Source organism: Pelobates fuscus, chromosome 2 (genome assembly GCF_036172605.1).
Source record: "Pelobates fuscus isolate aPelFus1 chromosome 2, aPelFus1.pri, whole genome shotgun sequence".
Lineage (NCBI taxonomy): Eukaryota > Metazoa > Chordata > Amphibia > Anura > Pelobatidae > Pelobates > Pelobates fuscus.
Window position 1 is genome coordinate 61,736,413 of NC_086318.1, and position 61,595 is coordinate 61,798,007.

The window sequence follows — 61,595 nt, forward strand, 5'->3', positions numbered from 1 at the left end:
TTGAGAGCAGTCAATGATGCGGTTGTTAGTATACATCCAGTTGTACCCAATCCATATAACCTGCTTGCTTTAATTCCGGGCGGGGCTACCTACTTTACAGTCTTAGACCTCAAAGATGCCTTCTTTTGCCTCCGAATTGCCGCAGAAAGTCAATGTATTTTCGCTTTCCAATGGGAGAACGCTGTAACGGGCTCAAAACGCCAGATGACTTGGACAAGACTGCCCCAAGGGTTTAAAAATTCACCTACCCTATTTGGTTCAGCCCTAAGTCAAGATCTACTGGATTTCGAGTCCATCCCAGGAGAGTGTGTATTGTTACAATATGTAGATGACTTGTTGATAGCAGCAGTTACAAAAGAAATCTGTCAGCAAGCAACGCACGATCTACTACACATTCTCTGGAAGGCAGGATACAAGGTGTCTAGAAAGAAGGCTCAGTTGTGTTTGCCAACTGTCAAATAGCTGGGATTCCATATCTCTGAAGGTCAAAGAATTATGGGGCCAGAGAGAAAAGAAGCTGTCTGCCAAATACCAATACCCAAGAATAGAAGACAAGTGCGAGAATTCTTGGGGGCAGCAGGCTTCTGTAGGATATGGATTCCCAGCTATGCGATACTGGCAAAACCTCTGTACGCAGCTATCAAAGGTACAGAGCACGACCCCTTCTTATGGACCCAAGAACAGCAAACGGCATTTGAAGATGTGAAGAAGGCTTTGATGAGTGCCCCAGCATTAGGTCTACCTGATCACACACGACCATTCTACCTGTATGTACACGAGCAAAGAAGAATGGCTGTGGGAGTATTGACACAGTACTTGGGATCATGGCAAAGACCTGTTGCCTACATGTCTAAGCAATTGGATGCAGTGGCCAGCGGACTTCCACCTTGTCTAAGAGCCGTAGCTGCAGCCGCCCTGCTAGTAGCTGAAGCCGATAAACTCACTCTGGGTCAAGAACTTTATGTACGAGTCCCACATGCAGTACAGACGTTGTTGGATTACAAAGGAAATCATTGGTTTAGTAACAGCCGTATGACCAAGTATCAAGCAATGTTGTGTGAAAACCCCAGAGTGCATTTAGAGACCGTAAACACCTTAAATCCAGCTACCCTCTTGCCACAACCTACTGAAAGTCAACATGATTGTTTGGAAGTAATGGATGAAGTATTCTCAAGTAGACCAGATCTTCGTGATTTTCCCATCCAGAACCCCGATGTTCAATATTATACCGACGGCAGTAGTTATGTGAAAGAAGGGATCCGCTATGCAGGATATGCAGTGACAACAATAGACAAGGTGATAGAAGCTCGGCCACTGGCGAAAGGAACATCAGCACAAAAGGCAGAATTAATAGCACTAACACGAGCGTTACAATTGGCTGAAGGTTTAAGAGTGAATATCTATACGGACTCTAAGTATGCGTTTTTAACCACTCATGCCCATGGAGCTTTGTATAAAGAAAGAGGACTACTGAATTCAGAAGGCAAAGAAATCAAATACGCAGCTGAAATCCTACAACTATTGGAAGCAGTGTGGGAGCCGAAAGAAGTCGGTATCATACATTGTCGAGCGCATCTGAGAGGAGATGGTGATGTAACCAAGGGAAATCGGATGGCAGATAGTGCAGCCAAGCGTGCTGCTGAATCAGGGAGACAGGAGTATGTGGGGCATATAGCTGCTCTTATACCAACTCCACTGTCCCAATGGACTCCAGTTTATACAGCTCAAGAAGAGGAGCGGTTAAAGACTGAACCAGGAAAGTATTTGGAGAACAAGCGGTATCTGCTAGAAGATGGAAGAATAGTCATACCAGCATCACTAGCGGTAGAAATTGTCCAAAATTATCACAACGGGACACATTCTGGGAGAGACAGTACAGAAGAATCTCTCAGAAAACATTTCTACATACCAAGATTGTCCAACTTGACTCAGGCCATTGTACGAAGATGTGTAACGTATGCTAAAAATAATGCAAGACAAGGACCAGTAAAGCCGCCAGGAGTCCAGTTTATGGGGGGACTCCCCATGTCCGATCTACAAATAGACTTTACAGTGATGCCTAAATCGGGTGGACATCGTTACCTGCTGGTAATTGTGTGCACCTATTCAGGCTGGGTAGAAGCATGTCCTACTCGTACAGAGAAAGCAGGAGAAGTTGTGAGATTCCTGCTACGAGAAATAATACCCCGATATGGACTACCCTGTTCTATAGGATCGGACAATGGTCCAGCTTTTGTTCATCAGTGCCTACAACAACTGACTCATATGCTTGGTATAAAGTGGAGGCTTCATACTGCATATAGACCCCAGAGTTCTGGTAAGGTAGAGAGAATGAATAGAACTATTAAGAACCAGTTGGCTAAAATGTGTCAGGAAACCCAACTTAAGTGGAACGTTCTCTTACCCATAGCTTTATTGCGAATCCGCAGTACCCCTACCAGAAGGATGGGCCTCTCCCCTTTTGAAATTATGTATGGGCGACCACCTCCCGTACTTGGTAACTTAAGGGGGGATTTGAGTCAGTTGGGAGAAGGAATTACCCGGCAGCAGGTTGTAGAGTTGGGTAAGACTATGGAGGAGGTACAGAAATGGGTACAAGATAGATTACCTGTGAATATTTATCCCCCTGTTCATAGTTATCATCCAGGAGATCAAGTGTGGATTAAAGAGTGGAATAATGTACCGTTAGGGCCCAAGTGGAGAGGTCCTTATGTTGTTCTTTTGTCTACCCCTACAGCGATAAAAGTAGCCGAAGTGACTCCGTGGATACATCACTCCAGGGTTAAACCAGCAGCAGTCGATTCTTGGCAAGTTACAGCAGATCCAGAGAATCCCTGCAAGATCCGGTTAAAACGCACTACTCAGTCGGAGTAACGAGGAATCGTGTGGATTACAAATTTTATTGTTACAGGGATTTGGTGCGTGAGTGAGAAGGCCATAATAAAGCCTGTCCGCCCACCGACGTATAGTTTATAAGCCAGGGAAAGTCTCGAAGGGACTCCTGTGAAGACAAGCAGAACTCCATTCCCTGCAGCCCTCACATCCTGGAAGCTGAGGTGCCTTCGCACGGACGAAGACTGAGGATGACGGCGAAAGATGTGCTTTTGATAGTGTTTATTTATATGTGTTTTTATATTCAGGAAGGTAGAGGTACCGACACTCCTAGCTGTGAGGTATGCATTAAGACTACGAGAACAGGTAACCATATTTCCCAAACCCTAATTTGGCATTCACAATACGAGTGTAAAGGAGATGTATCGAGATGTAGATACTTAAATATAGACTATAGTGTGTGCCATTTAGGAGTAGGAGAACCTAAGTGCTTCAGTCCGGAGTATCAACCTCGTACAATTTGGTTGACTCTCAGGAATGGAGATCCTCAGGGGACCCTAATTAATAAGACGGTGTTAGAATCCGTACATTCTTCGGGTGTTCTGCTATTTGATGCGTGTAAAGCGATATCGAGTGGTAGAAAGCCGTGGAATGTATGTGGGGATCTTAGATGGGAGAGGACGTATGGGTCTAATGATAAATATATTTGTCCCAGTAGTAAAAATAAATATGTAAGTCCTAGATGCCCAAATAAAGACTATAACTTTTGCCCATATTGGTCTTGTGTGGGGTGGGCGACTTGGGGACAGACAGTAGATAAAGACATGATAGTGACTAAGTTGCCGACTAGCCCATATTGTAAGTCTATGGAATGTAATCCCATCCATATACTTATAAATAACCCCGATAAGTTCTTAGACAAATATGGCAATTTATTTGGGTTTCAGATATACGGGACGGGTTTAGATCCTGGGACATTATTGTTTATAGGGATAGAGACTGATACGGTATCCTCCCAAACTCATCAAGTATACCATTCCTTTTATGAAGAGATGAGTATAGATAATAAGATCCCCCATAATGCTAAAAACCTGTTCATCGATTTAGCCGAAAGTATTGCCGGTAGTCTTAATGTTACCAACTGCTATGTGTGTGGAGGTACTAACATGGGAGACCAATGGCCTTGGGAAGCAAAGGAGGTAATGTCCGGTTCTGAGGCAGTTGACCAACTAATATCTACACAAGCCGATTATCATATGAGTGTTAGAGGTAAATCTGAGTGGAGATTAAAGACCTCCATCATAGGTTATGTTTGCATAGCAAGGAAAGGAATAATGTATAATACTTCTGTAGGAGAATTAACTTGTCTAGGGCAAAAAGCTTATGATGATGATACTAAAAATACAACTTGGTGGTCGGCTTCAAATGTCTCAGAACCATCTAACCCGTTTGCTAGATACGCCAATTTAAAGGATGTGTGGTTTGATTTATCCATCACATCTACCTGGAGAGCCCCAGCAAATTTGTACTGGATCTGTGGTAAGAAAGCCTATTCGGAGTTGCCACAGGACTGGGAAGGGGCATGTGTGTTGGGTATGCTCAAACCATCCTTCTTCTTGTTACCGATTGAAACAGGTGAGACTTTAGGTGTTAAAGTGTATGATGTGAATCATAGGAAGAAAAGGGGACCCATAGAGATAGGCACCTGGGAAGATAATGAATGGCCTCCCCAGCGTATCATAGATTATTATGGGCCAGCCACGTGGGCTGAGGATGGTACCTTTGGTTACAGAACCCCTATTTATATGCTCAACCGTATTATAAGATTACAGGCGGTGGTTGAGATTATCACCAACGAGACATCACAAGCGCTCAATCTTCTAGCGAAGCATAACACCAGGATGAGGACGGCAGTCTACCAAAATAGATTAGCCTTGGATTACCTTTTGGCAGTAGAGGGAGGTGTATGTGGGAAGTTTAACCTGAGCAATTGCTGTCTTCAAATAGATGACGAAGGGCAAGCAATAGCTGAGCTTACTAGCCATATGGTTAAACTAGCGCATGTGCCTACTCAGGTATGGAAAGGGTATAATCCAAGTAGTTGGTTCGGTAGCTGGTATGAGTGGTTTGGAGGGCTTAAGGCAGTGGTAGGTGGAGTCCTACTGATTTTAATGTTGTGTCTACTCCTGCCGTGTCTTATACCCTTAGTAGTCAGGTCTGTGCAAAGCCTGATAGAAAATATAGCAGAGAGGAAGGCTGCTGCACAGATAATGGCGATTTATAAGTATAAGGCTCTAGATCAGGGAGAACCAATGCAGGAAGATGAGTGTTGAAGATTCACATCATAAGATAAGTCTGGTCTGGTTCATGGTAACTTGCGGTGTATGCAAACCAAGGTTAAGTGATGCCTCAAGTAATTGTGAAATATCAAGAGGCATCAAAGGGGGGAATGTGGTGGAATCTCGGTAAAAATAAATTTAGTAGGCCGAGATTACCACGTGGCATGTGTACGTGCATATGCTGACGTATCGATCAGTTGGTTGCACGAGGCAAGATACGATCAGTAGTGTACGGAGCATGTGCAAGAATACAGGATGTAGTATTCCCCCTCCTCCATTGTGCTGGACAAGCCATGCGGTCAAACAGGAAGTTAATTCTTATTTGTGTTGATTGGTTAAGAGAATGTGCGGGTGGAGCTTAATATGGGAGGAGTTATGTGCCTATATAAGGAGCCTGCACTATTGTCCGGGGCTCAGAATTTGCTGTATTTTGGTGACGTTAGTCCCTCTGAGTCCCGATCGGTGATCCAATAAAGAATCTCTTCCTTCCTGAAGAAACCTGTGTCCATCTCTCTGTGCTTGGCTTCCGTCAGTTTCTCCGGTATCAAGACCTTGCACCTGGCCACGAGATCTGAGATCACTGACCGTGTAAAATGACGCTCCGGACCCCCTTGTCCCCACCCGTGTCCAAAAGAATACCACCTCTTGGTGGGTGGGCACGGGACTAACCACTTAGTTTTTGAGCCAATTAATTATACTGATAGGTGGACACTAATTCAGACACTTAACAATTAACCCAATTAATGATGTTTATTCACTAATATATTGATAATCAATGATGACGTAAAATGCCTCTTAAAAGGGCCTGCGCGCCCGCTTTGCTTCACTTGCCAATAAATTTTCTCGAAGTTATTTTAACCTGAACTCCGTGTGTCAGACTTAATTACTTCAGCGTATATACGCAATTCAATTTTATTAATTTGGACAGGAACAGATAGACATTTAAACATTTTGGTTTACTGCTAAAAAGTACCATAACACCAGCTCCTTCATCACTCTCTTAAAGATGTTATGATTTCACTTTTCCTTCGATAAATCATTACGGCATTGATCATGAATACATACTAATTTATTGTTGTATGTACCTTCCTGGATTTACAATGTACTATGTGACTGTATTTTCAATTAAATAGAAATGTGAATGTCTTGTATGGCGTATGTGTCTCTTCTATAAATAATAATGGAGTCTAACCGTATTCTGGGTGCACCCATCGCTGCCACCTTGCACTGCGCAGGGCCCCAAAAGGATGGATGTTCCATATAAGTGGGTCAATCTCATAAGAGCAGTTAGGAGGTTGTTACAGAGTAATTTCTGCCAAAAAAGAAGCACTCAAATAGTGGTAGTCTTACAGAATGTATGATCATACATAACCAAGAGTGGAATGAGTGTGTGGGCCTTGAGGGGCATTGCTAGGAAAGTGACTCAATGTCAATAATGGGTGAGACTTGCCTGTTTGGTGACCCCCAGTCTACAGGATGGAGAATGGAGAGCACTGCTGAAGCACTCTTTGCAAGAAAATGGTGCAAAAGGAGCATAATGCAGGATTATTCACTAATAGGTAAAAAAAAAAAGCAAATTGTTTAAAAGCATGAAAAAAGGTTCAAAAAAGCCCTATGCCGCTTAAGGGTAGCCTATATGGTGGTGGCCAGTGTTTGCTAGCTGGCTGCTATGGTTAACTACCCCAAAACAGGATAAGGGTCAACTATACTGTAATAGAATGTATCACCGGAACTCAGAGTGGCTGGGCTTAACATATGAAAAGGTATATTATATAGTATACAGAGGGACGAGAGTAAATCGAGAAAGACCAATGTCAAGGATTTAAAAAAAAAAAAAAAAAATTCGGATAAATGAGTAAACAGAGCCAAGATCAAGGATTCCAGATATCAGAGTAATCAAAAGTCAAAACCAAAATAACACACTACACGTCAATACACACTCTCAGATAACAGGCGAGGAGGAGTGGTCAGAATGGCAATAAATATCATTGCCATATAAACCCCAGTTATTACACTAATAGCCAGCACTATGGGTGTAACACTAGGACCCCCTCTGTAATAAGTAGTCCACACTTGCCAACCATTAGTGGGTTTAGGAGAGGACATTCACATTTTTCCAATCTTTAAAATTAGAATGTTTCAAATCGCTCCCCCTGCTTGCCACTGTTATTTTACAGGCAGTGGCTGATCAGTCACGGAGGTTTGAAGTTTAGTAGATATTCCCCAACATGTCTCATGGCTTTATAGCAATATGATGAACATATTGACCCCCATAGGCTTATTTAAAAAAACAAAAAAAAAACTTTTTTAAATGTGGCAGTGGGCTAGCAAGCACTGGCCAGCTGCTAGATGGGATCGTATACCTAGTTGCCCCACGGGCTACTAGTACGTTTGAGGTACACTCTGGAGTGTAGGGCCAGCTGATCGCTCTCAACTAATGAACTAAGCCCTGCACTGCCAGGTAAAGCACTCTCCTGGTGGCTGCAGTGGAGGCAGGGAGCGGTCTAAAAAGATTTTACTACTTACACTGGTGGTAAGCCAGGTTGATCCAGGAACCATAACCACTATGGCGCACTGCAGTGGTTATAGTGTTCCTTTAAGGACAGTTGATGCAAATAGTACCTGTTGCCTACAAATTGAACTCTCAGCGATCTAGGGCAGAGCAGGACATGTATGTCAAAGTGCTGCCCTAATATTAGAGGAACCATAGCCCTAGCATTAAAGATTTGACGTGCAGCCTTTTACGAACGATTGCTGCACTTACAGAGATTAGTGGGCAGTGTCATAAGGGTGTCATCGACGTGCCCGGGACTGGAGTGCCAGGCTGGCTAATGTCAATTCTGTGCAACGTTGATAGCACAGAATGACTGACGGCCATTGGCTGCGGCATCAGCGGACGCTCTTCGGGAGCGCATAACTGGACCATCATGGAGCCTCGGAGCCCAGCTGGGACCCAAGTAAGGGGGCAGTCCGCTGCTAGATATGCCCCATTACTGGGGAACTGAGCCAGGGTACTCCTGGCACCATGACAGCTTGTCTAATCACTATGTGAGTGGATGACAGAGACCTGACCTGATTGTACCTGCTGCAGGGCAGCACTGAGAGCTTTATACTGTATAGGGGACAGCTCCACAGGGTGTGTGAGCTCAGTCCTCCCTGTAGGTGGCGCTGTGTTGCGGCCAGAATCCCAGGTCTCGGTGTGACGTGCAGTGGGCGTGTCCTGGGTCTGCCGTGCGGCTGGCAGTCAGTCAGTCAGTCACCATGGTGCAGGCCTGGTACATGGATGGCAGCACGGAGGATCAGAGGAAACCTCACCGATTAGAGCCAGACCGGCCCGTTACCGAACAACAGCTCAGCGAGCTGGGAGTGCACGCATTCAAAGTGAGTGTCTTATATAGTGTGTGCAGCGCGCTCATATAATACCGGGAGACAGACTGACACACTCACACACTCTCTCCTCTCTCTCTCTCTCTCTCTCTCTCTCTCTCCTTCTCTCTCTCCTTCTCTCTCTCCTTCTCTCCTTCTCTCTCCTTCTCTCCTTCTCTCCCCTTCTCTACCCTTCTCTCCCCTTCTCTCCCCTTCTCTCCCCTTCTCTCTCTCTCTCTTCTCTCTCCTTCTCTCTCTCTCTCTTCTCTCTCCTTCTCTCTCTCTCCCCTCCTTCTCTCTCCCCTTCTCTCTCCCCTTCTCTCTCCCCTTCTCTCTCCCTCTCTCTTCTCTTCCTCTTCTCTCTCCTTCTCTCTCTCCTTTTCGCTCTCTCTCTCTCCTTCTCTCTCTCCTTTTCGCGCTCGCTCTCTCTCTCTCTCTTTCTCTCTTTTATAAAAATGTTTACTTGTTTGTTTGCCTGCTGTCAATCATTAAGGGCCAAACATATCAATTTATTAAAACTTTAGACTTGGAAAGAGTATTAAAATCACTGTAATATGAGACTTTACCTTTAACCCCTTAAAGGGACACTCCAGGCACCCAGACCACTTCTGCTCATTGGAGTGGTCTGGGTGCCAACTCCCACTACCCTTAACCCTGCAAGTGTAATTATTGCAGTTTTTCATAAACTGCAATAATTATCTTGCAGGGTTAACTCCTCCTCTAGTGGCTGTCTACTAGACAGCCACTAGAGGTCACTTCCTAGTTTCTAGCACAGGTTTCCTGTGCTAGAGCGTCGCTGGACGTCCTCACGCTGTGTGAGGACCTCCAGCGTCGCTCAAAACCCCATAGGAAAGCATTGAAATGATTTTTCAATGCTTTCCTATGGGGAGACGTAATGCGCATGCGCGGCATTTCTGCGCATGCGCATTAGGTCTCCTCGGCCGACGTAACCACAAGGAGGAGCGTCGCGGAGGCGGAGACAGCGGCGAGGGACATCGCCGCTGCCTCAGGTAAGTCACTGAAGGGGTTTTCACCCCTTCAGTAACCGGGGATTGGAGGGTGGGAGGGAGAGGGACCCTCCAGTGCCAGAAAAACGGATTGTTTTTCTGGCACTGGAGTTTCCCTTTAACCCCTTAAGGACAGAGCTTCAGAAGCTTGTCTTTCACTTAATGACACAAGCATTTTTTGCATTTTTTTGCTGTTTGCGTTCAACTGCAATTTGCAATTTACTAATTTATTGCACCGACGCATATTATATACAGTTTTTTAAAGGACAGAAAGTGCTTTAATTTGATGTAACATATATTTACATAAATGCTTATTTATTACTAAAAAATACAGAAAAATGCAAAAAAAAATGAAAAATCTTGATTATTTTTTTTAACAGTTTTTGCAATAATAATGTGTGCACAATTAGTGCAGGTTAAGGAAAGTAATTAAAAATAAATTCATTTAGTTGTTCTGATTTACAGAATATATAATGTGTCTGGGCTTTTAAGTTTTTTTTGGTAGTTACAGGTCACAAAGCACAAGGAGTAAAATAAACTTTTAATGTGGAGCGATTTTAGAATTTGGTATGTTTGTCTTGTAAGCCATAAAAGAAAACAAAATTGCCACACAAAAGTATATATTTATATAAAGTAGACACCACAGGCTATTTACCTAAGGTTGTTTTGACACTTTCTATGTAGCCATTTTACCGCCAACCTCTGCTAAATATTGGAGTAAAATTGTGTTTTTTGGGGGTTTTCGCACACAAACTTATAACAAAGAACTTCTCATGTGTATTTTGTAAAGTTGGTGTGTGCTATTCCTGTACAAAGTTTTATTTTGTGTTCAGTTACTTCTGCTGAGTACAACGGTACCCCCATTGTATGTCTTTGGCACTATTTTGTGAAGCTACAGTGCCATATAGGAGACCTGTCCTTGTCAGTATTCACAGTAGAATTTTGAGAGACGGATTTAATGAGCCTATGCTTCCATTTGGGGTATTATAACAGTTTGACTGTTCAAAAAAACCCCACAAAGGCCTACCATTTGTAAAAGTAGACACTCCAGGGTATCTCATAAGGTGCATATTGTGCCTTAACATGCCCCCATTTTTTTACCATTACATGCCAAAGTATGTGGTAAAAAATAATTTTGTGCATTTTTTACATACGGATTGCATTTTTGCTGGGCATTTTTGTATATTTCATATGTGCCACTAAGTTCAAACCCCCCAAATTATGCTCAGCTAAGTCTTCTGAGTAAAAGGACACCCCCATTGTTTGTCTATGGCACTATTTCGTGAAGCTACAGTGCCATACAGGAGACCTGTCCTTTTCAGTATTCACAGTAGAATTTTGAGAGACGGATTTAATGAGCCTATGCTTCCATTTGGGGTATTATAACAGTTTGACTGTTCAAAAAAAAAACCACAAAGGCCTACCATTTGTAAAAGTAGACACTCCAGGGTATATCATAAGGTGCATATTGTGCCTTAGCATGCCCCCATTTTTTCACCAATATATGCCAAAGTATGTGGTAAATAATAATTTGGGGCATTTTTTTTACATACGGATTGCATTTTTGCTGGGCATTTTGTATATTTCATATGTGCCACTAAGTTCAAAACCTCCAAATTATGCTCAGCTAAGTCTTCTGAGTAAAAAGACATCCCCAATGAATGTCTTTGGCACTATTTTGTGAAGCTACAGTGCCATATTGGAGACCAAGCCATATCAGTTTTTACAGAACTTTGGATTTTGACGCTGGGCCTATGTGCACTTTCCAAGCATCTTCGCAGGTTTTAAATTCAAACTACCCCACAAAGGCCTACCATTTCTTAAAGTAGACACCCCAGGGTATTTCAAAAGGCATATTTTGAACCTTAGCGTGGGATCATTTTTCCGCTAGCTTGTACCAGGTGTAGTGGTAATAAGCGTTTTTTCTGCCTTTTTGACACACAAAGTGAGTTTGCACAGTATATTTTGCAAACCTTATGTGTGCTACGACTGTATACCGTATATACTCGAGTATAAGCCGAGTTTTTCAGCACATTTTTTGTGCTGAAAAACCCCAACTCGGCTTATACTCGAGTAAGAATCTGTATTATGGCAATTTGCATCCGCCGGTCCGTTCAGCTCTTCTGTCAGCTCACAGTGTAAATCTCGCGAGAGCCGCGGCTCTCGCGAGATTTACACTGGGAGCTGACCGAGGTGCTGAACGGACCGGCGGAGGAGGAGAGAGCTGACAGGAGCTGCAGGAAAGGTAAGTAACATCTCTCTGCAGCCCCCACAGCCCCCTCCTACACAGTGCCCATCCACTGGACCACCAGGGAAGGAGAGCCCCCCTCCCTGGCCAGCTAGCAAGCAGGGAGGGGGGAAAATTTTTTATATATATTAATAATAATAAAATGCCCACCCCCCACCAAGGCTCTGCATCACACTCTGCATTACACACACACATACACACACTGCACTCATACACACACACTGCACTCATAAACACACACACACACACACACTGCATTCATACACACACACACACACTGCATTCATACACACACACACACACTGCATTCATACACACACACACACTGCATTCATACACACACACACTGCACTCATACACACACTGCACTCATACACACACTGCACTCATACACACACTGCACTCATACACACACTGCACTCATACACACACTGCACTCATACACACACTGCACTCATACACACACTGCACTCATACACACACTGCACTCATACACACTGCACTCATACACACTGCACTCATACACACTGCACTCATACACACTGCACTCATACACACTGCACTCATACACACTGCACTCATACACACTGCACTCATACACACTGCACTCATACACACTGCACTCATACACACTGCACTCATACACACACACTGCACTCATACACACACACACTGCATTCATACACACACTGCATTCATACACACACACACTGCACTCATACACACACACACTGCACTCATACACACACACACTGCACTCATACACACACACACTGCACTCATACACACACACACTGCATTCATACACACACACACTGCATTCATACACACACACACTGCACTCATACACACACACACTGCACTCATACACACAGTGCATTCTCATACACACACTGCACTCATACACACACTGCATTCATTATATACACACACTGTAAATAAATATTCAATTAATATAATTTTTTTAGGATCTAATTTTATTTAGAAATTTACCAGCAGCTGCTGCATTTCCCACCCTAGTCTTATACTCGAGTCAATAAGTTTTCTCAGTTTTTTGGGGTAAAATTAGGGGCCTCGGCTTATATTCGGGTCGGCTTATACTCGAGTATATACGGTAATACTTCATATGTTGCTCAGCTATGTCAGCTGAGTACAAAAATACCCCCGTATGTACCTCTGCCAGGTATATGTGGACATCAGAGGGGCACATTTGGGACATAGTCATTCCAGTTTTTTTCAAACTTTACATTTTTACACTGTGCCCATGTCCCATAGTTAGAGTATTTTACCAGGCTATATAATTCAAACTACCCCACAAAGGCATACCATTTCTTAAAGAAGACATCCCAGGGTATTTCAAAAGGCATATTTTGAACCTTAGCGTGGGATCATTTTTCCGCTAGCTTGTACCAGGTGTAGTGGTAATAAGCGTTTTTTCTGCCTTTTTGACACACAAAGTGAGTTTGCACAGTATATTTTGCAAACCTTATGTGTACCACCACTCTATAATACTTTATATGTTGCTCAGCTATGTCGGCTGAGTACAAAAATACCCCCGTATTTACCTTTGCCAGGTAAATGTGGATATCGGAGGGGCACATTTGGGACACAGCCATTCCATTTTTTTCAAACTTTACATATTTACGCTGTGCCCATGTCCCATTTTAGAGTATTATACGAGGCTATATAATCCAAATACCCCATAAAGCCATACCATTTCTTAAAGAAGACATCCCAGGGTATTTCAAAAGGCATATTTTGAACCTTAGCGTGGGATCATTTTTCCGCTAGCTTGTACCAGGTGTAGTGGTAATGAGCGTTATTAAATGTATTTTTTAACTTTTTAAAACTTTTTTTACTTTTTAAAACTATTTTTTAAACTTTTGTTATGCTTATTAATTTTTTTAAAGTTTCTTAAACTTTCGTAAAACTTTTTTTTACAGATTTAACATTTTTCTAACCTTTTTTTTATTTACTGTTAACCCCTAACTAGCAGTAAGCAGCACTAACAGTAAATTCCCCATTTTCCCATAACTCCCACCCACCCCAGCTAGCAAAATATTTAATTATACAATATTTAAATTAGTTAATTAAATAAATTTAACCCCTGAGGGTTAAAAAATAAATAAAAGTTAATCGTCAGGGGTTAAAAAAAATTAGATCACAGTATAATACTGTGATCTGTATTTTGATCACTGTAGGCAGTGATCGACTGGCAGGGAAGGGGTTAATTTTTATTGGGACTGGGTAAAGGGTTTATTTTTTAAAATTTTTTACTTAAACGTTATTAAAACTTTTTTTAACTTAATTTTTTTACTTTTTAAAGCTTATTTTAAAACTTTTTTTAACGTTAACCCCTAGTTAGCCTAACACTAAATCCCCTAATTCCCCACTAACTTCCACCCTCCCCAGCTAGCTAAATTTATAATTTTAAAATATTTAAATTAATTAATAAAATAAATTTAACCCCTGAGGGTTAAAAAAAAAAGAATTAACCCTCAGGGGTTAAAAAAAAATCAGATCATATTAAAATGTAATCCCTGCCAATTGATCACTGTAGTCAGTGATCAATTGGCAGGGAAGGGGTTAATTTTTTATTAAAATGGGTAAAGGGGGGTGGGATTTTAAATTTACTTTTTTTTTTTTTTACACTAGGGGGCAGGATCAGCACTGATCCGTCTCCCTGCACTTCACAGTGAACCCGGAAGTGCAGGGAGGCGGAAGGTAAGTATACACAGCACATGTGCTCGCTCTGACATGCTGTCAGAGCGGGTACATGTGCTGGGGCAGCCCGATCCGGTGCTCCCGGTCTGCCTCTAATGCAGAGGCAGACCGGAGCACCATTAACCCCACGATCGCCGCAATCGTAGTGCATAGAAGGTAAACAAGAATTATACAGCATGACATAGGTAGTAAATATGGCAAGGTAAGTTTCGTGTACATAACGGGTCATGTGAAGAGGCTTGCACTTTTTTGTTTTATATAGATCAGTCCAGAAGCATGTCGTATAAAGAGTAAAACATTGAACAAGTGTAGGAGCGTGCGTGTATGTCAAGAAGAGTGCTTATTTTTTAGTAGAATTGCATGCATGTTGCGAGAAGCAAAAATCAATATAATGTTGCCTGCGCAGAGGCTCAGAGTTGTATAAGACACTAGTTGCATATGTGCCTGCGCAGAGGCTGATTAATGATTGCAGTGCAGGGTAATAGTATGTGGTCGCCTACGCAGAGGCCTATGAAACAGTGAGTGCCCAACAATACTATATAATTATGCATATATATGGTGCCGGATTATACCTCAATAGGTTAAGAGTAAGAAGGTGTATCCTAATCTTGGTCTGTGATACCATAATAGGGGAGTCTCTCCACTGGAGGTGGCGTTGTAGTGCCCGGCGGTTAATAATGTCAGTGGCCTCCTGGGAGGTATCTGTGCGGGCTTTCCTCCGCCGTGTCCTCTTGCAGGCTTATGCCTGGGGTGCATATGGTTGCTAGGCTGGTCACTCATTGCAGGGTCCCCCAGCTCCCCTGGCGTGACCAATCCCCTCTGTTCTCCTCCAGGCCTGCTCCGGTCGGTCATTCGAGGGTTCCACAGTGCTGTGGGCACTCAGGGACGTCAGCAGCCCGGCAGACTCCCCCCCCCCCCCCCCACTGAAAAGTCCTCGGGCCGCCAGTCCCCTGCACCTCCCCAGCTGCAGTTCCCCGTTTGAGCTCCAGGCCCGTTAGGCCCCACCCCTCTCCGGCCTCTTGCATGTCGCCGGCGCTTGTCTCCCCGGCCACCGGTCCGCCGGGGATCCAGCTTACCCAGTCACCATAGGGCTCACAGAGTCGGGGCTGGGCCTCCCCAGATCACCACCAAATCCAGGGGTTAGGGCTGGCTCTGCACTGACCGTTCTGCCACCCGGTGGGGTCCGTCTGTGGGATCCGCCATCTCCAGGGGTCCAGGCGTCCCTGCGTGGTTCCCAGTAGCGAGCGGGTTCCGCGGCCATCTTGACTCCACGTGGGAAAGGGCCCTGCCATTTGTGGGCTTTCTGCCTCCAGTCTCCGAGAACTACCTCATGGGCCGGGATCACCCCCGCCGGCCTGAGGGGGGGGGAGCGGGGCCGGATCCGGTTCCCCCTCTCTCTCTCGTCTGGGCTCGCGGTTTCTGCGCGTAGGCCACATGGGTTTATCGTGCTCCGGTAGGGCAGGCAGTTCGGTGTCGGTTCGGCAGGTTGTGCTCCTGTGCCTCTCCCCGCTTGGTGCTTACTTCTGCCCCGGCTTCAGGTGTGCTTTTAGTGCTTATTTCAGCGTATTTGAGCGATTCGGAGCTGGAGCTGGCATGGATGGCTGCCGCTCAGCTCGGCGGTCCGGCCCCGCCCCCTCTACATGACATTTTAACTGTCAATATTATAATACTGTTTTCTTTTACTGCAATAAAATACACATATTTGTATTCAGCAAAGTCTCACGTGTAAAACAGTACCCCCTATGTACAGGTTTTATGGTGTTTTGGGAAGTTACAGGGTCAAATATAGCACGTTACATTTGAAATTGAAATTCGCCAGATTGGGGCGTGGCTTGGATGCCGACCAGGATGGACGCTTAAGCCTCGAGCTCCGCTCCACCGGTCCCAACAAAGCCCTTTTAATACGCCAAAACTGCTCCTAATGGGAAGGAATCGCAGGGGGGACCCTCCGAGAACCCCAAGGGGAACCCAAGCACAACAACCGGTGGGCCCGATGGACGATTTTGTTCACTCTCCAGCGGACTCACATAAGGAAACCGGAGGCCCCAAAATGGCGTCTACCTCCTCCATGTCAGGGGCACCGTCTACCTCCACTCTGGACGGGGTCATGGATGAAATTCGCGCCCTAGCAGCCAACATGGTCACCAAAGCAGACCTGCTGGTACAGACCACGACCATCCAGGACGCCCTGCGAGCTGAAATAGCCGGCATTAGAACGGAAGTAGCGGCGCAAGGTACCCGCGTGCAAGGCCTGGAGCGCTCCCACGAGGCCATTAACGCCAGACTGACTGCCACAGATACAGCGGTGGCCCGTCAAGGCACTATGCTCCTACAACTGCGGAGAACGACAGAGGACCTGGATAACCGCGGACGCCGCTGCAATATACGGATACGCGGCCTGCCAGAAGCAGATGGCGAGGAACAAGTTGAGACCGAGCTGACGGCCCTGTTCCGCCTGATTTTGCCCGACACTAACACCATGGAGATCAGGTATGACAGGGCACACAGAGCACTCAGACCCCGCTCCTTAGACGACAGCCCTAGGGACATCATCTGCTGCTTACACTCATTTGCAGTCAAGGATGCCATCATGAAAGCGGCCAGATCCCAACGCACATGGGACTACAAAGGGGCTCATGTATCTTTATTCAATGACCTGTCCCCAATAACCCTAGAGGCTAGAAGAGCACTAAGACCCATCACCACACTCCTTAGTGAACGCAACATCGCATACAAATGGGGCTTCCCATTCGCCCTTATGGCGAAACACCAAAACGGGTGGATAGCCATTCACTGGCCGGAAGAGATCCCCAAATTCCTAGAGGACCTCGGCCTACCACATGTGACTGTACCGGACTGGGTATTGGGTCCGCTGGAGGCGGGCCCGAGACCACCACGAGCGTCACGTCGACGCAGGGGTCGATCCCCACTGGAACCACCCCGCCAACGCCGGGAAGAAAGAGGGGGACAAGACTAATGACAACCAGCGATAACGTTGCCCCATCGGAAAACTTCCACCCCACGCACCCTGGAACTGCCCCTACCCCGTGATGCCCTACGGCCTACTAACCCAGGACTGCACATCTCTCTGCTGTCTACACGGAACTGTAATTCGACACTGGACTACCGTTGCCAAATATTCTGACTTGCCCGAAACCCGCCACAAGAACGTTGCTGGTGCCCCCGGATGGGTACTAGACGCCCCATCTCCACGGACCTACGGACTTGCCCAGCTCTGACCCCATCGCACATGCTGCACCGATGACCTCGTTTTTCACTCCCCTCTACGGCCCCGGACACCCAAACCCTCATCCAAAAGTGTTTACAAGGGCCCAAGGGTTCAACCATGTTGGGGTGGGAGGGGAAGGGGGAATAGGGGTTCATGGACTGCCTGGTCCCTGTCCAGATGTCATCACTGATGCCCTCCTCTCCACTGTTGACACATGGGACACTATTACGCAGGAAACAACATTGAACACCGCTGCATTGACAGATCTATGGGACATTTTCAACAGCTGGATCCAGAGACTATCCGCAATTGCTAAGTACCCACAATTACCATATTGTCATATACATGTTTCGCTAATATATCCCTTTATATGTTTATTTGCCCGTCATATCTACTGTTGTTATTTTACACCTCCTACTCTCTGAATGGGGATGTCAGACTGGGTACAGAACTGGATACCGGGGCAACTAACACTGGTTTAAAATCGGGGGGGCACAGACAACCTGGTTAATACTATAGATGCTGCAGGGAGTGACCTGGGTACAGTAGATCTCACGGGACGGACACCTGGAACCCCTCATGTATGACCCCTAGCGAACCTCACATGTATCTTGGGACTAAGACAAAACGCTAGCCAACCACAGCTAACCCACACCCTTAACTCCCATATAGACTATAGAATACACTCACCACTGGCGCACAACACTGGGCGGGTTGCAGGGACGAAGACCACAGGGGTTGACCCAGGGGGTGGGGAACTGGAATAACTACCTGTAAGATAGCTTCTACGGATGGGGCGGGAAAGGGAGGCTACCGGTTGTCTTTATTATTATTATTGCTGTTGTTATTGTTATTGCTGCTATTATAACTGCATATACTCACGATGTTTGAAATGCTATGACGTTGTTTGATCCCCTCTGCGGTGACCTTACCCACGACTACACACTAGGGCAGGGTACTGGACGGAGCGTATAAAACTGGAACCAGACTTATCTATAACACCCAGATCACACAACTCCTGGACGGAAATCCAACCACTGCTCTACACTACCACCGGCGCAAAAACCCCCAGAGGAGCACCAGGTCCCCCACCTACCGATCTGGCCATCGGAGGGACGCTTGGCCACTCCTGCTGCGGCGCCAGTGACTCTCCTCTTCTAGGAGATAGCGGGGTACATTCACCCTCGCTGGGGACGCTCCCCTGAGGACGAGCACACCCGACTCGCCCTTATTTTAACTTATTCCACCCTAATCTTTCCCTTATCTTCCCCCCCCTCTCCACTACAACCCATTGCACACTTCCCTCACACCCCCCCCCCCCCATACACACCCGCACATACTTACTTCCACCCACACTACCCCTGGCGGCGACTGCACACGTCCTAGCCAAGCAAAGATAGCTAGCAGGGACACCCCCACGAGAGTCGACCTCACACCGAGACCCGAGAGACCCCTGTCCCCCTGACTATACTCAGGACTAAACTAGACACATCAGACGGTACGCCTCATAGTCACACTCCTGACATTACTAACTGCCACTGCTTTCCCGACTGCCCGTCTCGCCCGAACACTCCATTCGCGTACCGGACAAGGGGCCACGAAAGCGCTATGGCATACAGCAGTGCACCCCTGTCCGTCATGACCATCAACTGCAGAGGGCTTAATATACCGGAACGCCGCTCCCACCTTTTACGATCCCTGAGACAAAAACACGTTTCAATAGCGATGTTGCAGGAAACCCACTTCAGGGAGAACGCGGCCCCCAAACTTAGGAGCCCCCACTACCCGGTGAGCTATTGTAACAACCACCCAGAGGCTCGCCGAGCGGGGGTAGCGATTCTCCTAGCTGCGAATCTGGGCTTTCAGGAGTTGGATAGAATGGCCGACAGAAACGGTCGCTACCTCTTTCTGAAAGGCATAATAGCCGACAGGCTATACACCCTCGCAACCATATATGCACCCAACTCGAAACAATCGCAATTCCTACGTGGGACACTGGACAAGCTCCACGATTTCTCAGAAGGGGCGCTGATAGTGGGCGGAGATTTTAATGCTCCCCTAGACCCTCTCATGGACTCCTCTACTGGCCACAGTTGCCTATCCCAGGCCCGCATCAGGACCATCCGCAAATCTTTGGACAAATTGACTTTAGTAGACTGCTGGAGAGCGACCCACCCCTCCGTCAAAGACTATACACACTATTCGGTGATACACAACCGATATTCCCGAATAGACTACGTGTTCGTCAAACAAGACGGACTCTCTCGTCTACGATCGGCCAACATAGAACCGGCCTCATGGTCAGACCATGGCCCGGTCCTGGTGGAACTGGAATCCCCACTATTTAAGCCAGCAACTTGGACGTGGCGACTGAACGAATCACTACTCCAAGACGCCGGAGTGAGAGAGGAAATCTCACGGGCCTTGGGATCTTACTTCACCGAAAACGGGACGGACGAGATGTCCCCGGTAACGGTGTGGGAAGCTCATAAGAGCGTGATTCGAGGCACTCTAATCAGTATCGCTACGCGAAAACGGAAAGACCTGACCAACGCGATGGCTGAAGCGTACAAATCCATCACACGCCTAGAGATGCAACATAAACACTCCCAGCTGTCCGCGACCTACGATGCACTGACGGAAGCCAGGCAACATCTACTGACCCTACTCACACAGAGATACCACCGATCACTGCAGAGATCTAAATCATTCTTCTATGCCCACGCGAATAAAGGTGGAAAGCTCCTCGCACACCTTTTGAAAGGAGACACACCCCGCACCCAGGTGAGGAAGCTACGACTAACAAACGGCAACACATCCCCGTACCCGGAAGAAATAGCTAATGAATTTCGGGAATACTACAATGCTCTCTATAACCTCCGCACCTCGGAGAGCCCGACGCGCAGACAAGAATCCTCGACACTCGCCAGAGCATACTTGGAGAGCAGCGTACGAAAACGACTGAACCCTGAAGCAGTGACCGCACTAGACGAACCAATTACTACAGAAGACTTGGCTGCAGCACTGAAGAACACGAAAGCTGGACGAGCCCCTGGCCCGGATGGATTCTCCACGGGATACTATAAACACTTCGCCGAGATACTCTTGCCCTGGCTAATGAAGGCGATCAACAGAGTCGCAGACGGAAGCAGCTTCGGTACGGAATCCCTGACGGCGACAATCACAGTCCTGCTTAAACCCGACAAAGATCCGGAACAATGCGGCAGCTATCGTCCGATTTCCCTACTGAATGTAGACACCAAACTCCTGACGAAAGTACTGGCGACCAGACTCCAAAAGACACTACCGAGCCTGGTCCACGTGGACCAAACGGGGTTCATCCCGGGCCGGGAAGCACGAGACAGCACGCTACGACTATTTTCCATTCAACACCATGCACGGAAACATCAGAAACAGCTCCTTCTACTATCTACGGACGCCGAGAAGGCATTTGACCGGGTCAACTGGGACTACATGTTCCATACACTGCAATATCTGGGCTTTGGTCAGAGGACTATGACGTGGATCAAGGCTTTATACAGTAAGCCGAGAGCGGCGGTTAGGGTCAATGGAGCGCTGACGGCAAGCTTTGGTATCGCAAATGGGACCAGACAGGGCTGCCCCCTGTCGCCGCTCCTGTTTGCACTCGCATTAGAACCACTCCTGCAGGCGATCCGGGACTGTCCAGACATCCACGGCTACACCTGGCAGGGCACGGAACATAAGGTGGCTGCCTACGCGGATGACCTTCTGTTCTTTATCTCACAACCTCGAATCACACTGCCGTGTGTACTCTCGGAGATGGACAGGTTCGGCCGAATATCGGGGTTCAAACTCAATTTGGCGAAATGTGAAACGCTCAATGTCACCACTCCCCAGGCGGAATACTCGGCCCTCAGTTCACAATTCCCATTCCGGTGGTGTACAGTGGAGATGCGATACTTGGGCATCTGGGTCACCGCGGACGACCAGGACATATACCCGCGCAATTTTACGAAACTCCTGTCGAGCATCGAAAACGACTTACAGAAATGGTCCCACCCATACATCTCGTGGCACGGCAGGATAGCGGTCCTTAAAATGAATATCCTGCCAAGGATCCTATACCTGTTCCAGACTATACCGATAGCCCTACCAGCCAAATTCTTTTCGTCCCTAAAATCTGCGGTCATCAAATATGTATGGAGGGGGGAGAGGTCCAGGATACGCCACGACATTCTCTGCAGGCCTAGACACAGGGGGGGCTTAGCACTCCCCGACTTCAGAAAATATCACCAAGCAGCTACGTTACAGAGGATCCTGGAGTGGCATGACAATGAGACGACCAAACAATGGGTGCTCCTGGATCGAGAAGGCAGGGACACCGACCTGAAAGCGGCAATCTGGAGGAAGCAAGCAACGAGGACCAACAGGAACGTAGATAGCGACCCGATCACACAAACCCTCCTCACATGGGAAACCCTCAGGGAGGTGACGCAAATTTCCCCTACCCCCAGCCCCTTGTTACCCATCGCCCATAATCCCGACATAGGGGGCGGATTGCCGCCAGCTGCCTGGTCTTTCATGGGCGAAACAGACTACATCCCAATATACAAAGCCACTAGGAACGGCAGTCTGAGATCCTTGGACTCCCTACTGGACACACGACCGCGCTCACATATGGCAGTCTTCAGATACATGCAGCTAAAGCACTACTATGACGCAATCCCACACAAAGATAGGCTCCACAGAGACTTAACCTGGTACGAGAAGTTGTGCTCTCAGGGCACCCCATTGGAACATGCTATCTCAAAACTCTACCAACATCTACTAACTAGCCCCGAACTGGAAAATAACACCTTTAAACGACACTGGGAACAGGCCATGAATAAGACCTTTACATCAACGCAATGGGACAAGGCCTTGATATGGCAACATAAAAGCTCCTCTAGTTCCCACTACCAAGAGGTTAATTATAAATTACTCTCCATGTGGTATCGCACACCAGTGTTACTCCACAGAATATTTCCCACCACACCACCAACGTGCTGGAGATGCCAGGAGGACAGGGGCACCATGCAACACCTATGGTGGGACTGTGAACAGATCGCTCCCTACTGGAACCGAACTAAAACCGACATTCAATTAATCCTGGGTGATGACCTTGAATGGTCGGAAGAATTAGCCTTATTACACATCTCCTCCCAACCAGTATCTGCCTACAAAAAATCTATCTTACGCCACCTACTCAACGCAGCCAAATCACTCATACCGGTATACTGGAAGAAGACAAACATCCCCACAAGGGAAGAATGGATCCGCAGGGTCGAGGATATCAGATCTGCCGAAGCCCTAAAAGCGGAACTGACGGGCAGGGAGACACAATTTGCTGAAGCCTGGTCGCCATGGTACACCTACCGGGCAAGACCATGAGTGGTGCTCGGGACGCAGACGGGCCGTGGGACAGTTACACGTCCACGACACCTACGATACACACAACACAACCCGAGACCACTATATCACACCCACTCAAGCAGACTGTGACGCTAATATAACACATACATGACACAAACGACCGAGAGACAGAAATGCCCCTACCGACTGGACGAGCACTTGAACCTATACCCCTTACAGTGACCTTCCTAGACCACATTTGAACGCGACTACAGGAAGACCCCTAGAGATATAACCCACACCCTCGCAGGGAACACAACGGGGGGCGCCTCGCACGGACACCACTGGGGAACATACATACCGAGGGAACAACTTTGCGACAAGGCCTTGGGACATGTGCAGCCGCCCTGAGGTTCCGCAACATACACACACTAGACTTCCACACCACCTCTCCCCGAAACGCCACGGACAAGCACGGTCCAAGATCACATCGCACCACGCACTACCAGGCATACCTATCCACTCTTCACCCCCGTCATGCCATAACACAACCACAGGAACAGTCAGTGCTTCCACTTGGACACAGACCACCCTCCCTGGCCATATAACCATCACAGAACTAGATCGAGTGGCAGCACCCCTACATTTCTCCACCTATGCCCATCCTCGGAGGAGAACCGCAAACGCCCAAAGTGCGAAACCAATACATGATAGAAAGTGGCAAGATAGGAGGAGACTGATCACACAAACTCGACCCACACGGATCACACACACCCCCCCCTCCCCCCCCCCGCTAATTCCACTATCCTAATACCAACACCTAACAATACCCCATCAAGCCCCCCCCCCCACATGATCTCTAGGTAGATCATTCCCCCCTTTCAGAACTACCCCGCACGACATACCCTCACAGACGACGGTCTGGGAACCCAACGTGACCAATGAACACCACCTGTTTAATACCTATGGCCGTTAGTACACCCATCCCACCCTAAAAAATCTGTATGCTCCAGGCCTCAAAACATGTTGACGCCCAGACCCTTTGTGCTTTGACTATGACTCAGGAACAGATCTCGTAAAATTATTGATACTTGGCAACGCTATAAAATCGAACCCTGTTTTCACTTGTATACACCTATGTTACCTGTAAAAATGTTAACCTACTACGTGTTGCACCAAATGTTCCCTGAGGGCCTGCGTGCCCACCTCTAACCTATTTTTCTATCAATAAAAACTTGATTTACAAAAAAAAAAAAAAAAAAAAAAAGAAATTCGCCAGATTGGCTACGTTGCCTTTGAGACTGTATAGTAGCCCAGGAATTAAATTTACACCCATGATGGCATACCATTTGCAATAGTAGACAACCCAAGGTATTGCAAATAGGGTATGTCCAGTCTTTTTTAGTAGCCATTTGGTCACAAACACTGGCCAAAGTTAGCGTTAGTATTTGTTTGTGTGTGAAAAATGCAAAAAACGCCAATTTTGGCCAGTGTTTGTGACTAACTGGCTACGCTACTAAGAAAGACTGGACATACCCTGTGGCGAAACCGACCTCGCCACGTGTCCTTGGAGGGGGCTGATTGCCCGCCTCTTGCCTTTGGACTATGGACCAGACTTTATGGGAATGTGATACCCCAGATAGCCATACCATGGAGCCTATTCATATAATGAAAGACTATGGGAAAGACTTTAGCTCCATGGCAATTGTACTGTGGGAGTAGGATCTGCGCGCTATTCGGTGGTTTTGTGCGTGCAGATCCCAGCTATCTGGGGATAGGTGAAATGTCTGTGTGTTATGTGTAAATGTGACTTTATGTATTTTAAAGTGTTTTATGTCGTTTTGCAACCATGTGGTTAATGGAGTCTGCCTTTAGTCCTGGGTAATTGGATTACTTCTCCAATTAACTCCAGGGCAGAAGGGATGAAACCAGGGTGCATTGTGGGGATGTTTTTCTGCCAGCCAGAAAGGAACAAAAGATACTTTTTTAATATGTTGTTCCCCTGAATGGATTGATTGTGGATATGTATTTTTATGTGAATGTGATGTATGGTTTTAAAGTTATGAAAGTTGTGTAAAAGTATATTTTACACTGTATGCATAATGGGATTATGTGTCACACTAAGGGGAGGGGATGTGTGGGAGGTAACATCTATGTCATTGATTCTTTTATGCCTCCCCCTGGGTGTGGCCTGTATGTGTGAGTTGGAAATAAAAGCCAGGCTGGATGAGCCAGTCCAGAGTTCCTGTTTTACCCTCAAAGTGATGTGTCGTCTCATTATTGGGGGGAAGGATTTATTGCATGCTGTTCCAGTTGACTGCTAGGAGTACAAGCCTATTCGTATGGTTCCTATTCAATGGTCTACAGCATTCATATGCTTGGGAGAATTTAAAAGGTTTCTCGAATTCGGTGATTGTGGTGTCTGCCAGAGTGCTTGGAGTCCTCAGGAAGCGCTAGGAGCATCCATTAACGGAGGTACCAAGTCGGGGTGCCAGGCGATCCGTTACATTGGTGGCAAGCGGTGGGATGGCGTCCTAGTGCGAGGTAAAGCAGCTCAGAGACACTGTTTGGATTTACAAATTGAGGGCAACGCTAGCAGTCGTGCAGCGCCCCTGGGAGCAGACAAGTATGGAAGGTTCTGGCTCTGGAGATGATTGGCTGGCCGAGGTGAGGCAGCGAGTGGCCGAGTATGGGGATGATATACCCATGGAGACACGCCGGGTGATCTGGAACCAGGTCATGGCCGAGCGAAACACAAGGCTGGACCGAGAATTCCGGCTGGCGACAGAGAGGAAGTATGCTCAACAGCAGGAGCGTTACAGCAGCCGAGTAGAGGCTGCATCCGAGGAGGTTAGCCGTCTTTCCCTGAGGCGGCGGGAGGAACCCGAAGTGGGGGTCCTCATAGACTGGTCCTGTGAGGAACCACAACAGGCAGGTAGAGATGGGACCAAGGTCTCTCCACCGGGCCCACCGGGATGCTGGGCAGCCGGCACAGATCCCCAGCAGCAGCCAGAGTTGCCAGGTGGGGAAGCAGGTGGCCCTTACTCACAAATGTTGAGGGGCCTCACGGATTGGTCCTGGGAAGACCCACAGATGGCAGGTGGAGATGGGACTGCGGTCTCTCTACCGGCCCTACAGGGATGCTGGGCAGTCGGCCCAGATCCCCAGCGGCAGTGTGCGTTACAGGGAGCTGAAGGTGCCGTTCTTGCTCCCCAGCGGCAGTCTACGGGGCAGGGAGAGGAGCCTGTTATCCCCTCTCCCCAGCGGCTGAAGGTGTGTAAGGGAGAGGAGTTTGTTATTCCCTCTCCCCAGCGGCAGCTTAGCACACCAAGGGGAGACAGTAAGCCCCACACCAGCGCAGATGGGACCGTGGTCTCTGCGCCCAAGTTACAGGGAGCTGAAGGGGCCGTCCCCCCTCCCCGGCGGCAGTGTGATTTGTTGGGAATAGAGAGCCCAGCCTCCTTTCCCCAACAGCAGGACTCTGTGTTGGGAGGAGAGACAGTCGGTCTCCCTCCGCAGAGACTGGAAGTATGTATGGGAGAGGAGATTGTTACCACCTCTCCCCAGCGGCAGATTATTAATGTACAGGGAATAGAGAGACCAGTCTCCATTCCCCAGCGGCAGAGTGTTCTAATGGGAGAGGAGCTGGTTACCACCTCTCCCCAGCGGCAGCTTAATGTACCAGGGGGAGACTGTAAGCCCCACACCTGTGCAGATGGGACCGTGGTCTCTGCACTTCCAGCACAGGAGGTAGGGACGGTCGGTCCTGCCCCCCCACAACAGGGCTGTTTAGCCAAAGGGGAGACATTCTGTCTCCAGCAGCAGAGCTGTGTAACTAAAGGGGAGACAGTCGGTCTCCAGCAGCAGAGTTGTGTAACTCAAGGGGAGACAGTCGGTCTCCAGCAGCAGAGCTGTGTAACTCAAGGGGAGACAGTCGGTCTCCAGCAGCAGAGCTGTGTAACTCAAGGGGAGACAGTCGGTCTCCAGCAGCAGAGCTTTGTAACTCAAGGGGAGACAGTCGGTCTCCAGCAGCAGAGCGGTGTAACTCAAGGGGAGACAGTCGGTCTCCAGCAGCAGAGCGGTGTATTTAAAGGGGAGACAGTCGGTCTCCAGCATCCAGGCTCCAACCAGACTACTCCCGTGGTAGTGCTGGCAACAGGACAGAGTACCGCTGGTCTCTGCCCCCTCAGCAACCTACCAAGGCAGCCTACCAGTCCCCCACACAGCCGTGGTGAGGCACCTGAACCTGGACAAGATTCTCCCTCACCCAGGTGTAGTAACTGTTTATTGTGGGTGGGCTGCTCTGCTGTTTCTGTCTTGTGGGTGGGCTGCTGGACTAACAAGGGCACTGACCGGCAGGAGGTCAAGTACCCTGTTAGTCTGGGGGGTAAAGGGGAGAAGTGTGGCGAAACCGACCTCGCCACGTGTCCTTGGAGGGGGCTGATTGCCCGCCTCTTGCCTTTGGACTATGGACCAGACTTTATGGGAATGTGATACCCCAGATAGCCATACCATGGAGCCTATTCATATAATGAAAGACTATGGGAAAGACTTTAGCTCCATGGCAATTGTACTGTGGGAGTAGGATCTGCGCGCTATTCGGTGGTTTTGTGCGTGCAGATCCCAGCTATCTGGGGATAGGTGAAATGTCTGTGTGTTATGTGTAAATGTGACTTTATGTATTTTAAAGTGTTTTATGTCGTTTTGCAACCATGTGGTTAATGGAGTCTGCCTTTAGTCCTGGGTAATTGGATTACTTCTCCAATTAACTCCAGGGCAGAAGGGATGAAACCAGGGTGCATTGTGGGGATGTTTTTCTGCCAGCCAGAAAGGAACAAAAGATACTTTTTTAATATGTTGTTCCCCTGAATGGATTGATTGTGGATATGTATTTTTATGTGAATGTGATGTATGGTTTTAAAGTTATGAAAGTTGTGTAAAAGTATATTTTACACTGTATGCATAATGGGATTATGTGTCACACTAAGGGGAGGGGATGTGTGGGAGGTAACATCTATGTCATTGATTCTTTTATGCCTCCCCCTGGGTGTGGCCTGTATGTGTGAGTTGGAAATAAAAGCCAGGCTGGATGAGCCAGTCCAGAGTTCCTGTTTTACCCTCAAAGTGATGTGTCGTCTCATTATTGGGGGGAAGGATTTATTGCATGCTGTTCCAGTTGACTGCTAGGAGTACAAGCCTATTCGTATGGTTCCTATTCAATGGTCTACAGCATTCATATGCTTGGGAGAATTTAAAAGGTTTCTCGGATTCGGTGATTGTGGTGTCTGCCAGAGTGCTTGGAGTCCTCAGGAAGCGCTAGGAGCATCCATTAACGGAGGTACCAAGTCGGGGTGCCAGGCGATCCGTTACATTGGTGGCAAGCGGTGGGATGGCGTCCTAGTGCGAGGTAAAGCAGCTCAGAGACACTGTTTGGATTTACAAATTGAGGGCAACGCTAGCAGTCGTGCAGCGCCCCTGGGAGCAGACAAGTATGGAAGGTTCTGGCTCTGGAGATGATTGGCTGGCCGAGGTGAGGCAGCGAGTGGCCGAGTATGGGGATGATATACCCATGGAGACACGCCGGGTGATCTGGAACCAGGTCATGGCCGAGCGAAACACAAGGCTGGACCGAGAATTCCGGCTGGCGACAGAGAGGAAGTATGCTCAACAGCAGGAGCGTTACAGCAGCCGAGTAGAGGCTGCATCCGAGGAGGTTAGCCGTCTTTCCCTGAGGCGGCGGGAGGAACCCGAAGTGGGGGTCCTCATAGACTGGTCCTGTGAGGAACCACAACAGGCAGGTAGAGATGGGACCAAGGTCTCTCCACCGGGCCCACCGGGATGCTGGGCAGCCGGCACAGATCCCCAGCAGCAGCCAGAGTTGCCAGGTGGGGAAGCAGGTGGCCCTTACTCACAAATGTTGAGGGGCCTCACGGATTGCTCCTGGGAAGACCCACAGATGGCAGGTGGAGATGGGACTGCGGTCTCTCTACCGGCCCTACAGGGATGCTAGGCAGTCGGCCCAGATCCCCAGCGGCAGTGTGCGTTACAGGGAGCTGAAGGTGCCGTTCTTGCTCCCCAGCGGCAGTCTACGGGGCAGGGAGAGGAGCCTGTTATCCCCTCTCCCCAGCGGCTGAAGGTGTGTAAGGGAGAGGAGTTTGTTATTCCCTCTCCCCAGCGGCAGCTTAGCACACCAAGGGGAGACAGTAAGCCCCACACCAGCGCAGATGGGACCGTGGTCTCTGCGCCCAAGTTACAGGGAGCTGAAGGGGCCGTCCCCCCTCCCCGGCGGCAGTGTGATTTGTTGGGAATAGAGAGCCCAGCCTCCTTTCCCCAACAGCAGGACTCTGTGTTGGGAGGAGAGACAGTCGGTCTCCCTCCGCAGAGACTGGAAGTATGTATGGGAGAGGAGATTGTTACCACCTCTCCCCAGCGGCAGATTATTAATGTACAGGGAATAGAGAGACCAGTCTCCATTCCCCAGCGGCAGAGTGTTCTAATGGGAGAGGAGCTGGTTACCACCTCTCCCCAGCGGCAGCTTAATGTACCAGGGGGAGACTGTAAGCCCCACACCTGTGCAGATGGGACCGTGGTCTCTGCACTTCCAGCACAGGAGGTAGGGACGGTCGGTCCTGCCCCCCCACAACAGGGCTGTTTAGCCAAAGGGGAGACATTCTGTCTCCAGCAGCAGAGCTGTGTAACTAAAGGGGAGACAGTCGGTCTCCAGCAGCAGAGTTGTGTAACTCAAGGGGAGACAGTCGGTCTCCAGCAGCAGAGCTGTGTAACTCAAGGGGAGACAGTCGGTCTCCAGCAGCAGAGCTTTGTAACTCAAGGGGAGACAGTCGGTCTCCAGCAGCAGAGCGGTGTAACTCAAGGGGAGACAGTCGGTCTCCAGCAGCAGAGCGGTGTATTTAAAGGGGAGACAGTCGGTCTCCAGCATCCAGGCTCCAACCAGACTACTCCCGTGGTAGTGCTGGCAACAGGACAGAGTACCGCTGGTCTCTGCCCCCTCAGCAACCTACCAAGGCAGCCTACCAGTCCCCCACACAGCCGTGGTGAGGCACCTGAACCTGGACAAGATTCTCCCTCACCCAGGTGTAGTAACTGTTTATTGTGGGTGGGCTGCTCTGCTGTTTCTGTCTTGTGGGTGGGCTGCTGGACTAACAAGGGCACTGACCGGCAGGAGGTCAAGTACCCTGTTAGTCTGGGGGGTAAAGGGGAGAAGTGTGGCGAAACCGACCTCGCCACGTGTCCTTGGAGGGGGCTGATTGCCCGCCTCTTGCCTTTGGACTATGGACCAGACTTTATGGGAATGTGATACCCCAGATAGCCATACCATGGAGCCTATTCATATAATGAAAGACTATGGGAAAGACTTTAGCTCCATGGCAATTGTACTGTGGGAGTAGGATCTGCGCGCTATTCGGTGGTTTTGTGCGTGCAGATCCCAGCTATCTGGGGATAGGTGAAATGTCTGTGTGTTATGTGTAAATGTGACTTTATGTATTTTAAAGTGTTTTATGTCGTTTTGCAACCATGTTGTTAATGGAGTCTGCCTTTAGTACTGGGTAATTGGATTACTTCTCCAATTAACTCCAGGGCAGAAGGGAGGAAACCAGGGTGCATTGTGGGGATGTTTTTCTGCCAGCCAGAAAGGAACAAAAGATACTTTTAGTAACTTTTGAACCCCTGGTCGGATTCATGCCATTTTTTAATATGTTGTTCCCCTGAATGGATTGATTGTGGATATGTATTTTTATGTGAATGTGATGTATGGTTTTAAAGTTATGAAAGTTGTGTAAAAGTATATTTTACACTGTATGCATAATGGGATTATGTGTCACACTAAGGGGAGGGGATGTGTGGGAGGTAACATCTATGTCATTGGTTCTTTTATTCCTCCCCCTGGGTGTGGCCTGTATGTGTGAGTTGGAAATAAAAGCCAGGCTGGATGAGCCAGTCCAGAGTTCCTGTTTTACCCTCAAAGTGATGTGTCGTCTCATTATTGGGGGGAAGGATTTATTGCATGCTGTTCCAGTTGACTGCTAGGAGTACAAGCCTATTCGTATGGTTCCTATTCAATGGTCTACAGCATTCATATGCTTGGGAGAATTTAAAAGGTTTCTCGGATTCGGTGATTGTGGTGTCTGCCAGAGTGCTTGGAGTCCTCAGGAAGCGCTAGGAGCATCCATTAACGGAGGTACCAAGTCGGGGTGCCAGGCGATCCGTTACATACCCCATTTGCAATACCTTGGGTTGTCTACTATTGCAAATGGTATGCAATCATAGGGGTAATTTTCATTCTTGGGCTACCATAGGGTCACAAAGGCAACATAAGCAAACTGGCGTATTTCAATGTGAAAAAAATGAAACACAAGCCTTATATTTGACGCTGTAACTTTTGAAAACACCATAAAACCTGTACATGAGGGGTACTGTTGTACTCGGGAGACTTCGCTGAACACAAATATTTGTGTTTCAAAACAGTAAAAAGTATCACAGCAATAATATCGTCCGTGTAAGTGCTGTTTGTGCGTGAAAAATGTAAAAAAACTTCACTTTTACTGGCAATATCATCGTTGTAATACATTTTACTGTTTTGAAACACTAATATTTGTGTTCAGCGAAGTCTCCCGAGTCAAACAGTACCCCCCATGTACAGGTTTTATGGTGTCTTGGAAAGTTATAGGGTTAAATATAGTGCTAGCAAATTAAATTCCTTATACTTTCGGCATGGGTTGTCAGGCAGGTCCCGCTAATTGTAATTAATTCAGATACCTAATTATGTAAAAATATTACATAAATATATGTGTAGAATTAATATATGTGTATATATATATATATATATATATATATATATATATATATATATATATATATATATATATATATATATATATATACATATACACACGTGTGTGTGTGTGTGTGTGTGTATATAATTTTTATTTATTTATATATAGGTGTGTATATATATAGTGATATATACGTATATATTTATGTATATAGATATATATATATTATTTCGTTCTACGTGTATTTTAATATATATATATATATATATAATATCACAATACAGTTAGAACGAAATAACACACATCTATATATTTTGTAATTATTTTTTTAATTTTATTTTTTTACGTATTTACATATTTTGATATAAATATATATGTATAACAATAATTACCGTATTTTTCGCTCCATAAGACGCACTTTTTTTCCCCCTTAAAAGTGAGGGGAAATGTCTGTGCGTCTTATGGAGCGAATATGAAGCTTTACTTACCTGTCTTGCAGCGTTGGCCGGCAGCACAGGGCGCACCGCGGTAGTGGAACTTGAATTTCATGTTCCGGTTTCCGGCGGGACTGAAAGGAAGTGTGCACAAGCTGAGTGTGCATGAAATTCAAGTTCCACTACCGCGGTGCGCCCTGTGCTGCCGGCCAACGCTGCAAGACAGGTAAGTAATTATGGGACAAGGGGAGGGGGACAGTATGGGAGAGAAGAATATGGGGAGCGGGATGAAGTCTATGGGGAGGGGGGGGAGATGAAGTCTATGGGGAGGGGGGGGAGATGAAGTCTATGGGGAGGGGGGGGGGGATGAAGTCTATGGGGAGGGGGGGGGGGATGAAGTCTATGGGGAGGGGGGGGGATGAAGTCTATGGGGAGGGGGGGGATGAAGTCTATGGGGAGGGGGGGGGGGATGAAGTCTATGGGGAGGGGGGGGGGGATGAAGTCTATGGGGAGGGGGGGGGGGATGAAGTCTATGGGGAGGGGGGGGGGAATGAAGTCTATGGGGAGGGGGGGGGGATGAAGTCTATGGGGAGGGGGGGGGGATGAAGTCTATGGGGAGGGGGGGAGATGAAGTCTATGGGGAGGGGGGGGAGATGAAGTCTATGGGGAGGGGGGGGAGATGAAGTCTATGGGGAGGGGGGGGAGATGAAGTCTATGGGGAGGGGGGGGAGATGAAGTCTATGGGGAGGGGGGGAGATGAAGTCTATGGGGAGGGGGGGGGAGATGAAGTCTATGGGGAGGGGGGGGAGATGAAGTCTATGGGGAGGGGGGGGAGATGAAGTCTATGGGGAGGGGGGGGAGATGAAGTCTATGGGGAGGGGGGGGAGATGAAGTCTATGGGGAGGGGGGGAGATGAAGTCTATGGGGAGGGGGGGAGATGAAGTCTATGGGGAGGGGGGGAGATGAAGTCTATGGGGAGGGGGGGAGATGAAGTCTATGGGGAGGGGGGGAGATGAAGTCTATGGGGAGGGGGGGAGATGAAGTCTATGGGGAGGGGGGGGAGATGAAGTCTATGGGGAGGGGGGGGAGATGAAGTCTATGGGGAGGGGGGGGAGATGAAGTCTATGGGGAGGGGGGGGGAGATGAAGTCTATGGGGAGGGGGGGGGAGATGAAGTCTATGGGGAGGGGGGGGAGATGAAGTCTATGGGGAGGGGGGGGAGATGAAGTCTATGGGGAGGGGGGGGGGATGAAGTCTATGGGGAGGGGGGGGAGATGAAGTCTATGGGGAGGGGGGGGAGATGAAGTCTATGGGGAGGGGGGGGAGATGAAGTCTATGGGGAGGGGGGGGAGATGAAGTCTATGGGGAGGGGGGGAGATGAAGTCTATGGGGAGGGGGGGGAGATGAAGTCTATGGGGAGGGGGGGAGATGAAGTCTATGGGGAGGGGGGGAGATGAAGTCTATGGGGAGGGGGTGAGTGAAGACTATGGGAGAGAGGAGAAGACTATGGGAGGGGGGGACACTATGGGACAGGGGAGAAAAAAAATATTCTGTACAAACTGTCCCATAGTAAGAAACACTATGGGACAGTTTGTTCAGAATATTTTTTTTCTGGGTTTCTTCCTCTAAAAACTAGGTGCGTCTTATGGTGAGGTGCGTTTTATGGAGCGAAAAATACGGTATATATATATTTAATCAGTATCAGTCTATGTGTAATTTGATATTAATATATATATATATATATATATATATATATTAATAGTAAAATACACCTAGACAGTGTATGTGTGTGTGTATATATGTGTATATATATACTTAGATCATATATATATACAATATATATATATGATCTAAGTACATTTTTTTTTTTAACACTTATTTTAATTTTATTTGAATTCAGCCAGCAGGGGGACTACCTGTCATTACAGGCAGTCCCCCTGCTGGCAGTGCAGCAGGCAGCTAACCCGGCCATGTGATTGTGAGGTCCTCGCAAGGACCTCACTCTCACATGGGCGGGGGGGCTGCTAAAGGGCGGACGTGCCACGGGGGGCTCCCTGGGAGTCCCTCCAACCGCGATCGCCGGCGACCGGGTAAGTAAAAAAAAAAACGGAGGGCGTACTATTACGCCCGGCGGCGTTTAGAGACGCTTAAAATAGGGCGTAATAGTACGCCCTCCGGTCTTAAAGGGTTAAGGATTGAGCCAAATGTACAAGTTGTGATCTAAACAAAACCTGGCATTTGCGCTATATGTCTGTTCAACCGTAATTCACCTCTTTCATATTAAATGCACCCCCCCTTATTATATATATCATTTTATTAAAAAAAAGGGCTTTAATTTAACATGAAACATAATTTAATATGAATAAAATAGAAAAAATGGGAGAAAAGAAGAATTTTTTTTTTTTTTTTTTAATTCTTTATTTTTGTAGTGCATAAGCTGATAACAGGTTGTTGCGAGGTACCCCAAAGGCATTCCTCCAACGCATAAAAGACATTTGAAACATACAGGTACATGCAGCATCAAGCACAAATTTTATACAGATTTTGCTTTGAGATGCAGAAGTTATAGGCTTAAGAACTTTCAACTTGTAAATATAGAAGAGATAAAAATAACTGTAATATATAAAACTAACATTACATCCTCTGCGTGTCTGCGCTATATAATATCGGGTTGCATCTTGAGGATCTATGTTGCGCTACATGTGTGCCAAAGCGCTTGTATCAAAGCTGGCATGAGCTTAGTGTGTGTGGCTTTAGTAGGGATAAATGTGTAGGGGGGGGGGGGGTAGTTTGGCTTTGGTACGGCTTAGCAAGTTTGCTTACGGAGCCAGAGAGATAAATACAGAGCTTAATAAACAGATAAAACGTTCATAAATTCTATAACTGTCAGTTATGACATGAAGAAACAGTTCGTTCAGACGGTGTCAAGCTGGAGGATCCGCCGACCCCGCCAATGCCCGTCTTGGGACAAATGGAGGAATGTCCTCTACTGCCCGCATGCTTCTGTCCCGTGGAGGTAGGGTTCCCGTCGAGACTCCCAATGCTTGAAGGAAGGCAGGAGCGTCTTGGAGTTGCGAGAGTGGGAACTTCTTGCCGTTTTTCTCTGCCACTAGGTGGTGCGGGTCCCATCTATACGGGATTTCAGCCTCTCTCAGAAGCTTTGTAGTGGAGCGGAGTGATTGCCTCCAGTGCATGGTAGCTCTTGAAAGGTCCTTGTAAAAGGACAGCTGCGAGCCCTCAAAAGACAGTGAGGGGGATACTCTTGTAGTTTCCAGGACGGCTATCTTGTCAGAGTCCCTTTGAAATTGTAAGAGCACGTCTCTTGGGGCTTCTGGGGGTGCCTTGGCTGCTTTGGGCAAACGGTGGCATCTGTCAGTTGCTGCTTGCTTAACTTGCCTAGGTGGTAGTAATGTGGCCATCATTCGCCGTAAATAGTGAGGCAGTTCCTCTGATGAGATGGATTCGGGTATGCCTCTTATCCGTATATTGCGGGCTTTAGCCCTGTCTTCCAGACTTGCCAAACGCTGGCTCATGTCGCTACATTTCCTTTGTATAGCATGAAGTGCAGCATCTGTGGCTGATTGTGCCAAATGTGTGCCCCCTAGCTCCCCTTCCACTGCCTGGACCCGGCCTGTCAGTGTGGCGACATCCTCCCTCACTACTGCTATGTCGGCTTGAAACATGGCCTTAAGGTCCTGCAATAAGGCTTTAATGTCTGCCTTAGTTGAGGGGGCAGCATCCCCAAGTCCCACATACCGTGCTTGTGTAGGCAGTGTGGCTGGTAGTGTGGCAGGGAAATCATCCTCCTGTGTGCTCTCAGCTTCCGACGAAGCCGTGGAGTAGGCCGCGGTCGGCGCCATCTTGGGCTGCACGGGGTGTTGCGGCTGCCTGAACAGGCTTCCTATATCTCGGCAACCGGTCCCCGGATCCGCCCGCTGTTTCTTGGAGCGGCGCCCCATTGTCTCCGAACACTATGGAGCTCGGCTCGGCGGATTTTGTGCCCAGCGGGTCTGTTTATCCGACGTTCAGGCGCACGGCGGCTCGGAGCTCGCTGAGGATGCGACCGTCTCGCATGGGCGCTGGCTCCGCCCCCGAAAAGAAGAATTTTTTAATACATTTTTTTAGTTCTACGTGACATTTTAACTGTGAATGTCATAATACTGTTTGCTTTCACTGCAATAAAATACACATTTGTATTCAGCGATGTCTCACGTGTAAAACAGTACCCCCTATGTACAGGTTTTATGGTGTTTAGGGAAGTTACAGGGTCACAAACTCTAGCCAAAGTTAGCGTTAATATTTGTGTTTGAAAAATTAAAAAAACTAATTGAATGCCAATTTTGGCCAGTGTTTGTGACCAAGTGGCTACTAAAAAAGACTGGACATACCCCATTTGCAATACCTTGGGTTGTCTACTATTGCAAATGGCAACGTAACCAATCTGGCAAATTTTAATGTGAAAAAACTGAAACGTAGGCCTTTTATCTGACTCTGTAACTTTTGAAAACACCTTAAAACCTGTACATGAGAAGTACTGTTATACTCGGGAGACTTCGCTGAATACAAAAATTTGTGTTTCAAAACAGTCAAAAGTATCACAGAAATAATATCGTCAGTGTAAGTGCCGTTTGTGTGAAAAATGCAAAAAACATCACCTTCACTGACAATATCCTCGTTGTAATACATTTTACTATTTTGAAACACTAAAATACCGTATATACTCGAGCTTATACTCGAGTCAATGTCTGTATTATGGCAATTTGCATTGCCATAATACAGACTGGGGCTGTGTGGGCTGCAGAGCGTTTACTTACCTCTCCTGTAGCTCCCTCCTCCTCCGCGGCGGTCCGTTCAGCACCTCGGTCAGCTCCCAGTGTAAGTCTCGCGAGAGCCGCGGGGTCATAGTGCGGCCGCAAGACTTACAGTGTGAGCTGACAGAGGAGCTGCACGGACCGGCGCGGAGGAGGAGGGAGCTGACAGGAGCTGCAGGAGAGGTAAGTAAACTCTCTGCCAGCCTCGCCTCCTGAACTACCAATGCCACTGGACCACCAGGGAAGGAGAGCCCCCCTCCCTGCCATGTATCAAGCAGGGAGGGGGGACAAACAAAAATGAAATAAAATAAAAAATAATAATACATAATAATAATAAAAAATAATTATAATAAATTATTAAAATAATTAAAACAAAATTAATAATACAATTGCCCACCACTCACCAAGGCTCAGCTACACACACAAACACACTGCACTCATACACACACACTGCACTCATACACACACACTGCACTCATACACACACACTGCACTCATACACACACACTGCACTCATACACACACACTGCACTCATACACACACACTGCACTCATACACACACACTGCACTCATACACACACACTGCACTCATACACACACACTGCACTCATATAAACACACTGCACTCATATAAACACACTGCACTCATACACACACACTGCACTCATACACACACACTGCACTCATACACACACACTGCACTCATAAACACACTCCATTTACACACACTGCATTCATACACACACACTGCACTCATACACACACTGCATTCATACACACACGCTGCACTCAAATACACACACGCTGCACTCAAATACACACACGCTGCACTCAAATACACACACGCTGCACTCAAATACACACACGCTGCACTCAAATACACACACGCTGCACTCAAATACACACACGCTGCACTCAAATACACACACGCTGCACTCAAATACACACACGCTGCACTCAAATACACACACGCTGCACTCAAATACACACACGCTGCACTCAAATACACACACGCTGCACTCAAATACACACACGCTGCACTCAAATACACACACGCTGCACTCAAATACACACACGCTGCACTCATACACACACGCTGCACTCATACACACACGCTGCACTCATACACACACGCTGCACTCATACACACACGCTGCACTCATACACACACGCTGCACTCATACACACACGCTGCACTCATACACACAGGCTGCACTCATACACACAGGCTGCACTCATACACACAGGCTGCACTCATACACACAGGCTGCACTCATACACACAGGCTGCACTCATACACACAGGCTGCACTCATACACACAGGCTGCACTCATACACACAGGCTGCACTCATACACACAGGCTGCACTCATACACACAGGCTGCACTCATACACACAGGCTGCACTCATACACACAGGCTGCACTCATACACACAGGCTGCACTCATACACACAGGCTGCACTCATTCACACAGGCTGCACTCATTCACACAGGCTGCACTCATTCACACAGGCTGCACTCATTCACACAGGCTGCACTCATTCACACAGGCTGCACTCATTCACACAGGCTGCACTCATTCACACAGGCTGCACTCATTCACACAGGCTGCACTCATTCACACAGGCTGCACTCATTCACACAGGCTGCACTCATACACACAGGCTGCACTCATACACACAGGCTGCACTCATACACACAGGCTGCACTCATACACACAGGCTGCACTCATACACACAGGCTGCACTCATACACACAGGCTGCACTCATACACACATGCTGCACTCATACACACACACACACACACACACACACACTGCACTCATACACACACACACACACACACACTGCACTCATACACACACACACACACACACACTGCACTCATACACACACACACACACACACTGCATTCATACACACACACTGCATTCATACACACACACTGCATTCATACACACACACTGCATTCATTATACACACACTGCATTCATTATACACACACACTGCAAATACATATTCAATTAATATAATTTTTTTTAGGATCTAATTTTATTTAGAAATTTACCAGTAGCTACTGCATTTCCCACCCTAGTCTTATACTCGAGTCAATACGTTTTCCCAGTTTTTTGGGGTAAAATTAGGGGCATTGGCTTATATTCGGGTCGGCTTATACTCGAGTATATATGGTAGACTCACCTGGGAGGCTAAGCAGCAAAGAAAGAGGAATTGGGAGGAGCCTGATGACTGGACATACTCTATTGTACACTCTGATTGGTTAATTTTTTTTACTTACTGTTAACTGTTTCTTTGCTGCTGGGAGTTACAGTAAAGAAAGTAAAGCAAATATGAAGCCTCCTGTCTTGCCATAAAATTTACATTTCACATCAAGACCAACAGTGGTTCTATCAACACTGCCACCTACAGGTCTGTCAAATACATTGACAATTTTCATGGGGTTTTACAAACACCAAAACACTGACCCCTATAGGTCAACAGACAAACAACATTTCACATACCAATCAGTATCCAACTACACTGCCACCTATAGGACACTCGGCAGATCTCCAGTGCACTTGCATTTTGCAACACCATGTTCACTGACCCCTACCATTCAATAAGACACACAACAAATCACATAGCAAGTAGTATATCAACATCTGGTATAAATACATATATTATTACACAGTAGCAGACGCATCTGTACATACTTAACTGGTAATATAGTTCACATACATTTTTCACAGCACGCTGCTCACACAACAGACTTTCCCCTAGGAAGGGGACATACAACATACAAGGTCGGTACAGACCACTTTTTCACTTGTACATACGGCACTTAATGGGTTAAGATTGATACATATTTAACCAGTATGGCTACGATGTTTAATATTTACACATCACGGCACTTTAGTTTTCACATATACTGTACGTATTAAGATAAACTTGGTCTATGCCATATGTCTTTATGCCATACGGTTTTATCCATCCAGGTTACAGTTACTACTAAAAAACCTATACGGATTGTCAGGTTCAATACCATACTACCAGGTACATACACCTGCTCACGTAGTCATCCATCTCTTACCTTCCCTGGAATAGTAATAGTGTACTGGCAATTAGGGTTCTAGGGCCCAATAGGCATTACCCCCTTTTTTCTCTGCATTATGCTTCGGTTAGTGGTCCCGCGAGGCCAACACCCCGCCTCACACTCGGAGTCACTCGTGAGCTAGCTGCCTCGCATTGTATCATAGAGAGGGCCTCACCTGTCACTCCCCTTCCTATTTTCTGGTTATTGTCACCGAGAGGTCAACGTCCTGCCACAACGTTTGGTGGCCACACAAAATCCCCTCGCGCCAAGCATAGATAGAGCCTCTCAAGCTACTTGGCAACTAGCAGGGCCTCACCAGTCACCAAAAAACACCAAGCCTAATCGTTTCGCCTTACAGCTTAGCTAGCAAGCCAGTACAAGACCCCTGGGTACAAATAATAATTGCAATCTTTATTGTTATTTAAATATTTCTCAAAAAGGTGGTGAAGAATCACCTCTTCCTAGCACCCCGGCTAGAATTGATACACCTTAAAGCAGAGGAGATGTTGCTAGTCCAGCAGCAATCAGATCCTGGACGATCCCACACATTACCACCGACCTAAGGAGGTGACAAATTCCCTACCCTGCCACAGTAAGGAAAGCAGAGTTATTCAAACTCCTCCATACATCAACGGACAACACGGAGGCAGGGGAAGGCCCAGCTACACCAACTCAGGTGACACCCAGGCCATGCTAGCCTCACTCATAAACTCATGAGCCAAAACATTTATGACAGACTGGCAATCTCGAGTCGGTCACCACAGCCCTCACAAGGCTGGGCCTCACGCTACTGTACAACCAGCACCAACCGAAACTCGGTTACCTGGTACAATCAATTCTTATGACACACAAGACGTTAACCCTGCACGTATGATCCCAGCACATTGGGGAAACAAGGCATATATATATATATATGTATGATGATGATGTATCTGTGATGGTCAGATCCAGGGATTTCAGGTAAATCGGGAACTGACCATCCCTTGGTTGGGTTGGCATTTGGAATATGTAGAGATGTTTATTTGTGCAGGTACCCATACAGAAGGGATTTTGTCCCAAACAAATGGACAAGCATTCTCAGGCTCCAGGTACCAGAACCTCTGAACTACCAGAGACAATTGATATGAGTAGTTGCATTGCATATAGACTGTTGCATATATGTTCAAATGGTTCAGGGCACATGACAAACCATGTGTCCCAATACAACTTACAAATAACGTACTCACCATCTGTACACACCAATGCATTTTCAACACTACTGACTCATCACCATTCCAGACTTGTAGTAGATTTACTAAAGCTCTGGAGCTTCAAAAGGCTCCCATACAGGTATCATAAATACACCTTCAAGGAATATAGCATGCCCTTACCTACAGTCAGCACAACAGAACCATTGGCTGTAAACACACTCATAGCCAAGATTTGCAGAGGGGTCTTTACTTGGGTTTTCCAATCTCCACCATTTACAGCATGGCACCAAACACAAACACAAGGAAATCTTCCCTTAAACAAAGACTAACCATAGACTTATTGGCACCACACACCTCCGCTACCCCAAGTCTCAACTCCCTCATACCCTCTGAGGAGTTTCCTTACTATACAACACCATTGATCTACCTTTACAGCTATCACTCAAGCATGCGTTGAAGCTAGGTTAAGTAAGACCAATATCATCAACGCAGTAAACGGCTACCATCTACCATACACACTGGCACTTACATGGCATAAAATGGGCAATCCTTTCCCCGCTCAACTTTCGGGCTACAGATTAGCCTACTATCGATATTCGCAGATACTCTGTGCTGGTTATGATAACATATCCAGAGGCCTTACAGTCCTACACTATCTAGAAGACTTCTTGTTGATCAAAGATAACATTTTTTTCACTAGAAGCCTCACGGCAGCTTAGTCTGGTTGACCACTTAGGCGTCCCAGTACCCCATAAGAAACAGAAGGCCCAGACACTATCATCACATTACTGGGCATACAACTTGATTCAGCATCCATACACGCAAGTTACCACAAGACAAATAGGGAACATTCTCAACTACATCAATCACTACCTCCTGCTTAGTACTTACAACTGCAAGGAACTACAATCCCTACCAGGTTCCTTAATTTTGCCATGCCAATCATACCACAAGACCACGCTTTCACATCCAGAGTACTTTCCCCTTTTTTCCACACTTCCAACATGACGATCAGAGGATGTCCCTAGACACCCCAGCAACAGCAGACCTGCACATGGGAGGAATTTTCTTAACCACTTGGCATGGTAAAAGCATGTTCCTTCCAGGATTGTATGACACTTCTCCAACCAGATGGTCAGACGCGGCGTCTACCACGGGTTTGGCAGCGATCTACCGGGAACGATTGCTTTGGAGCTGTTGGCCATGGCATCCAGGTTTGGAGATTTTTCCACCACCTCAACCCCTTTGGGGATCTACCCCATTGTAGCAGCTGCTGTGGCATGGGGTAAATCATGGTCAGGGTCATCAATCCGTTGTTACTCAGACAACTAAGCACATGTCATATCATCAACAAACGCCACTCATCATCCATAAGGCCATGATATTTCTGGGGAACTCACTTGGTTGGCCACTTATCACATTTCTTTTACTTTCATGTACCAGGCAGGGGTATACATCCCTGCCAACAATTGTCTCATTTATATTCCAGGCATGTTCATCATACGCTTCCTACAGCCGCACATACAGTCACGGCCACTCTGTCGTTCCAGAGACAAAATCATGTATTAGACATACTCATGCAGCATAGCATGCACTATCCCACCTAGCACTTTCGTCCCATACTTGTAGAACGCATAACACAGCTTTTCACCTGGCTTAAAGAATCTCATTGGAACATGACATAGCTCAACCTGTGTCATAACATTTCTCCAAGGTTTTGCTTCTTTTTGGCACCTTAAACTATCTCACACACCTTTAATTATATATTTTACAGGCATTCAACAACACAGGATAATCTATGGCCAAAACTACCATAACTTCATGCTATCATACCAGACAAGAATATACTCAGAGGTTTTCAGGAATCCATTCCCCCACGTTCCTCTCAGAGATTACCAATAGCCATCCAACTTTTCCATCCTTATCGGACCTATTAGATCTACAACCATTCAATTATACTACCAAGTTGGCCATTGCCTTCTATGCCTTTCTCAGGCCAGAGAATCCACTACCATCACCACCACTCAGACAGATCATTGTCTTCAACGATCCCACGTACGTAAACTCATATATCATTACCTATTGGCTCTACCACATTCCGAAACAAGTCAACACGCACCAACAGTAGAGATAACATACTATCCTACCCACAACAAATGGTGTCCACTTTCGGTCCTAGATTCCTACCTTCAGAATCCTTCCAGGAATTAAATCCTGTAATGCATTTAAGGAAATGTCTGGTTAATTTGTATATATTTGTTGACTGTATTAAATCTTTGATTATTCATTTTTGCCCTCTTTATTTACAGGCCTACCGTATCGTCTGTCTCGGCCCACCACAACCGACTTACTCTCTTTATACTATCCTATGCTTATACTGGGTCCTTACTCCATATACGGCTATCTGCCCTTTACATAAGTATTAAGGCCGTTTGGCCTGTATTTGTGGGAGGGGCTTAAATTAATTCACTCCCCTATATAAGGGACACCCCTTACCTGACTCATATCGCTTGAGGTCAGCATCAGAATTTCCCTCCCACCCACTCCTCATTTCAACACTTTCTCTTTTCTTTCCATTTACTTTACTTTCTTACTCCTTGGTGGGCCCTCTTTATTTACAGGCCTACCGTATAGTCGTTCTCGGCACACCACAACCGACTTGCTCCCTTTATACTATCCTACGCTTATGCTGGATCCTTACTCCATATACGGCTATTTGCCCCTTACACAAATAAATAAATATATATATATATATATATTTAATCAATATCATTGTACGTGTATTTTGATAATATATATAAATATATATTTTATTAATATTAAAATACACTTATACTGTGTATGTATGTATTTGTGTATATATGTACTTAGATCATTTTATATATATTTTAATTTACGGCAGGGACGTTCTATGCCGCCTGCCGGCGTTTAGGACCGAGTCCCCAAGGACGGCATAGAAAGCACGCCATCCTTAAGGGGTTAAGTTCAGTGTAATATGAGACTTTTTGTTGAATTGCATTGTGATTTACTCTTAGAGAGATAGTTGTGAAAAAGTCAGTCACATCAGCTCAGTCAGTCTCTTGGGTTAGGATGTTTAGGATAGTTGGGGGGGCTCAGAGCTGCGGGAGTTGTCAGGCGGTCTGGACCTCCTCTCCCAAGTGTAGAACCTGGTGCTGTGCCGCAATAAGCTGCAGAGCATGCTCTCGGCAAGCAGAAGGCCCTGTGGGTGTTGGAACTGCAGGTGGAGATTACTCAGCTATCTGACCTCTGCACCCTCCCCAGCTGTAACCGGCTGCGGGGCTTTGTGCCCTCTCATGGGGGGGGGGGGGGAGAGGATGTAATTTTCAGCCGATATGACTCTTTTTTAGGCCGAAATGGGATAGGCCCATTTTTGACCAATAATTTCGGTGCATCCCTAGTTTCGAGGCTGATGTTTGGAAACTCAAAATTTCAGCTCCCTCCACAGATTTTCTATGGCAGGCTTCCCCAAACTTCAGCCCTCCAGATGTTGCTGACCTAAAATGATTCTATGAACGAAATAGGGGAGTTGTAGTTCAGCAACATCTGGAGGGCCGGAGTTGGAAAAGCCTGTTCTATGGGATTAAGGTCTGGGGACTGGCTATGCCACTCCAGAACCTTAATGTGCTTCTTCTTGAGCCACTCCTTTGTTGCCTTGGCTGTGTGTTTTAGGTCATTGTCAGGCTGGAATACCCATCCACGACCCCTTTTCAATGCCCTGGCTGAGGGAAGAAGATTCTCACCCAAGATTTGACGGTACATGGCCCCGTCCATCGTCCTTTTGATGCAGTTGTCCTGTCTTGGCAGAAAACCACCCCCAAAGCATAATGTTTCTACCTCCATGTTTGACGGTGGGGATGGTGTTCTTTGGGGTCATAGTCTGCATTCCTCCTCCTCCAAACACGATGAGTTGAGTTGATGCCAAAGAGCTTGACTTTGGTCTCATCTGAGCCCAACCCTTTCACCCAGTTCTCCTCTGAATCATTCAGATGTTCATTGGCAAACTTCAGACGGGCCTGTACATGTGCTTTCTTGAGCAGGGGGACCTTGCGGGTGCTGCAGGATTTCAGTCCTTCACAGCGTAGTGTGTTACCAATTTTACCAATTGTTTTCTTGGTGACTATGGTCCCAGCTGCCTTGAGATCATTAACAAGATCCTCCAGTGTAGTCCTGGGCTGATTCCTCACGGTTTTTTTGATCATTGAAACTCCACAAGGTAAGATCTTGCATGGAGCACCAAACCGAGGGAGACTGACAGTTATTTTGTGTTTCTTCCATTCTCGAATAATCGCACCAACTGTCAACTTCTAACCAAGCTGCTTGGCATTGGTCTTGTAGCCTATTCCAGCCTTGTGTAGGTCTACAATCTTGTCCCTGACATCCCTGGACAGCACTTTGGTCTTGGCCATAGTGGAGAGTTTGACATCTGATTTGATTGCTTCTGTGGACAGGTGTCTTTTATACAAGTAACGAGCTGAGATTAGGAGAACTCCCTTTAAGAGAATGCTCCTAATCACAGCTTGTTACCTCTATAAGAGACACATGGGAGCCAGAAATCTTGCTGATTGATAGGGGATCAAATACTTATTTCACTAATTGACATGCTAATCAATTTACAACTTTTTTGGCATGCGTTTTTTCTGGATTTTAATTTTGTTATTCTGTCTCTCACTCTTAAAATACATCTAACATTACAATTATAGACAGATAATTTCTTTGTCAGTGGACAAATGTTCAAAATCAGCAGGGGATCAAATACTTTTTTCCCTCACTGTAATTTAAAGGTTAGATTGAAGATTAGAAGACAGTGCTGTATTCCTGGCACTATAGCTGAATCTGCCTCCCCCTCCTTCATGCTTGCCCCCCCCCCACTCCCACGTGAATAAAGGGGTAAACCCCCCCCGCGTGGCTGTTTAGGAGGCAGCTTTTACATTGCAGGACTAAGTGCAATAGGGGCACTGTACCCAGAACTGAAGTGGTCTGGGTGCCTATAGTGTCACTTTAACCCCTTAAGGACACATGACATGTGTGACATGTCATGATTCCCTTTTATTCCAGAAGTTTGGTCCTTAAGGGGTTAATGATAAAAAAAATTATATGTATTAAGTGTGGGTGCACTTAATGAGGCTATTGAAGAAACTGATGGCAAAAATAGTTTGCCTTGCTTCATATTGGGTTAAATATTTTTGTTCACAATACTCATGTGATGCAAACCATGGGCAAAGTCATGATCAGAGAGAACAAAGTCCTTGTTTCTTCAGCTGTAGAAAAGAAAAACAAAAACCAATCTTGAACAAATAATTGTATTCATGTATTAGTGCACACATAAAATGTATTTTACATGATAGAATAAATGCCCCTCCTGGCTAGCACCATGCTATTTTTTAAATATAAAAAAATAGTTGTACAGAAATTAACATATATTTCAAATTTCTATAGGTGTACTTTTATTTATTTATTTATTTATTAAGCTAGTCTAACATTCTTTAGTACATATACAGGGCCCTATATAGAATACTAAAAAAGTCAGAAATCTGATGTACCATGTTTAGGAGACATGGACCTTTAAAACAAGGGTATTTTGATTATGAGAAGAGGAAGAATGGCACATGCTGAGCTATGTTTTAAATGAACACACTAAACACCAAAACACCATAACCAGTACAGCACCCTCACGCTCTTTTCATTGTAAGTCAAACATGTCAAACTCAATGGCTAGCACGGACCACATAAACAAGGTTTAAGTTTATGTGGGACGCAAAAAAAACAACTTAAATTTTCATAGAAACGTAGGTTTGTTTTAAAATGTACAGTATATATATATAAAAAAAAACAGCATCCCCCTCTACTAAATCCCAGTCCCCCATCTGTACTAATTCACAGTCACCCCCTCTATACTAAATCCCAGTACCCCCCTCTAGTAAACCCCAGACCTCGTTTAAAAACAAAAAAAAATGTTAGCCAACAAGCAGACTCCACTCACATTACCGCTGCCAGTATGCGACTCCGGAGTTCAGCCTCTGGTATACCCCCAATGGCGCCGTCCGCATCCTGTGCCAAACTGATCCTCCTGCTACTCCTTGAAAACCTGTGAAGGTGAAGCATGTTAACGTCACTTCAGAATGTGGCATTGCGTGCCCCACCAGGTTCTCCACTGTCCAGCCGCGGCCATCGCAACACTGACTGACATACACACTCTCTGACATACACAAACACACACTGACAGTCACACACACTGGCAGACAGACACACACACTCACATCCTTTTATTCATTGCTCCCTACCTTTGGGAGCTGGTGTGGGACCTCTTTCTGATCTTCTCTTGGGAGCTCGGTCTTCTTGCGCCTCACTGCTCCCGCACAGTTTAGTGATGTCATTCCGGTGCCCGGCCTCACTTCAGACGGCACGCGCGAGGGAGCAGTGAGGAGCAAGAAGACTGAGCTCCCTTGCTGCCGCCAGAGACCTCTTCCCCGGCTGGGTAAATGAGCAGAGTAGGCACCTGCAATGTGGGGAGAGCAGATGCCTACTCTGCTTTAGTAAGCATGTCAAGCTCGCGGGCCGCATGCGGCCCCAGGGCGCGAGTTTGACATGCTTGTTGTAAGTAGTCTAATCATTGTAGAACGGTGTTGCTCCCAACTTGCTCTCCAGAGCACACCTAGTACCATAACCACTATAGAATGCAACATTGGTTGTTGTGCATGGAGTGTTTTTTTTAAAGAGATTTTAGTATAATATTTGAATTTTACTTTGAACTCCAGACTATTCCTGTTTTAGTGAGTAATTAGTTCCGGAAAGATGGTTGAAGAGGGTATCCATACAGAAACAACATATTTCCAGTTGTGTGACTTCTAATAATCTTGCCTTTTTTAAGCGCTATATGATGGTTTAGGAGAGTTATCAGCGTGGCATCATCTGCAATGTGCTGCATTGGTAATCGCAGTGGAAACCAAGGGGATCGAAAAGCACTTTACATTGATAATTATTCTACTTTTAAAAACTTGGCTCTATTTTCCAAATGGTGAAGTTTTGATGAATCTGCCCCATTATCTCGCTAACGGATTAAAAAAAGGGGTGGATGATGTTGAAAGAAAATTAATAAAATGTGTGGTTCAGTCAGTAACACCTACTGGGGTGGGGTGGGCATTATCTGCGCTAAAATGACCAAGTAGCAACATTGCATCTCCATTCAACTCTGATAAAACCACATTATAGAAAAAGGCAAATAGAGATAGATCATACAAATTATGACATCTGCTTTCAGGGGAGAAATACAAATCTGGTTTGGTGAGTCTACTTAATTTATAACGACCTTCTTTATTTTGCTTCAGGATAGAAAGTAATTGACTGTGAAAGCCTAAATATAATAAATGAGTTTCTCTTTGATGCCTCATTAGTTGAAGTTCCAAGTTACCTGGCATTTTGGCACCAACATAATTTACTGATGATGTTCAGTCAGCATTCTGTTCAAATATAATTTATACTTGGTTCTAAGGCCGATTGGGACATCCAGCCCTAATATGATTTTTACAAAGATCTCATTTTTCATTCTTCTTATTTTTTTTTCTCACATTGGATAGAAACTTCTCATGTTTTTCTTTCACTTAACGCTGAAATGAAATGTTCATCTTGTGCTCCGGATGTTATTTTTTCTTTTTCTGCCACGGGACAAGAAAAAAAAGATGAAATGTAATCTCCTAATCCTTGTTCATGAACGTATCATTTTATTATTTATTATTATTTTACACCAGATAACCAGTGCTACGCTAAAGTGTTCTAACTCGTGAAAATGTATTCTCACAAAGGCTTATGGGGGAGTTTCTCCTTACTACAGAGTTATCTACAATAATGTTTCCAGGAAACAGCCACTGATCAATTTAACCTCTTCTCCCAACAACGTTTATATACATGCCAACATTTACTCTGTATTGTTAAGAAATGCAAAATGGAATTCAGCTCCTAAAGCCCCTGCATACATCCTTCCCGGACAGAACTGAATTTGTCTGCCAATCTCCCACTCAGAATCATTGCAGTGAACATGTATGTGGCAGCCCCCCCCCCCCCTTCACAGCTCTTACTTCAGGAGCGAGGTATCTGAGTACCGCACAGCAAGGTGAAAGGGACACTATATCATCTCATTGAAGTGGTCTGGGTGCGGTTCTCCTGTCAGTTTAACCCTGCAATTGGAATGAATGCAGTTATTGATAAACTGCAATAATTACCTTGCAGGTTAAATTCCACCTCCAGTGGGTGTCTACCAGACAGCCACTAGAGGCGTTTCCAGGTAGTTAGGTTACTTTTGGTCGCCAAACTGATGCTGGATGTCTTCATGCTTTGCATTGCTTTGCATGAGAACATCCAGTGTCGGCTAAAAGAAGGAAAGCATCGATTCAATTGATTGCGGTGCATTAGGTCCCCAACATTGGCTGACAACGACGGCAGAGGAGCAGAGCCAGACCCTGCGCTGAGGAACATAGACGCTGGAATCAGGTAAGTGACAGAAGGGTTTTAACCCTTTCTGCGCTGCATAGCAGGAGCGCTAGGTTGTATTCTATAAGGTTGCACTATAGTTTCCCTTTAACATTTCAATTTCTCTGCCTTCCACGACGTTGGATGCGAAATTCACAACCTATGTGCAGAACGTCCATAGGAAAGCATTGAGAAATGCTTTCCTATGGACTGTTTGAATGCGCGCATGGCTCTTGCCGTGCATGCGCATTCCGCTCCACTCGGGAGCTGATGGCGGGGGAGGAGAGGTCACCAGCTCCTAGGAACTGACTGCGAGCGCGTCTCTTGCATTCAGTAGATGACGTCGGAAAAGGGAGGAAAGTCCCCAGCTCCCAGGGAGCCCGGCGCTGGATTAAGGTAAGCTGCTGAAGGGGTTTTAAGGGGTTTTGAAGGGGGGCCCTGAGGGTGAGGGTCCCCCAAGGATGCTATAGTGTCAGGAAAACAAGTTTGTTTTCCTGACACTATAATGATCCTTTAACAATATATGAAGCTGTAGGAGCCAGTTTTTTTAACTAACAAAGTTTAATTTTCAACAAGAAGAATTCAATTCTTAAAGGACAACTATAGTGCCTGGAAAACAAATTCCTTTTCCTGGCTCTATAGGGTCTTTGGGTCCCCCACACCCTCTGGGTCCCCTTCCTGGGAGGAAGGGGTTAAACGCTTACCTTTCTCCAGCGCCGGGCTCCCTCTGCGCTGGGGATTCTCCTCCCTCTTCCAACGTCATCCGTTAAATGCGCATGAGCGGCAAAAGCCGCACTTGCATTCAGTCAGTGCATAGAAAAGCATTTCTCAATGCTTATCTATGGATGGTAGCGTCTTCTCACTGTGATTTTCACAGTGAGAAGCGCAGAATCGCCTCTAGCGGCTGTCAATGAGACAGCCACTAGAGGCTAGATTAACCCTAATGTAAACATAGCAGTTTCTCTGAAACTGCTATGTTTACAGCTGCAGGGTTAATAACCCTAGATGGCACCCAGACCACTTCACTGAGCTGAAATGGTCTGGGTGCCTATAGTGGTCCTTTAACCCCTTAAGGACACATGACGTGTGTGACACGTCATGATTCCCTTTTATTCCAGAAGTTTGGTCCTTAAGGGGTTAAAAGGAACACTAAAATTACCAGAACCACTACTGATTAATGTTCTGGTGTCTGTAGCCTGTCCCTGTAGCCTTTTCAGTGTGAACCCTGCCTTTTCTGAGAAAAGGCAGTGTTTACATTGCTGTCTAGTAACACCTCTAGTGACGGCTACTCAGACGGCCACTGGAGAGTCCTGTGTGCAGCACCTATGTTCCTAATCTCCACACTCTGTATGGAGGTGCTAAATGTTACCCATAGAGAACATGCACAATATCCTCCCAATGCTTTTCTATGGGGAAGCTTTTGCTTAGCTGAGATCATAAAGATTGATGATCTCAGCCATGGAGGCGGGACCAGCTAGGGCAAAACCGGCACATGGGGGGAAAAGGAGGGGGGGAGTAAAATCACCTTTCTCATTTGATTGGAGGGGGGCAGATACCTAAACAGACACACACAAAGTGACACACACACACTCGCTCTCTCTCACACTCACATATTGACATATTCATTTTAATTTATGTCCACCCAGACTCCCTACCTCTGGGATTGCTGAGTGGATCTTCCTGTCATATTCCTGCTCCCGGCATCACTAAACCGTAAGTGAGGGCTTGGCAACGGCAGCGTAATGATGTGTGAACGTGATTATGTCAACAGGCTGAGGATTAGTTTCACCTAAACGGCTTCCTCATATCAGTGTTGCCCTCACCTTAAGAGAATAGCTTTTGCTAGGGTGTTTTTATTTTAACTTGTATTTCGACTTCTACATCACTTTGCTTGGATTACTGCTTAAATGAGTCCCACACCATATATGATCATTTGGAGCACTGAAATGGTGAGCAGACTAAATACTGCTATTTGCTTGTGAGTAGATTTGGCATATTTTTCTTTGTGTAACAGTGCTATCTGTGTTACACTATATGTTCTCTCTTTTCTTTTTATGGTACTATATATGTATGGACCGTATATACTGAAGAGCTGCTTCGAATTCATATAGACATATTCAAAGTGAGTGTTCCTTTATTTGGAGCAGTTTGTGATTGATTGCACACATTTTGCACATATATTGTTTACTATTTTTTGCACATTTAACAAATACCACTGTGTTCACGCACTTTGTTTGCACTTTGGTTGTATATTTTTTTTAAATATTGTTTTAAAGGTATAGCGCACTTTTTTTCTGTTTGTGTTTTTTTATACAATTATTGTGGCTAGGTTGCAAAAAAAAAAAAAAAAGAAGCAACCGGGGGGCATGTATAAATATTAACTCCAATTCCAACACTAAACATGATCCAGTTGGTGACGTATTTTCCATTTATAAATGTATGATACATTATAGGCTTCATACAGGTGAACAAAAGTTAAAATCTGTACTTTTTCTTTTTTATTAAAAAAAAAGTTATCTTCTATTTATTTTTCTTACAGTTAAGATTAATTCTACTCCATCATAAATCTATCAAGTTTCATCAAGTGATCTAATGCAGTGGTTTCCCAACCAGTCCTCATGGCCCACCAACGGTCCAGTATTTATGTATTTCCCTGTTGTATTCCAATGGAGATACTGACAAACCAAGGACTGTTGGTGGGTAATGAGGACTGGTTTGGGAGATCTAAGTAAATGTATGCAAAAGTCATGCTTTATGCTACCGTTCCTGTTTATTGTTATTCATATGGGGCTCACAGGTATGTACAATACATATTGATTTACTAAATTGTAAAGTTAATTAATGCTGCCAAAAGGACAGCTAACTTGAAGAAATAGTCCAATTTGGCTATATTGGCCAAAACATGATACTTTAATTGTTTAAATTTGTGAATAACCCCAACTAGAGAGACTATAGTGTGTGTAACTTGGGAAACAAGAAACTATTGACAAAAATGTCTTAAATGATATAGTCCTGCATTTTGCAAGTTGGGTCTGGAGTCACCACTATTCCGTTTAGTGAGTAGACCCCCCTCCTCTATAATAATTGTGCCAAGGGTTTGCCATCACTCCTGTAGGTTTTCTTTTAGATGTCAATGACCATAAAGTGTGTGAGTGATTATTCATAGAGAATTTTAAAAAATGTACATATATTTTGTTGTCTTATAAGCATCTGTCACATCATTTTTTTTTGTACGTCTTTTCCTTTAAAGCTCAGAGCAATCCATATGTTTGTATTTTAATTATTTCATTTTTTAATTTTTTTATTTTAATCTGCAGTTGGATGCTGACAGTTACGAGACTGATCCTGAGCTGGCCAAGATTCGCAAGGAAAATAATTACTCCTGGATGGATATAATAACAATACATAAAGATACACTGCCAAATTATGAACAGAAGGTACTGGGCCATATTTGCCTTCTTTCTAGCATTAAGACTAATACGGTTCTGGTGCAGCAAGATACAACATACATAGTTCCCAGGAAGTCTAAGTGTCCTTTCTCTGTAATATACACTATTTAATAGAAACATTAACATTAAAGTGACTTCATTATCCAGTTCAGACAAGGCAAAACCACGGCAAACACTGCAAATGAAGAGGGGAAAAAATAAACAATGTTTACCTTCTTTTCTTCTCTGTATGCTTTCTCTACGCTGACTGCCAGGAGTGAAGGACAGACCTTATAACAGTGATGGACAGGGAGCTAAGCTGGAGGTACCCAGTTACAGGATAGACAGGTGTTGATTTCTATATTTAATTTTATTTTCACAAATACATATTTGTTAAATATAGGGGTGAGTAAAGCTATTAAAATGTTGGGAAATTACAGTTCCCCATTTAAAGGGATACTCGAATGTAACCACTAACCTCTCTTATTATCTATGTGGGTGCTATTGATTGGCTGAGATTGCGGGGCTAACCTACCCCCAGCATTCTAAGTAAAGCAGCGCTGTTCAGTTTTGATAAACTTGCCCTAGATGGGGAAGTGTTAATTCCACATTATCAGTGTGATCATGGAGGGGGCTCTCTCCGGTGTCAAATTGTTCCTAAAAAGGCGTAACTGTAAACCAGAGCATGATGTCCTGGTACTCTTCAGCATGCTTTAATTGTTGTTCCTTACCGTGTCCCATAAAAAAAAATGCAGGATCTCATTCTGTTCTATAGGCCTTAACCGTATCCCATAAGCTTCTGTCGAGCAGGAGGAATTTTAACTGAATGCCAGGGAATTTAAATCAGACAAATTTGTTAAAGCAAACTTTGCATTTAGTGAATAGAATCCAACTGTATTCCAGGAGAGAGGAAAAGGGTCTCCTTGCACCATTGCTCATGCATATGGTGCCTCAGAGTATCCCTTTAAGTGCAATTACCACATTGCGGCACTTTATATAACTCAGAATAATTTACTCTAGTGTTAACTGTCAGGAGTTTAAAGTAAATTTCGAATTGTAAGTCACAAAAAAAAAAAAAATAAGGAAATATTTTCAAGTCTGTTATGTTTTTAATCTGGCTATATTGGCCTAAATTGTACATTTGTGACAATTCAAACTTTAGTAAAATACTATGACTGTTCGGATCCTGGAAGAAGAGCTGGCATAAGAGCTAATACTTGGATAAAATGCATGAAAACGTATATTCATATCCATCAGTTCTACTCCTTGTGAAATCCGAGACCTATTTTCTGAGAATCTGAGACTGCACTGCAATTATTTTCATTGTACATTCAATTCTGTTGATGGTAAAACAAACGTAGATGCCTGTCCTGATGACATAAGTCATGTAGTTGAAATGGACACAATGTATCTGTAGAAATCTGTAGAATCTGTTTAAAAGGGTATATTTCACAAAGTCTGTAGATTACATGATACCTAAAGTAACATGGAAACCATAGTCTTTATTACGGCTGCTTGGCAGTCATGGGAATAGTAACATGAAAGTCGAAGGTTTAATTCCGAAGCATGACAGATGAAGGTAATTTTTTTTTCCATATTTCCACTCTTGATATATAAGATGACAAGTCAACAAACAGAATATATGAATTCTGATTTCACATGTCAGGATTTTTAGTTTAGTGAGGAGTTGACTTAAATAATGCATTACAGTTTATGTAGACTTGTTTTCTTGTATAAAACGCATGGAGCAGAGTTCTTACAGTGGCGCTATCTCCATGGAAACCAAGGAATATCCCGGCTGATTGCTCCACTAGAATTTGCTCGTTATGCACCCTGTGTGTCAGTTCTTCAAGATAGATAACTAAAAGCCAAACCTCTCCATTCAGTTGAAGATTTTTTATGAAGAGCACTTGCACCTAGATGACGAAATCCGTTATGTCCTGGAAGGGAGTGGATATTTTGATGTGCGAGACAAAGAGGAGCGCTGGATCCGAATTTCCATGAAGAAAGGAGACATGATTACATTACCAGCTGGCATTTATCACCGATTTACACTGGATGAAAATGTTAGTACGACTTCCATTTTAAATGCAGATTAAAAAGTGTTTTAACTTTCATATTCCTTACAAACAGAGTGGTAATGGGACACTATAGTCACGAAAACAACTTAAATTGAATGAATCCGTTTTCGTGTATAAATCATGCACCTGCAGTCTCACTGCTCAGTTTTTGCCATTTAGTAGTTAAATCACTTTATTTAGCACCCCAGTCACACCTCCCTGCATGTGACTCGCATAGCCTTCCTAAACACTTCCTGTAAAGAGTCATTTTCTTCCTTTATTGCAAATTCTGTATAATTTAGATTTCCTTATCTCCTGCTTCTGTATAGCTTGATAGACCATGCAGGAGCCTCCTGTGTGCAATTAAAGTTAAATTTACAGAACAGGAGATAAATTCATTTAAGGTAAGTTACATCTGATTAAAAGCGAAACTTTTTTTTTTTTTTTCCTCATGCAGGTTGTGTCAGTCACAACCAGGGGATGTGTGGCTAGAGCTGCATAAACAGAAACAGTGATTTACTGAGCAGTGAAACTTTGGAGGCATGATCTATACACAAAAACTGCTTTATTAAGTTGTTTGGCTGACTATAGTGTTCCTTTAATCATTTACTAATGGGGAAGGGTGATACGTTACGCAGAAACACAGGACAATTAAAATAAGTGAAATCATAAAGGAGGTAATCCACACATTTATTTGTATAATTTTTGAAAAAAATATTAATCATGCAGTGACACACTAATGAAATGAAAATCATTGAACAACTGTATAACACCATCGTGTGTGATTTAAAAAAAAAAATTTTTTTTACTTCGTTCAGATTCATATATTAGATTTTGATATGTGTGTACACATAGGCTAAATGTCATGTTGTGAGCTCTTTATTTTATTATTTTAGGCAAGCTTTTCAAATGTTTATGTGTTAGAAAACTTTTCAAAAGATTTATCTACATAAGTTACCATTAAAGTCTATGAGAATTTTTGTAGATAAGTAATTTGAAAAGTAGAGGCCCAAGTCTAAAGACCACTTTGCCTCCACAGATGCAGTGACACACACTTGACACATGAAATTCCTTCTCAGGACTCACTTTTGTTCTTGTAATAGAGTGGTAACAGGAGTAATGTGTGCACACCAGGATCCTTGAGCCTTCACAGCCTAGAGAGAGTGGTATAATGCGGAGTAAAGGAGTCCTGCAGTATATTGCTGGTGTTATGATATGAAGGAGCAGGATACACTGGAAGTATGCACCTCGCTCCATTATTATCTGGGTTTTTTTAGGGTTAGAATGCCTATAAAGCTCATGGAGCTTCCAAAAAACAAACTGACAAATATCACTTGCAAAGCTAATTTTTGCTACACCAGTAGTAAATCGATTTGCCACAATGTACTAAACATGGCAAACATTTATTTAAGTGGCTTTAAGCACCATAAGCACGCACGTTTAAAGCAATCTGAGGCCAGTGCTTGGCAAAGGGATCTCAGTTAGTTCCAGTTTTCAGATGTCTTCATCAGTTAATCATATGAGAGTAAAAATCCGACTGGCATAATGAACCAACTCTTCCATTCCTAACAATGGTATGACTGTGTGGCTAACGTATTCGGCTACTGCTTTACTTATCCTTTTTTTTTTTTCTTCTAGAATTATATCAAAGCAATGCGATTGTTTGTTGGAGAACCAGTCTGGACACCGTACAACCGTCCAGCTGACAGCTATGATGCTCGAACAAAATATCTGCAGTTTCTGGAACAAAAAGCATAGTTTTTTTTTTTTTTTCATTTGAAATATGATTTTTTTTTTTTTAAATTTATATTTTTGATTCATTACTTTGATTCTGTTTTTAGGAAATTGTAGACTACTAAATAAGTACACTAATTAAAATAAGACTTATGCTCCAAACAACAATTGTTCATTTTTTTTTAAAATTTTTTTTAAATACCAACATATCCCATAGCTTTGGTTCACATCCCACAACACAATATATCTCTATCAGTAGATTGGCAACAGGTAAAATGGATACCATGATAACCATTAAATTTACAGCCAGATATAATCAGAAATTACTTTACATTAACTTATTGCAGGTCGTGGGTAAGGCCTAGCTTAATTAAGGTTTTGTGTGCAATCTTTAAATGGCTTTTATTGGTTTGGTTAATGATACCGTCTATTAATTCAGTTCTTCCGCAATATCTCCAACATTTCCTCACTGCAGGGGTAAACACTTTTTTGGGGGGTGGGAGGGCGGGGGTTACTACTTTGGCAGTGCGGGGAGCTGTCATACTAGTGAACTGTAGCAGTAGAATGCAAATAAGTAATAGATTTATTTTTTTATATCAAAAATCACATGTAAACCTGAGCAAAGGCATAGAAAAGGAAAAAGTCTGTTTATAAAATGTTCTTTCTCAGACCACATAACATTCTTTGCCTTTAAGTGTTTTCCAACCAAATAGAGCACAATGACACGTGAAATTTCGAGTTAATCTAGAATGGCAGATTTCAGATTTTTTTTACAAAAATAGCCATATTGGAAAAATTCTGTAGCTTAGCTATTTTTCCATTTTGACCTTAAATTTGCTGGTCTGCTACCAAAACTGTATACTTTATTAAATAACCATGTATGCACGCACACACACACACCTCTTTCCTTCCCACACACACCCATGTATTTCTACATTACTTTTAGGGTATGTCTAAAATCTGCTTGCAAAAGCTGTAGACGTGCCATTTGCAACCTTAAAGGGATTCTATAGGGCCAGGAAAACAAAGCTGTTGCAGTGCCCCCCCCTTGCGTCCCACCTCCCGCGGTGCTGCAGGGGTTAAAACCCTTTCAGTGACTTACCTTAATCCAGCGCCAATGTCAAGCTCTGCCTATGCTTCTCCCCTGCTGACATCAGCCAGTGGGGGAGACGTAATGCGCATCCGCGCCAATGGCCGTGCTCGCATTAGGATTTAACCATACATTATTCAATGCAGAGTGTGAGGACGTCCAGCGTCAGATAACGGACCATGGGTCTGTTTTGATTCCGCTTGTCCCGTTAGTGGCTGTGTGGTAGACAGCCACTAGAGGAAGAGCTAACCCTCAGTGTTAATTATTGCAGTTTCTCAGAAACTGCAATCATTACCACTGTAGGTTTAAGGGACATGTGACATTGCACCCAGACCACTTCAATGAGCTGAAGTAGTCTGGGTGCCTACAGTGTCCCTTTAACATGCCAACCCTCTTTTCCACAGCCAAGACTTTTAACAGAATTGCTTTGTGTGTTCTTTAATACCAAGAAACTAAATCCTTGAAGTGATGAATTGCAGACTTTCTTCTACTTACATTCACACTTTGTATGCTGCACAGCCTGCTCTGGAGGATGTTAGCTTGAAGAAGGGTGTGAGATGACTTTCCCTCTTGTGGTGCAACTTGGATGAGGATAGTCTTTATGCTAATAGGAGATACCAGGCGTTTACCATAGACCTTTAAATAATTTAGTGTAATGAAGGCTATGGTATACCGAGCACAGAGGATGTTTTCTTTTTGCAAGCAGAAGTTATTTTATATATTTTTTTCATTATTTTTAAAACCAATAACTGCTGATTATAGAAAATACGTGTTTCTATATTTGAATGGAATGGAAAGCTTTTGGACTCTATTGAGTCAAAAATGTCTTAATCTGTTTTCTATCTTAAAATGCTGAACAAAATTCACCCCCACCCTCCCCTCCTTTAAGGACGTATAAAAATAACACTGCTAAAATCAATTCGGGCATGTCGATTCGTTCAGACATAGGTTCACAGGCATTTGATTTTTTTGCAACTGAAATGGATTTGTGCACATGTCCATCTTATACTATCGTTGCACTATTTCTCCTAATTTAGAGCCATTTTCTGAAAGTAAACTTTTTGTAAGGTTCCTTCATCTTTTCTCCTGTAAATAGTTCACAGTAACATTTTTTTTATAGATGAACATCCTAGTCTAAAAAGAGTACAAATTCAATTTTTTTTTAACAAGAGGTCCAATGGTGGGGGAAAAAAACAAACAGGTCCTGCTATATTACATCATGTACCTATTGGCTACCAAAGCTTTTGATTTATCAAAATAGGGCAACACTTTTCTATCAATATGTTGGTGGCCATATAGAATCCTTTCCAGTATATGGACTTTTTGAAATCCAAAATATGTTGTCATGTCCCTGTAAGAATCTGCTCCTCCCAAAATAACTATTAATAATCAATGCTTAGAACTATTTCAGCACCCCTCTACTGAACAATATGTTCTGGAGTTATACAGCATGTAAAGTACTTTATAGCTAAACCATCTATGGTAAGTAGAGAATTATGGGAGTTGTAGTTCAGTATCACAGAGTGGGGGAGGGGAGGGTTCTGTTTAACTCCTCTGTATTTAAGGAATTTAGTGTTAAAACATGCATTTGTAAAAATTCCTTATCACATTGTCCAGTAGTATGATTGTATTAGTGCTGGATGATATAATGTACTTTTGTAAGCTAACATTGAAATCAATTCTAATCTGCTAACCTATGAGATGCAACAGCTGCTGCTTGATCATAAACCATAATCTGCTATATTGCAGTGAATCATAGACAGTATAAAGCATTTTTACAAAAAGTTTGTATATATATATATATATATATATTTTTTTTTTTTTGTGAAGATGTAGATTAGAAACTTGATTGGAAAGGAAGCTCTCACTGGGTTGGTTACGCAAGAACTTCACATGTATCACAACAAAATGGAAAATGTATTCATATTTACCATCATTTTCTTTTCCTGGCTATTTTCCATGGCAGCATCACCATTGGGTTTGCTCCTCCCCACAGCTGAAAGGACATGGTTTAAAAAAATAAAACCTTTAATTTGAAGAAGACATCCTATAAGAGTCTTCCACTTCTTGAGGTCCTCAGTCCAGTTAAAAACTGTCTAAGCACCATCTGCAAGGAGGCATTTGATGTGGCTATGGAAAATAGCCAGGAGAAGAAAACTATGGTAAGTATGAATACATTTTCCTGCCTAACCATGGCAGCATCAAAATTTGGTAACACTTAAGTTAAATGAGAATGGCATAGAAAGCTAGATACTGCAACATACACAAATAATGTATTGTCAATAGTATAAAATTTTTAATTATTAAATAATAGCATAAAGGATGCCCCTGAAAAAGGCTTTTTCTACTGAGGGATGCTAGTCTATACTGTAAATTCTAACAAATGTTTTTTAAGCACATCCAAGTGACTGCTCTACAACTGTCCCCTAAAGGAATTTCTGCTTTTGACAGTAAAAAGTGACTGAGGACCTCCAACTGGATTATTATTTTTATATAACCTGTCCTAGCAGCTGCGGGAGAAGCTAACCTTGTGGTGATGCTGCCACGGTTAGGTCTGAACAGGGGGCCTGTGCATTGGTCACAGGAAAAAAAACAGAAGCTCCTCTACCACAGTCTGCTTGGCCATGCTACATGAACTGAGGTAAGCAGGCTCGCAAGGGTGGAAAGAGAGAAGGGCGCACAAAAGGGTCTTTGGAAGGGATAATGTGACTCACACAGAAGGGCTGGAGAAGAGGACAATATGACACAGAGGGGCTGGAGAAGTGGACAATGAAACACTGAGGGACAGGGGTATGGGGCAATGACACACAGGGGCTAGGGAAGGGGACTAACACAAAAGGTCTGTGAAAGGACAATGACATGTAAAAGGCTAGAGAAAGGGACAATGACACGCGCAGAGGGACACATGAAGATGCATTTGGGGTGGGGTGCTGCAAAATGCATCGTTGCCTGAGAAGACAAAAATACTTGTACCAGTGCTGCATCCACTACATAAAAACACACTCTGGATACATTATGCACACACAATGCATACACTTCACACACTCCATACAATACCCACACCACTGCATCCACTATAAACACACACAATGGATTCATTACACACTGCATACACTATACACACACAATGGATTTATTACACATTGCATACATTACACAAACACTGCATAACATAATGGATGTGGGTTTGGGGTGTGTGGGAACAGAATGTCATTCTTGTACCTTGCCTGTATAATGTCTAGAGCTGGCCCTGGTAATTAAAAATGTGTCATGCCCCCTTCCCTGCTGTCATTATTGCGTCAATGGCGTTATCCATGGTAGCATACTGAAGGGAGAATTCCTCTGAAGGAATGAGAGAGTTC

At 45.1% G+C, this 61,595-nt stretch overlaps 1 protein-coding gene across 1 annotated transcript; it reads left to right on the top strand.

The window, feature by feature from the left end:
- Positions 1–8,396: 8,396 nt before the first annotated feature.
- Positions 8,397–57,191, top strand: ADI1 (acireductone dioxygenase 1). The gene is made up of 4 exons (XM_063440888.1): positions 8,397–8,552; positions 53,239–53,358; positions 55,236–55,415; positions 57,048–57,191. Exons 1-4 carry the CDS (start codon positions 8,433–8,435, stop codon positions 57,165–57,167), a joined length of 540 nt encoding a protein of 179 aa, XP_063296958.1. The 5' UTR covers positions 8,397–8,432; the 3' UTR covers positions 57,168–57,191.
- Positions 57,192–61,595: the final 4,404 nt, after the last annotated feature.

Bases quoted from the DNA above. Each gene is read 5' to 3' on its own strand.
- ADI1 (XM_063440888.1), top strand. From the start codon at position 8,433: ATGGTGCAGGCCTGGTACATGGATGGCAGCACGGAGGATCAGAGGAAA. The intron at 53,359-55,235 runs GTACTGGGCCAT...CTCTCCATTCAG, and splicing joins TGCCAAATTATGAACAGAAG to TTGAAGATTTTTTATGAAGA. The intron at 55,416-57,047 runs GTTAGTACGACT...TTTTTCTTCTAG, and splicing joins GATTTACACTGGATGAAAAT to AATTATATCAAAGCAATGCG.